The sequence below is a fragment of the Culex quinquefasciatus genome, chromosome 1, assembly GCF_015732765.1.
Source record: "Culex quinquefasciatus strain JHB chromosome 1, VPISU_Cqui_1.0_pri_paternal, whole genome shotgun sequence".
Classification (NCBI taxonomy): domain Eukaryota; kingdom Metazoa; phylum Arthropoda; class Insecta; order Diptera; family Culicidae; genus Culex; species Culex quinquefasciatus.
The window spans coordinates 102,960,897-103,032,985 of record NC_051861.1 but is presented as its reverse complement, the minus strand read 5'-3'; the positions used below and the strand labels follow the sequence as shown (position 1 = coordinate 103,032,985).

Below are 72,089 nucleotides of genomic sequence, written 5' to 3'. Positions count from 1 at the left end.
ACAAGAATTCTTCTTTTCGCCACCCTGTTGCGCTCTTTCCCTTCGCACACAGAAATCACTTACACACAAAACCCCCTCCCAAAAGCGCGTCAAGCGCGCGGTCCCACGACCGCGGTTCAATTCCCGTCGCAAACAGAGTTTTTTTTTCGCGCGCGCGAACTCTCGCAAAACGAACGAAGCTTAACGGAAAGCTCGCTTTTACTTTTTAATTCTTCGAAGAAAGCTCCAGCGAAAGCTTGAAAGCGGGCGCGCTGCGTCACGTCATACCAGTCCGGTGGTCTCCGCGAAACTAACTCCTGACGGCTGGTCCTTTGGAATCGAAGGATGCTGCATCCTGACGACGACGACGACGCCGGAAAGTGCACAGAGTACGAAAAGGTTGTTGATTGTTGATCGGGTTGCTGCTGGCCCTCCGAAAAAAGCAAAGCAAGCCGGCGAAAACGCGCTGTTGAACGTTGTTGTTGTGCGAAATGGTGAGAGAGTGCGAGAAGTTTTGCGTGCGCTTTCTCTCGTTTTGTGCGATTTGGGGTTGCTGAGAGAGAGCTTTGCTGTCGGAGTCGATGAAGAGAGGCGCTTCCATAGGAGAGGAGAGAAAATGTCGAGTAAAACGTCAGTTGGAGAAGGTGTTTTGCTTTGGGTGATGTGGGAACATAATTTGTTATTCGGAGGAGGTCGGTTAGTCAGTGCAATATCAATCAGAAATGAGATGAGAGCTTTGTTTCGAGTCGATTCTTGGGAGAGCTAACATTTCTAACAATTTGAATCGAGATGACAGAAAGGAATTTTGCAATCCCAGAGATAAGAAAATGATTATAGCAAAGTAAATTGTTTTACAAAAAAAATGGTTTCCAATTACTCCTGAGAGTTTCAGAAAGATATTTATTGATTAAGTGAATAACAAACGATTTTAGCTTGAATCTTTGTCAAATGTCAAACTTTCTGGTCGTTTTTTTTCTCAAAATAACGAGTTGATTTACGGGTGCCACGATATCTCGAGATCGGATGGATCAATGGATATTTGTGTTTTTATCTTTTTTTCAATTAAACTTTTTAAAATCGGCCTTCAAAACTCACACGGAATCTTCATCAAAATTTTGAGCCGTTTTGGTCAAAGCGGTGTTGAAATATCGTGGCACCCTTTTTTTTAACTGCTTACTTCAGATAGCTATGACTCGGTAAAAGTACAATCTAATGTCTTCTTATTTATGTTATTAATAGTTGAAAATATATATTTCAATGCCATTTTATATGCTATAAAACATGTGTTATTAAAGAAAATTAAATACTCTTTCAATAAAATAATGTTCATGAGATTTAGCATTTCGTTTTTCAAACAAGAATAATTCTTTGAAAATAAAAGAAGATGATGATTTGTTGTCCTGTGATTCTTTTTTTTGCATTCTAAATAATATGAGCAGTAATTTGCAAATAAATCCTTTTAACAAAAAATACTAATTTTTGCAATTTTCAACATTACCAATTTTTGAAAACAATTTGTTATGTGTTGACCAAGATGACCAAAACTAATTAAATTACCAAAATGACGAAAATTACCAATATGACCTAAATGACCAAAATTACCAAAATGATCAAAATGATCAAAATGATCAAAATGATCAAAATGATCAAAATGATCAAAATGATCAAAATGATCAAAATGATCAAAATGATCAAAATGATCAAAATGATCAAAATGATCTAAATGATCAAAATGATCAAAATGATCAAAATGATCAAAATGATCAAAATGATCAAAATGATCAAAATGATCAAAATGATCAAAATGATCAAAATGATCAAAATGATCAAAATGATCAAAATGATCAAAATGATCAAAATGATCAAAATGATCAAAATGATCAAAATGATCAAAATTATCAAAATTATCAAAACTATCAAAATGATCAAAATGATCAAAATGATCAAAATGATCAAAATGACAAAAATAACAAAAATTACAAAAATTACAAAAATTACAAAAATTACAAAAATTACAAAAAATACAAAAATTACAAAAATTACAAAAATTACAAAAATTACAAAAATTACAAAAATTACAAAAATTACAAAAATTACAAAAATTACAAAAATTACAAAAATTACAAAAATTACAAAAATTACAAAAATTACAAAAATTACAAAAATTACAAAAATTACAAAAATTACAAAAATTACAAAAATTACAAAAATTACAAAAATTACAAAAATTACAAAAATTACAAAAATTACAAAAATTACAAAAATTACAAAAATTACAAAAATTACAAAAATTACAAAAAATTACAAAAATTACAAAAATTACAAAAATTACAAAAATTACAAAAATTACAAAAATTACAAAAATTACAAAAATTACAAAAATTACAAAAATTACAAAAATTACAAAAATTACAAAAATTACAAAAATTACAAAAATTACAAAAATTACAAAAATTACAAAAATTACAAAAATTACAAAAATTACAAAAATTACAAAAATTACAAAAATTACAAAAATTACAAAAATTACAAAAATTACAAAAATTACGAAAATTACAAAAATTACAAAAATTACAAAAATTACAAAAATTACAAAAATTACAAAAATTACAAAAATTACAAAAATTACAAAAATTACAAAAATTACAAAAATTACAAAATTACAAAATTACAAAAATTACAAAAATTACAAAAATTACAAAATTACAAAAATTACAAAAATTACAAAAATTACAAAAATTACAAAAATTACAAAAATTACAAAATTACAAAATTACAAAAATTACAAAAATTACAAAAATTACAAAAATTACAAAAATTACAAAAATTACAAAAATTACAAAAATTACAAAAATTACAAAAATTACAAAAATTACAAAAATTACAAAAATTACAAAAATTACAAAAATTACAAAAATTACAAAAATTACAAAAATTACAAAAATTACAAAAATTACAAAAATTACAAAAATTACAAAAATTACAAAAATTACAAAAATTACAAAAATTACAAAAATTACAAAATTAACAAAAATTACAAAATTGACAAAAATGACAAAATTGACAAAAATTACAAAAATTACAAAAATTACAAAAATTACAAAAATTACAAAAATTACAAAAATTACAAAAATTACAAAAATTACAAAAATTACAAAAATTACAAAAATTACAAAAATTACAAAAATCACAAAAATTACAAAAATTACAAAAATTACAAAAATTACAAAAATTACAAAAATTACAAAAATTACAAAAATTACAAAAATTACAAAAATTACAAAAATTACAAAAATTACAAAAATTACAAAAATTACAAAAATTACAAAATTACAAAATAAAAATTACAAAAATTACAAAAATTACAAAAATTACAAAATTACAAAAATACAAAATTACAAAATTACAAAAATTACAAAAATTACAAAAATTACAAAAATTACGAAAATTACAAAAATTACAAAAATTACAAAAATTACAAAAATTACAAAAATTACAAAAAATACAAAAATTACAAAAATTACAAAAATTACAAAAATTACAAAAATTACAAAAATTACAAAAATTACAAAAATTTCAAAAATTTCAAAAATTACAAAAATTACAAAAAAAAATTAAAAAATACCGAAATGACCAAAATGATCGAAAAGACCAAAATTACCAAAAAGGACAAAATGAACAAAATGATAAAAAATGAACAAAATGAACAAAATGAACAAAATGAACAAAATGAACAAAATGAACAAAATGAACAAAATGAACAAAATGAACAAAATGAACAAAATGAACAAAATGAACAAAATGAACAAAATGAACAAAATGAACAAAATGAACAAAATGAACAAAATGAACAAAATGAACAAAAATTACAAAAATTACAAAAATTACAAAAATTTCAAAAATTACGAAAATTACAAAAATTACAAAAATTACAAAAATTACAAAAATTACAAAAATTACAAAAATTACAAAAATTACAAAAATTACAAAAATTACAAAAATTACAAAAATTACAAAAATTACAAAAATTACAAAAATTACAAAAATTACATAAATTACAAAAATTACAAAAATTACAAAAATTACAAAAATTACAAAAACTACAAAAATTACAAAAATTACAAAAATTACAAAAATTACAAAAATTACAAAAATTACAAAAATTTCAAAAATTTCAAAAATTACAAAAATTACAAAAATTACAAAAAAATTATTAAAAAATACCGAAATGACCAAAATGATCGAAAAGACCAAAATTACCAAAAAGGACAAAATGAACAAAATGAACAAAATGAACAAAATGAACAAAATGAACAAAATGAACAAAATGAACAAAATGAACAAAATGAACAAAATGAACAAAATGAACAAAATGAACAAAATGAACAAAATGAACAAAAATTACAAAAATTACAAAAATTACAAAAATTACAAAAATTACAAAAATTACAAAAATTACAAAAATTACAAAAATTTCAAAAATTTCAAAAATTACAAAAATTACAAAAAAAAATTAAAAAATACCGAAATGACCAAAATGATCGAAAAGACCAAAATTACCAAAAAGGACAAAATGAACAAAATGATAAAAATGAACAAAATGAACAAAATGAACAAAATGAACAAAATGAACAAAATGAACAAAATGAACAAAATGAACAAAATGAACAAAATGAACAAAATGAACAAAATGAACAAAATGAACAAAATGAACAAAATGAACAAAAATTACAAAAATTACAAAAATTACAAAAATTACAAAAATTACGAAAATTACAAAAATTACAAAAATTACAAAAATTACAAAAATTACAAAAATTACAAAAATACAAAAATTACAAAAATTACAAAAATTACAAAAATTACAAAAATTACAAAAATTACAAAAATTACAAAAATCACAAAAATTACAAAAATTACAAAAATTACAAAAATTACAAAAATTACAAAAATTACAAAAATTACAAAAATTACAAAAATTACAAAAATTACAAAAATTACAAAAATTACAAAAATTATAAAAATTACAAAAATTACAAAAATTACAAAAATTACAAAAATTACAAAAATTACAAAAATTACAAAAATTACAAAAATTACAAAAATTACAAAAATTACAAAAACTACAAAAATTACAAAAATTACAAAAATTACAAAAATTACAAAAATTACAAAAATTTCAAAAATTTCAAAAATTACAAAAATTACAAAAATTACAAAAAAATTATTAAAAAATACCGAAATGACCAAAATGATCGAAAAGACCAAAATTACCAAAAAGGACAAAATGAACAAAATGAACAAAATGAACAAAATGAACAAAATGAACAAAATGAACAAAATGAACAAAATGAACAAAATGAACAAAATGAACAAAATGAACAAAATGAACAAAATGAACAAAATGAACAAAATGAACAAAATGAACAAAATGAACAAAATGAACAAAATGAACAAAATGAACAAAAATTACAAAAATTACAAAAATTACAAAAATTACAAAAATTACGAAAATTACAAAAATTACAAAAATTACAAAAATTACAAAAATTACAAAAATTACAAAAATTACAAAAAATACAAAAATTACAAAAATTACAAAAATTACAAAAATTACAAAAATTACAAAAATTACAAAAATTACAAAAACAAAAAATCACAAAATTACAAAAATTACAAAATTACAAAATTACAAAAATTACAAAAATTACAAAAATTACAAAAATTACAAAAATTACAAAAATTACAAAAATTACAAAAATTACAAAAATTACAAAAATTACAAAAATTACAAAAATTACAAAAATTACAAAAATTACAAAAATTACAAAAATTACAAAAACTACAAAAATTACAAAAATTACAAAAATTACAAAAATTACAAAAATTACAAAAATTACAAAAATTACAAAAATTACAAAAATTACAAAAATTACAAAAATTATTAAAAATACCGAAATGACCAAAATGATCGAAAAGACCAAAATTACCAAAAGGACAAAATGAACAAAATGAACAAAATGAACAAAATGAACAAAATGAACAAAATGAACAAAATGAACAAAATGAACAAAATGAACAAAATGAACAAAATGAACAAAATGAACAAAATGAACAAAATGAACAAAATGAACAAAATGAACAAAATGAACAAAATGAACAAAATGAACAAAATGAACAAAATGAACAAAATGAACAAAATGAACAAAATGAACAAAATGAACAAAATGAACAAAATGAACAAAATGAACAAAATGAACAAAATGAACAAAATGAACAAAATGAACAAAATGAATAAAATGAAAAAAATGAACAAAATGAACAAAATGAACAAAATGAACAAAATGAACAAAATGAACAAAATGAACAAAATGAACAAAATGAACAAAATGAACAAAATGAACAAAATAAACAAAATGAACAAAATGAACAAAATGAACAAAATGAACAAAATGAACAAAATGAACAAAATGAACAAAATGAACAAAATGAACAAAATGAACAAAATGAACAAAATGAACAAAATGAACAAAATGAACAAAATGAACAAAATGAACAAAATGAACGAAATGAACAAAATGAACAAAATGAACAAAATGAACTGAATGAACTGAATGAACAAAATGAACAAAATTAACAAAATGAACAAAATGAACAAAATGAACAAAATGAACAAAATGAACAAAATGAACAAAATGAACAAAATGAACAAAATGAACAAAATGAACAAAATGAACAAAATGAACAAAATGAACAAAATGAACAAAATGAACAAAATGAACAAAGTGAACAAAATGAACAAAATGAACAAAATGAACAAAATGAACAAAATGAACAAAATGAACAAAATGAACAAAATGAACAAAATGAACAAAATGAACAAAATGAACAAAATGAACAAAATGAACAAAATGAACAAAATGAACGAAATGAACAAAATGAACAAAATGAACTTAATGAACAAAATGAAGAAAATTTTGAAAATTTAGACAATTTAGAAAATTTAGAAAATTTAGAAAGTTTAGAAAATTTAGAAAATTTAGAAAATTTAGAAAATTTAGAAAATTTAGAAAATTTAGAAAATTTAGAAAATTTAGAAAATTTAGAAAATTTAGAAAATTTAGAAAATTGAAAATTAGAGAAAATTTAGAAAATTGAAAATTTAGAAAATTTAGAAAATTTATTTAGAAAATTTAGAAAATTTAGAAAATTTAGAAAATGTAGAAAATTTAGAAAATTTAGAAAATTTAGAAAATTTAGAAAATTTAGAAAATTTAGAAAATTTAAAAAACTAAAAAACCTAAAATTAAGAAAATTAAGAAAATTAAGAAAATTAAGAAAATTAAGAAAATTAAGAAAATTAAGAAAACTAAGAAAATCAAGAAAATTAAGAAAATAAGAAAATTAAGAAAATTAAGAAAATTAAGAAAATTAAGAAAATTAAGAAAATGAACTAAATGATCAAAATGAACAAAATTATCAAAATCACTAAAATGACTTAAATGACATTACTTTTGAAAAGTGAATGCAACTTATTTCACATTTTTTCATGTAAAAAAACTGTGCAAATCTGGTGACGAATGACCAAATTTAGATTAAAACCACCCAAATAATACACAACAACAACTTTGAAAATCAAAATATTTTGGATATTTTGAATTTAATTGAAAACAAGCAAAAAAAATGCAATTTTTCAAATAATTCCATCTTTTACAAAACTCCACTCACGTTCCATTGCTAGCGGCAATCGAGACGATTAGCATAGTGTACCAGAACCTTAAAAGGCCAAACAGAGAGGGATAGAAAGATCAAACAAATTTCCCCGAGCAGATACAGCGCGCAGAAGGTATGCCCTGTCTGTAGTCTGGTTTGCTTGCTGCTTGTCGTTAGCATAGTGTTTAGCTCTCCGGTTGGTGGGAAAATTTTATCCTTCCAGCTCACGTGGCTGTGTGTGCACGTGCAAAGGAAAATGCTTCCAAATGGTCTATGATTTTCCGTGGCTTACTGATGGGACGGTATCGATATGCTTGTGGGAGGGGAAATCCTTTTCAGGGTTTCGGTGAATGTTTGGAAAATGTGGAATTTGTTTTCCTTTAAGCTGTGACTGGTTTCGTGCCGATTTGCGGCCGGAATATTTTAGAGGGAGGCACTTTTGGTTAAAAAGATTTTGATTTGCATATTTCGCAAATTCAAAATTGTACTGAAATTGCTGAAAGTTTTTTCAAAAAATATGTTGTTTATTGGTCTTGCAAATTTTGAACAACACTCCCCAACAATGACGAAAAAAGAAACATAATTTCCACCTCAAAAAATCGTTTGCCTCACATCAGTGAAGCCCCCCTCCGTCTGGGCTTTATTATTATTATCGTTATGAAACCGAAACCCGGCAATTGTGTGTGTGTTTGGCCACTCTCATTACCGTTGAAGCATTGCGCATTACGACCATTAAAAGGGGCCCCAAATCGGCCACTTCAGCCACCAAACATCGGTAAAGAGAACTCATCAGAGGCACACTATTCGCGTCATGTCATGGCTCACGAAAAAGAGGCTGGTTTCGATGGAAATTGTTTTTCCTCCCTGCTACCTCCTCAAAAAAAAAAAATGAAGAGGAGTTGGGGAAAAAAGCTTTGAAAGCACGCGAAGCTGACTGTGAAAAGTGCGAAAGTTAAGTTGTTAAGGGTTTTGTTCGGACAAATTGGCTGAAATGTTCAAGGAAATTTGAGCTTGCCCACCAGATTTTGGGGCTGAGATTGGTTCAACTGAATTGAAAGGAGAAAAATTATCGTGTCTTTTTACATGCTTAATAGTTTTCTTAGTTGAAGTATTGTTTGAAATACCAATTTTATTTTTTGGTGAAAGAAGATTTTTTTGTATCAGATTCTAAAGTAAAATTTGGCAAGAAGTTTAGAAACTTAAAAAAATTAAAGTTCCGAAAAATTAACTTTAAGACACGCAACCACACTTTTTTCTTCCCCTCTTGGATGGTGATGATAATGGCCATCTCACTTACCTTAACCTTTGTGTTAACGAGAAGGAAAGTCCACACAGCAGTAGAAGTAAAAAGTTAAGAACGGTTTCGCTCACCTACCTGAAACAAAATTAAAGAGAAATATAAACTCGATTAGTGGATGAAGTTAAGTTTGAGTATAGAGGAGTTGTGAAACGGATATGATTTTTGCCATGGATCTTTAAAAAATATAATGAAGAAATAATTCTTGAGTTGTACCATCCGAATTTCAATAAATGAATCAATTTTTATATTTTTCAAAAAAAGCTTACATAACAATAATTTTTACAATCCTTTTCTCCAAAAACCTCAATTTTTGACCATATGATTAGAAAGTTAAAAAAATTCATGCGTGAAATCGCAAAACTTTGTGATAATTTATATTTTTCTCGTTGGAAATCAAACGCATATTTGCTGAGTTATTGTTATTGGTTATTGGTTATTGGTAATTGGTAATTCTGGTCTCTGATCACGAATCCAAGGTCCATTTTTCGATATCTCGTGACAGTGGGGCGGTACGACCCCTTTCATTTTTCTGGTTTTGTACTAAGACACGTTTTTCAGTGATTTGTAGCTCGCAACCGTGAAAAGATAGAAATTTGGTGTCAAGGGGACTTTTGTGTAAAATCAGACGCCCAGTAAGCCATCAATAACTCAAAATTCCGAAAAAAACGTATTTTTTATCAAAAAAAAAAGTTTTAAAATCGCTGCCATTTCCCCTCACTCAACTGTCAAAAATCGTCAGACATGTAATTTTATGGGAAATTTAATGTACTTTTCGAATCTGAAATAACTCAGAAGGGTCATTTTTCATTAAGAACAAAATCTTTCATTTTAAAATTACGTGTTTTTTCTAACTTTGCAGGGTTACATTTTAGAGTGTAACAATATTCTACAAAGTTGTAGAGCAGACAAAAACAAAAAAATTGTTATGTAAACATAATGGGTTTGCATGTATTCTTCACGAGTTATCAGAATTTTAACACAACAATCGTCCAAGGGGTCATTCTAATGCAAAATTAGCTGAACTTTCCGAAAAAATACTTTCAAAAGCACACGATTGAGTTTTTGGGGTTAAAAATTCGGAAAACTGGTCAAAAATGGTCAAAATCATAACTTTTTAAAAAAAAAATTTTTCTAAAATTATGATAAGTCGTGAAGAATACATGCCAACCCCTAATGTCTACATATCAAAATGTTTGTTTTTATATGCTCTACAAGTTTGTAGAACATTAATACACTCTAAAATGTAACCCTGCAAAGTTAGAAAAAACACGTAATTTAAAAATGAAAAATTTTGTTCTAAATGAAAAAATGACCCTTCTGAGTTATTTCTAGGGCGTCTAATTTTCCCGGGTTTTGTATTTCCCGGGAAACGGGAAAAATATTTTTGGAATCCCGGGAATTCCCGGGATCCCGGGAAATTTTGGAAACAGTTATAAAATCTTTGTTTTCATCATATTTGTTATTTTTAAAAGCTTACACCAATAAAATTAGCTCAATAATATTATTTGGTTATAATTTACAGTTCAATCTAAACTATAACGACAGTTTTTAATAGCTTAAAATAAATTAAAAAATGATCTTTTTTGTTCTAAACTACAATTTTGTATCTAATGAGATTAAAATGAAAAAAAGTTTTTTATAAATATATTTTTTTTTATTTTTAAATGACAAGAAAGATTTTAAAAATTTCCTTAAAAATTACAAAAAACAAGAAGCAAAAAAACTAAAATGATATCAGTAAATTTGAAATTTTAAATAATTTTTAAATTTGATGAATTATATAAAACAGATTTTACAAATTATCTATAACATAATATTGTCAACTGGGAAGATCGGGACTACAGTCTGAAAGGGTACAGGAGATTTTAAAGCAATAAATTTGGAAATTTGTGTTCTAATTGTTTTGTTCAGTTCCTGTTTTAACCGAAGTCGTTCAAAACATTATGCAAAAAATAGCTTAAATCGCTGTCTTAATTCATTACATTTGTTTTGATTTGCCCAAGGTTCTGGTGTTTGATGAAAAATAATTTAATATGATATATTTTTTTTTATAAAAAAAAACAAAAAGCAAAAAAGGAAAATTTGGTTTATTGGACCTTTTCAAAAAAAACTCCAGATATGTTTTTTTTTTCAATTTCGGGAATTCCCGGGACAAATTATTAAAAATCTCGGAATTCGGGAATTCCCGGTTTTGGAAAAATCCCGGGAATTTTTTTCCGGGAATTCCCGGGATGGACGCACTAGTTATTTCAGATTCGAAAAGTACATTAAATTTCCCATAAAATGACATGTCTCACGATTTTTGACAGTTGAGTAATGGGAAATGGCAGCGCTTTCAAAACTATTTTTTAACTTTTTTTTGATGAAAAATAGGTTTTTTTCGGAATTTTGAGTAAAAGTACCTTTGACACCAAATTTCTATCTTTTCACGGTTGCGAGCTACACATCACTGAAAAACGTGTCTTAGTAAAAAACCAGAAAAATGAAAGGGTTCGTGCCGCCCCACCGTCACGAGATATCGAAAAATGGGCCTCGGATTCGTGATCAGGGGCCAAAATTTCCCCTTAGAGCAAAGTATCACGAAAATCGAAGAGGGATCGGGGCAACTTTTTCCGATTTCGTGTGAGTTAGTGGAGAATTACTCAACTTATATATCAATTTATTAAAAAATGTCAGACTTTTTCGAAAAAAAATCTTCTACAAATAAAATAAGTAACGATATCACCAGAAAATCAATGCCATAAAAATTTAGAAATCGTGCACATCGAAATATATGTAAAATACTGTTAGATTGCAATTTTTTTTTCATTGTAAAAATAAATTAAATAAACTATTTTTTTTTCAACATAATTTAAAAAAAAAACTGGCAATACTGCCACACAAGTTTTGATGTATCTGTGATTTTTCAAAACTGGTTATTTTGCACAATTCAATTTTCTATGTAAGTCAAGCAAAAAACATGGGTTATTTTTTAGAGTGAAACTTTTTTACCGAAAAGTTTTTAACAATCCTACAATTTTGCCGAAGACATCTTATCGATCAGCAAGTCTTTTTCTCAGGATACAGTTTTTTAACCCTTTACAACCCAAACCCGCCTGTAGGCGGGCTTCAATCTAAAAATTCACCAAAAATCAATTTTCGACCAATTTTTGACCCTGAAAATTATTGAAAAAGAACTCTTAAAATTTTAAGAACATTTTAGGGTTAGAAGTGTGACTTGTTTTATGTGACTTTGCCAATGTTTTAAAAATTTCCTTTTTTCCTGGGGCCAACTTTGGCTTTTTTTCTAACATTTCCTAAATTTTAAGTAAAAACAATTATACAGTAATTTTTGGAGTGTCCCAGGCGACGACTCTACACATTTTTTTTTACAATTTAAATAATAAAGATTAACTAAACAAGATAATTGCAAATCAAAATGCTTAAAAAACAAAAGAAATAAAGTTTTTCGTAGAACAAAAATTGCTCTAAATGACCTTCTGAACATAAAAAAATTAAAATTTGCGAAAAAAAATTGGGCTGTAGAGGGTTTAATTATATGAATAAATTAACATTTTAAATAATATTTATATTGAAAATATAAACGCATTGTTGCTAGGTAAACATTTTTACAAGCATGGAGAGATAAAAAAACTCAGATTTGTCATTTGAATAAAATGCAATTTTTGGGAAAAAATACTTTTGATCGTTGAAGTTGAAAATGTATGGGGAAAAGCAACAAATTGAAAACTCCAGCAAAAAGTGACGTTAAATATGTCGGAACATTGTCAAGTGTGAGATTCGTATGCAAAATTTTATGACAAGCAACTTTGTCGAAGATCGCAAAACGATCCGAGTTAGCCATGACGAGTTATTAGCGATTAAAAGAAGATCCCTTGTCAGCATAATTTTAAATATTTTTTTTTCTGTGCTCAAAACCCTTCCTTAAATAATATTTAATTAGTTTTGTATTGGAATCTATTGAACAAATAACGAATTTAATCAGATGTGTGACATACGAAGGAATTTGGTTCAACTAAAAAATGACAAAACATTCACGTGAGACAACTCAGAATAAGCCATTTTAAAATATAACCTTGCTTAGCAATGTACGGATCATTGTATCGACAACATTTTTGTTTTCATCTCTAAGCTGGTGTAATCCGACGCTGTTACACTATCACTAATGATGTAACATAAACAATGCCATAACAGTTCTTCCGATCATCGCCCAACCTCTTCAAACACCATGCCTGACCCGCCTTTAATCGAAACGGATTATCCTCCTCGGGGTCGATTCTTGTCTTTCATAGCTTCTAAAGCTGCTTTCCTTCAACGGAGGAAAATCCGCCTCTTGAAGATTCTGAACACCGGACCGGAAACGGCCAGTTGAATGAAAAGTGAGGGGGGAGGAGGAGCGGTCTAAGCTTCCGATTCTAAGAAGTAGTGTTTTCTTTAAACAAAATCCCCGACGGTAAAGTGTGGCCAGCGCAGCAGCTGGTTTGCCGGATTAGGAAGCTTTAAAGGGATGGCAACACTGCTGTTTACTTCACTCTTACGACAAGTTGAATGTTTTTAGCGGAATTTCCCAGCAAGGGCATGCATGTTCTGAACTCGTAAGCAAGTGAAGGGGGGGGGGGGGAAAGTACATTCAATCTTGGTCCAGAATGTGCCTGCACTGGCAGAGTGCATTCCATCTTCTGGGAACACACTAAAAAAATTATTTAATTTTTTTTGCCGAATAGATTTGTAGAAATGGAGATCAAAAAGCCTCCTTAAAGAACATTTTGCAGTTTTTTATTTATTTATGCAAGATTCTTTTTTTTTTAAGCGCAGAAAAATTGGGAGCACTGCCTTCTGAAAAGCAAATCTGGCAAGGCTGAGGATCCCGGAGTTTGTAACTAAGAAGCAGTCCCGTCATGCTGCAGTGAAAGAGTTATGCTAGATAGATAGCTGCTAGTGGAGTAACATATTTAAACTAGGCGAAACTCGAGATGGTTTGAAACATTGCTGGCTGAAAGAGGGGCGGTCGTAGTTCGAAATGGAACCTACAAATTCCATCATTTTCGTTTCCTACCCCCTTATGGGAGTTTGACTAGAAGCCTTGGAGCGAACAGTGTTGATCAGTTGATTTTAGTTCGAAAATTTAGAGTTTTTTTTCCGAAGATTAAAAAAAATTAAAAGTTGGCAACACTGCCCAAAGTTATAAGAGCAAAATTGATGGTTTGTTTGTAAAGCCTTATCGATGAATTAGAAATTCTGCTGATCTGGCAACTCTTCCATGACATATCACCACTTTAGTGAGATTCACGAAATTCATTGGGTCGAATGTTGATAATTTTGGATGTAAAATCTACTTTTTCACAGTTTAAAGTTTAAAAATCAACTAAAACATCTATAAATTTCGTCCCCTACTGCAAGCTCTTCCCTTACGGCTAAACTGGCTAACATACCCGTGTTCAAATCCATCTTCCCGCCAGCTAGCACCATCAGCCGGGTTCGTCGTTCCGATATTGCGAAAAAGGAAATCGATTTCCGGAATACGACGACGAACGGCATGTGTGTCATGTGATTATGGAAATTGAGAGTGTTTTCCCGTTGATTTTTTTTTACCTTGCCCAGCCAAGCATCCATCATAACTTTCAATCAAATGTTATTTTCCCATCACGAGTGCAAAAAAAGCCATCAAAAAATGGGTTTGAGCATCAAGTTACCTGTCGGATTTTGCGATAGCCAAGTCCTTGATGTGATTTTGTTTTTCTTCCTGAAAAGTTTCCAGGACACCCCATTAGCGAATGCTGGTGGCTTTGTTCAACATTGCGTTATAATTATCTTGATTTTAATGATACCAGAACGGTACGGGAGCTAGACAGTGAAAAAAGATTATTTTTGAAAGGTTAAAAGAATGAAAGTTGAATGTTACATATATTGCATGTAATTTTACTTGAATTTGTCAGCAATAAGTAGAGTTACACATTGATGCAAATTTGCTTTATTTTACAGTGCGCGAAAAGCAGAATTATCTTCCCTTTAAAATGTTGTTGTTATGATTAGAGAATAAGGGGAAGAGTACCTACACAGAAAAAATATATGAATTTATTCGACACGGAAAAAATGAATCACATGTAAACTCAGTTGATGTAAACTTAAGATTCGACGTAAACGGTTGAATCACACGTAAAATCGTGTTTTTACGTATAATTTGTTGCAAATTTACATCAAATTACATGTATATTTAAATTTTGAATGACGTGCAAATGTGTTACATCATAAATGATGTAACATTCGGAAATATTTTTTTGTGTGTAGTTTCATGTATTATTTTGCAGGGATCAATATCCTGAATACAAATATACACTTAATTGAGTTGTTTGAAATGAACAGAATATCAAATATATTGATTTTTCAATTGCAAAGTCATGGTAATGTTACATCGGGTTATGATTACAGATTTTTCGAGAGAAAAGAAATGATATTACCTCTAAAATTATGTAAATTTACATCCTTTCATATGAAAATCACTGATTCTACAAAAATAGTTAAAGAGGTTTTAAAATCATACTTTTTTCAGGATAAAAAAGTGTAAATTTAGAAAGTGTAAAATTTGATGATGTTATTTTAACTCGCTTTTTATGGAAAATGTAAAATTACATCGAAAAATTGTAGATTTTGTGTTTTGTACCAAAAATTGAAAACTTCTATTCAAAATTGGCACTCTTCCCGTAAATTGTAAACTTTGGTCGTGTCTGCTTACATCCCACAGCACCGGCACCGGCGAAGGTGTGTGTCTATTCAATTAGAGTTACTCATTTTCCGGGAAAATCAGTAAACATCACCTCTGCGTATAATGATCGGTATCGACGGGATACCATACCGACGGCCGACGGCGATGCAATGTTGTTTGTTCTTTGAATGGGTTGCCGCTTCAGCTCATTGTGAGGCACTAATTGGACGGCCTTGGAAGTTTTGTCTAATTAATTTGTCAGGCGTTGGAGGTAACATAATGATAAGAACTGTTTCAAAAGGATTTTTTTTAATGATAAATCGTTAGGAAGTTCTTTGGAAACTTTGTATTATTTATTGAAGATGCGACACATTTAAAAATATCTGGGAATGTAGATAGATTTTGCGTCACAAAAAATGTATATTGTTGCCTCTAAATATAGGTAAATTTATATACTTTTACATGAACTACCTCTTATTTAATAATAAATTTTATTATTATTACATCTCAGTTCAAAAGAAATGTGTCAAATTACACATAAAATGATGTAAATTTACATATTTCTAATGGAAAAGTTACATAAAAATTCTGACACAAAATCTGTTAAAACAGTTAAAACAGTCGAATGCACGATTATAAAAATGCTTTATTTGACATCAGGGACTGTGGATAAAAATTTCACTTTTAAAACATTTATTTAGGTATAATTACGTGAAAAAGAGGTCATAATCAACTATTAAATTTGAAATCTCAAAAAATTTAACATTATTCTACTGTGTGTACAAAAGGTCGAAAGCATTTTTTTTATTCTTTTGTATTTATTTTATTTGGCTCAAACATTGTAGAGGGCCAAAGAAGCCATTTTGTGTTACTGGTTCACCCATACAAGTCTTCATATGATTTTGGCAGCTGAAAAAAAAGCAAAAAAATAATAAAATAACAAGCAATAGTCTCATCATTTGAATGAAAAGGTGTTTTAAAATGCATTTTAAACCAGTTCAGTAATTTTGCAACCATTAGTTTCACTAAATGTAAGATTTGGCAAAAACCAAAAAAAAAAACAATTCCGATAATGTACATCGAAAATTTTCAAAAATTCAAGGATTTTTTTAATAAACAATATTTTGTTTTAAATGATTCTTCACGCAGTGGAATGCACTTTATTTAATTTCAGCTGATCGCATTTTTTTCCCACTGATTTTTCGGATCAATTCGAAAGAGGGATATAAAAAAATGAAAATATTTGTACCAGCCTAATGATTTATTTTTATTTTCTTGTTTGCATGAACTGGGGACAAAAAACCGCAACTTTATAGCCATAGAGAAGTAAAGACAAAAATGTTACCGCCAAATTAATTAGATTTTTTTGAAAAACAAAATATTTTGACTTCAATTTGAAATGTAAAATTAAATTTGCAATCCAAAAGTACTCCTAAATTTTTCATAAAATGCACCGTCTTTAAGAATTAATATAAAATCATTTTTTTCGATTTTTTCACATTCTTACATTTTTTTATTACAATACCTCAGCAAGTAATGAAGCGTTAAAAAATGAAACATGTGTGATTTTTTATAATTTTTTATTATCTTATCAAAATATTGTTTTCGAGAAGATCATAAAATTTCACAATTGTTTCATTATTCAACATTGAAGACTGCACGGAGAAAAAAGAGTTCCCAAAATCGTGAACAAGCGTTCATGAAAATAGGAACCGCGAACAAAGTGTTCAAATTTCATGGTACGTTTTTCAAAATCGTACCATGGAATTTGAACACTTTGTTCGAGGTTCCCATTTTCATGAACGCTTGTTCACGATTTTGGGAACTCTTTTTTCTCCGTGTGGACAAAAATTTAATATAGCTTTAAAAATACAAAAAAAAATTATGTTGGAAAAGCGGTTTTAGTGGCAGTTTCATTCTCAACTTAATGTTAACATGTTAGGGTTAATGTTAACATTCCATAGGTCGCTTTCCTAAGGTGTCGTGATAAGGTCCAGTTTGTGACGATACACTACCTTCCCTTCACTAAGCAATCGAATCCAGAAGAGAAACGATCACCAGTTGTGTTGGTCCGAGCCGGGATTTGAACCCCGATCTACCGCTTACTAGGCGGGAACTAGGAATCCAATTAAACATGGTTTGAAATTTTAACTTGCTAAATTTACTAAGGAAGTGTGGATAATGTTAATACCTATTTTTGGGCCTACACAAATAAAGACAGTTATAAAAAAATACTTCTTTTGAAGCATGCTGGACACGTTCAGTAGGGTAATTTAGCAACATTTCGAAGGATTTGTGAAATAATGGTTGAGTGAGAATATCATACGAATTTCAGGATTTTTGTAAGACCCAATGTCACCTCTGATGACGGCACCCTGAAAAAAAAACTTGCTTTCAGCATATCTAGAATCAACTTATGTAATTTAAGGATTAAAATATAATTTATAGAAAGATAGATAATAATTAAATACTGAAAAAATGGGTTAGAGATAAAAAGCAATATTTTTTGTTTGTTTACATAGATCTCCAAGAATAGTTATGAATAATTTGAAGTGAATTCAAGAAACAAATATAAACCAATTCATATTTTGGATCAATTCTTTAGGCCGGTGCAAATATTTTTTAAAGTTTATGTCGCCCCCCGCTTCAAAATTGGTCTGAAAAATCGGGGGGCAAAAATTATATTTTTCCAAAAATCTTCAAAATTTTAATGAAAATAAAAGTCAAATCAACTTAAAACAATCTTAAACGCATGTTTCTGCATTTGTAATCATATTTAGAATGTTTGGGCTGGATAAAAAGTATTTTGATTTTTTATGAAATTCCAATGTACAGCACCGCAAAAACTTTTTTTTTTGCAAAAAAAAACGTCAATACTTAGGTATTTTGTAAACTAATGATTGCAAATCAACTAGGCATGTGTAAAATGCATCACGACGTGTTTTCTAGAACAACATTATCAGGAAAAAATAGTCATTGCCACTTTCAAATGTGTCTTATAGGTAATTTTCTCAGTTTTCCAATGCTTCATCCGGAAATTTCTGAGATATCTCTATTTTAAGTTTTTTGGTTCTAAATTCCTTTATTATTTACTGGAAACTTTATACTAACAGTTCAGAAAACTTATCAAATGATGTGTTACATGAGTCATTTACTGAGCATGAGAGCATGAGAGACCACCCATGGTTGTCCTTCTCCGTTGCTGAACAGAACCGTAATATCCTTTCAGCACTACTGAAAATAGGCTTCGACTATCAAGTGGTATTTCCCTTATCAACAGCATGTATGAATGCGCTGAAAAGATAAAACACCATGATTTCCAGAACAAGATCAGTTGCGAATAGGTAACAGTCATTGGCCACCAACGGCGCCCGCCATGTCAGTTTGTAGATCTCGATTTTAAGGGACGGGAATGTTAGTTAGCGCAGGTTGCTACTAGGGCAGCTGATTTACTCTGTGCTTACACCCCACGAGCGCCAGGAACCTGAAAATTGTTTAGTAGGATAGGGTGTTTGGTCAGGATTCATCATAGAAGATGATGATGCGACCCAAAATCATAGTGTTTGTTGAAAGGTATTATATTTTATTCTCAAGGCAAACAATCGGTTGCTGCGGATGAGACATTTCCCGTTTAACTGTTGTTAAATTTTTAATGAAATGGTTTAATCTTAGACAGCCGGCTGTGGAAAGATAAAACCAAATAATATTTATTTATAAAATGAGGTGTTAAACGCAATGCTGCAATGATAGCGTAGTCTGATTTTTAATTATATAATCATTTAGTTCATGAATTTGTTACGGAATAGACGCGACGAACTCAACCATCAAGTGTCTTCCGATCTTCTTTCTGTTAGCTAGATAAGGTATTGATTTTCGTTGCCTCTCGAGCTACGATGCTATGGAGAGGGCTTAACACACAAAAAACCGACGTCGAGCCCTCCGAGCTACAGAGCTATGGGAAGGTCTTTTCAACACAAAAAAGACTCGCGCACCACACGACGTTCTTGATGAATCAAAATAATTTTGTTACGCGATAAACCTAACGAACTCGGATCGTTTTTATCGAAAACTATATCACAATTCACGATAAAAATGCAAAACAAAAGGCACACACAAAAAAATCACTTTTCACTCCGAATATTTTTTACGACCACGCGATCCCTTTGTCAATTATGCACTGATGACGCTGCATTTTCGGAGGGTAATCTTCTCCTCGAAGCACACACTTCACGACAAAAATGCGAAACAAAAGGCACGCACAAAAAAAATCACTTTTCACTCCGAATTTTTTTTTACGACCACGCGATCCCTTTGTCAATTATGCACTCGATGTGTTTCATGAGTCATTTACTCATCAAAATGTTTGCACATTCTGATGAGTGAGACAAGAAACAACTTTGTAGAAGGTTACAAACCACTAAACATTTTGAAAGTTATGTTTTGTCTAAGTTTTTGAATATGTGGGATTTATTCAGAAATTAAAATCATAAAACAGTGTAAAAATGTATTTTTTACAAAAATTATTTGATGATTACAATTTTTTGTGTACAAATATCACGTGTCTACTCTGATTTAGCTTGTTCAACCGAAACTTTGGCAGGTTTGTGATTGTTAATGGTATTATTGAATTTTAATGAATAAATTTGATATTTTCTTAAGCAAACATTAACCAGGAACATAAATACAAATATGATTTGAAAACGAAAATGTACTACATATTACTGTAGCAAGCTTCAAAAGTCATATTTTCATCAGAATAAAATAAAGATAAAATTTTATAAAATGTTTCTGTAGAAAATGCACTTAAAAGTAGCAATAAAACTCGAGACTTCCAATTTAGAATTTTGAAAACACCGTCACAAACATTTATTTTTGTTTGAACAAAAATTAAATAGCATTTTAGATTAGTGCGCTGACCACGGGGACGCGCTGTCTTGTTTTTGCATGCTCATTTTATTTCTATTGTTTCGCTGTTTGTGTGCTTGGGAGCGTGGTTATTATATATAGGTGAAGGGATTTTATTAAATGATCATTATATTGCATTATTATATTTATTTGATTATATAACCACACTATATTTTACACTTAACACATCATACAAAACACATATGAAACTGTAAACAGGAGCGTTTGGTACGGTATGTCCACGCATCCTTCCTCCCCTGTAGATTTTGTGAAATGTGATCCGTTCTCAGAATCCTCTCTGCGGTAAACACAACGTAGTAGGGCTGGCCGCTTTAATTATTGCAATACATTTTCGGGTGTTCTCGGATGTACTGCAATTATTAATAATGACAAGAAAAGTGCTTGGGGCGTAATCTAATCACAAGACTTTCCAGTATGCTTTCATCGGACTGGCTGCGTTTGTGTTAGATTAGATTAGATTAGATTAGATTAGATTATTTTTTTAAGATGATATTGAAAATGAGAGTCTTATAAACTTCTAAAATATTGCTAATTCCTTGATCATTTAATACAAAAAAAACTGAAACAATCATTTCATACTAATGAAAAGTATTTCTCCTAAACCTAGCAACAGTAATTTGCAGTATAATTTCGAGAATAAAACATGTTTTATGTCCATGCAACTATTAAGTGTTTGATTAAGGAAATATGATATTTCTTCATAAAAATCTTGTAATACCCTATCAATCTCAAACCTGTAGAAATTTCGGTTGTATCAGCTAATTCCAAGCTGAATTAGAGCAGACTGGTGTTATTTGTACACAACAATTATGTAATAATCTATTAATTTTGTTCTTGTAAAAATAATATTTCAATACGGTTTTATTATTTTATTTTTTGAATAAATCCCACATATTCAAAAATTCGGTTAAAACTTATATTTCAAAATGTTTAGCGGTTTGCAACCTTCTGCAAAGTTGTTTCTTGTCTTATTTTGTACAAAATACACATGAAACACATCATTTGATAAGTTTCCTGGACTGTTATTCAAAAGTTTCCAATAAATGATCAAGGATTTTAAAAGAAAAAACTTAAAATAGAGATATCTCAGAAATTTCCCGATGAAACATTTCGCTCTAAAAAGCATTGGAAAGCTGAGAAAATTTCCTGTAAGACACTTTTGAAAGTAGTGATGACTATTTTTTTCTCCTTAAGGTTGCCCAGAAAACACACCGTGGCATTTTTAAACACTTTGTTCATTCAAATGTTGAAACCATGGCTCGTAAATTCAAAGTTTATTTTTTGATACTTCAAAAAATATTTACAGCGGCCTTATTTAAAAAAAAAAACAAATTTTACTCTGAATCTGCCATATAAATTTATGTACCTTTTTAAAACTTCTTGTCATATAATATGAATTAATGTACAAGCTTTATTAAATAGAAGTTTGTAGAGTTTTGAATTTTATTTTTAGTAAAAGATAGAAACTAAGCACTAATCAAGTACTTTCGCAATTCAAGGACTTTAAAATCAATGTCCCTACTCCAAATCGATTAAAGCAAACGACGTGTGTCAACCACCTGACTCTAGGAAGCAGAAAACCTATTAACAGAGGTGAAACTAAACCCGACCCCTCCCCCAATCGCCTCCAAAAGCCAGACCAAATCAACATACGTTGTAAGGAGTGGTGGTGTGCTGCCACCGTAACTAGCCTCTGTGACTAACGTGCATGTAATCCCATTACGTAAGAGGATTAGAATCCCGACGTGCACACTGGGGGAGCGAGAAGGGAGGAAGAACACGAAAAGGTGACACTCCAAAATAGTACGAAAAAAAAACTGGAAAGAGAGAGGTAGGGAGGGGTTCAAGCCATCACGTGACCTGCTCCAGTTCAGTTTTCCAGTTAGCTGGTTGGAAATTGGAGGAAAATCTTTGTGAAATTAGATGGTTTTTGGTGTTGAATTTTGCAATTATTTCCATTAATTAAATTACCATTTTAATATTTCGTAAATCTGGCAACACTTTCAAGTAATTTAATCTGTAAATTATAAATTGAATTTATTGTTTTAAAAGTTTTACATTTAGATCAGATTAGTGCGCTGACCACGGGGATGCGCTGTCTTGTTTTTGCATGCTCATTTTCATTTCTTTTGTTTTGCTGTTTGTGTGCTTGGGTGCGTGGTTATTATAATTAAATAATGGCATCATTAGTGCGCTGACCACGGGGACGCGCTGTCTTGTTTTTGCATGCTCATTTTCATTTCTTTTGTGTCGCTGTTTGTGTGCTTGGGTGAGTGGTTATTATAATTAAATAATGGCATCATTAGTGCACTGACCACGGGGACGCGCTGTCTTGTTTATGCATGCTCATTTTCATTTCTTTTGTTTTGCTGTTTGTGTGCTTGGGTGCGTGGTTATTATAATTAAATAATGGCATCATTAGTGCGCTGACCACGGGGACGCGCTGTCTTGTTTTTGCATGCTCATTTTCATTTCTTTTGTGTCGCTGTTTGTGTGCTTGGGTGCGTGGTTATTATAATTAAATAATGGCATCATTAGTGCGCTGACCACGGGGACGCGCTGTCTTGTTTTTGCATGCTCATTTTCATTTCTTTTGTGTCGCTGTTTGTGTGCTTGGGTGAGTGGTTATTATAATTAAATAATGGCATCATTAGTGCACTGACCACGGGGACGCGCTGTCTTGTTTATGCATGCTCATTTTCATTTCTTTTGTTTTGCTGTTTGTGTGCTTGGGTGCGTGGTTATTATAATTAAATAATGGCATCATTAGTGCGCTGACCACGGGGACGCGCTGTCTTGTTTTTGCATGCTCATTTTCATTTCTTTTGTGTCGCTGTTTGTGTGCTTGGGTGCGTGGTTATTATAATTAAATAATGGCATCATTAGTGCGCTGACCACGGGGACGCGCTGTCTTGTTTATGCATGCTCATTTTCATTTCTTTTGTTTTGCTGTTTGTGTGCTTGGGTGCGTGGTTATTATAATTAAATAATGGCATCATTAGTGCGCTGACCACGGGGACGCGCTGTCTTGTTTATGCATGCTCATTTTCATTTCTTTTGTGTCGCTGTTTGTGTGCTTGGGTGAGTGGTTATTATAATTAAATAATGGCATCATTAGTGCACTGACCACGGGGACGCGCTGTCTTGTTTTTGCATGCTCATTTTCATTTCTTTTGTGTCGCTGTTTGTGTGCTTGGGTGAGTGGTTATTATAATTAAATAATGGCATCATTAGTGCACTGACCACGGGGACGCGCTGTCTTGTTTATGCATGCTCATTTTCATTTCTTTTGTTTTGCTGTTTGTGTGCTTGGGTGCGTGGTTATTATAATTAAATAATGGCATCATTAGTGCGCTGACCACGGGGACGCGCTGTCTTGTTTTTGCATGCTCATTTTCATTTCTTTTGTGTCGCTGTTTGTGTGCTTGGGTGAGTGGTTATTATAATTAAATAATGGCATCATTAGTGCACTGACCACGGGGACGCGCTGTCTTGTTTATGCATGCTCATTTTCATTTCTTTTGTTTTGCTGTTTGTGTGCTTGGGTGCGTGGTTATTATAATTAAATAATGGCATCATTAGTGCGCTGACCACGGGGACGCGCTGTCTTGTTTTTGCATGCTCATTTTCATTTCTTTTGTGTCGCTGTTTGTGTGCTTGGGTGAGTGGTTATTATAATTAAATAATGGCATCATTAGTGCACTGACCACGGGGACGCGCTGTCTTGTTTATGCATGCTCATTTTCATTTCTTTTGTTTTGCTGTTTGTGTGCTTGGGTGCGTGGTTATTATAATTAAATAATGGCATCATTAGTGCGCTGACCACGGGGATGCGCTGTCTTGTTTTTGCATGCTCATTTTCATTTCTTTTGTGTCGCTGTTTGTGTGCTTGGGTGAGTGGTTATTATAATTAAATAATGGCATCATTAGTGCACTGACCACGGGGACGCGCTGTCTTGTTTATGCATGCTCATTTTCATTTCTTTTGTTTTGCTGTTTGTGTGCTTGGGTGCGTGGTTATTATAATTAAATAATGGCATCATTAGTGCGCTGACCACGGGGACGCGCTGTCTTGTTTATGCATGCTCATTTTCATTTCTTTTGTTTTGCTGTTTGTGTGCTTGGGTGCGTGGTTATTATAATTAAATAATGGCATCATTAGTGCGCTGACCACGGGGACGCGCTGTCTTGTTTATGCATGCTCATTTTCATTTCTTTTGTGTCGCTGTTTGTGTGCTTGGGTGCGTGGTTATTATAATTAAATAATGGCATCATTAGTGCGCTGACCACGGGGACGCGCTGTCTTGTTTATGCATGCTCATTTTCATTTCTTTTGTTTTGCTGTTTGTGTGCTTGGGTGCGTGGTTATTATAATTAAATAATGGCATCATTAGTGCGCTGACCACGGGGACGCGCTGTCTTGTTTTTGCATGCTCATTTTCATTTCTTTTGTGTCGCTGTTTGTGTGTTTGGGTGCGTGGTTATTATAATTAAATAATGGCATCATTAGTGCGCTGACCACGAGGACGCGCTGTCTTGTTTTTGCATGCTCATTTTCATTTCTTTTGTGCCGCTGTTTGTGTGCTGGGGTGCTTGGTTATTATATATAGGTGAAGGGATTTTATTAAATGATCATTATATTGCATTATTATATTTATTTGATTATATAACCACACTATATTTTACACTTAACACATCATACAAAACACAAATGAAACTGTAAACAGGAGCGTTTGGTACGGTATGTCCACGCATCCTTCCTCCCCTGTAGATTCTGTGAAATGTGATCCGTTCTCAGAATCCTCTCTGCGGTAAACACAACGTAGTAGGGCTGGCCGCTTTAATTTTTGCAATACATTTTCGGGTGTTCTCGGATGTACTGCAATTATTAATAATGACAAGAAAAGTGCTTGGGGCGTAATCTAATCACAAGACTTTCCAGCATGCTTTCATCGGACTGGCTGCGTTTGTGTTAGATTAGATTAGATTAGATTAGATTAAAAGTTTTACATTTAGATCAAATCAAATAAAACGTTCTTCTGTGTGTAAATTCATTAAGATATTTAAATTAAAAAAAAAATAAAACAATTTCCTCAAAGAATTTTCTTGTCGTAGACACTTGAGTGGCTTCCCCCCTCCCCCACTTCTGTAACAATTCCGCTTTCCCACCCCCTCAACCAAAAGTGAGGGGAGGGTGATGCAATTGTAGAACTGAACTAAACCTCTCCCAGAGTACCTCAGTACCATTGGTGACCGTCGTGGTGGTGAAAAGTGTGTGTCCTGGGCTCGCCAGACAGTAGTGACAGAAAATTACTGCTTTTTTTTCGTTTGTCTCATCCTCTGAAGTCAGTTTTGCCAGTTTGGTTGAAGTGAATCAAGAGTGACATCGGTTCGGAGGAACTGTTGTAGCAGACGAGAAGAAGGAGGCTGCGCTCGGTTTGATGAAGTGAACCTGCTCAAAACTGGACAGATTGTCGTGTTGGTTGGTTCTTTTTTGTTTTTTTTTTTTGACTAGCTGGAGGGAATCAGACGAAAAAGATTGGTGAGTTTGGGGGTGGGGTTTGCATGTTGGTTAGTGCCAAAGGGAATTTTAAATGTTGTGATTTTGTAGGAAGTTCGGCTTTTGTTCAGTGATGAAAAAAATCAATATGAAAGTATTCATTGCTTAACTAGCTTTTTTTATAGGAAATTTTGTCTCAAATTCGCAAATAAGCAATTTTTCACTTAAACCGGAAATGGACTTTACTTTTTTTTTGGTTCAAAATTGATGGGGCTCTTCCTTATGATCAAAAAAGCAATTTTGTGTGATTAGTTCACCCATTCAAGGCTCCACAAAATTCTAACAGCTGTCCATACAAAAATGGTGCGTAAATATTCGAAAATCTGTAACCTTTGAAAGATTATTCTGATTGCTTTGGTGTCTTCGGCAAAGTTGTAAATATTGATGAGGACAATTCAGAACAAAATTGGCGCACGGACTTTTTTCTGTCGATTTTTAAATTAACTTTTACTTAAAAATAAAAACAATTTCCCGAAATTGTTATTTATTTTTGATTTATATATCAATAAAATTTCAATCAAAACAAAATTTTCTTCAGTTTTTCATGAAAAATCAAATTTGTAATCGAAAAATAATTTTCAGTTTTTTGATAATGTACACATTATCAAGATATAGCCACTTAAAGTTTAATTTTAACTGTAAAATTCTTTTTATCGATTTTTTAAAAATATTGACAATGATTGTTTTCGAAAAGTTCAAAAAATTTCAAAAAAAATCAAGGAATTTTTTTCCTACAACTTTGCCAAAGTTATCAAATCGATCACAAAATTCCTTCAAAATTACAAAATTTCGAACATTTACATACCATTTTTGTATGGAAAGCTGCTAAAATTGTTTGGAGCATTGTATGGTTCACACAAAATGGCTTTTTTGATCATAGAAAAGGCTCTCACAAATTTTGAGCAAAATAAATAAATAAAAATGGTCGAAATCGGCCGAAATAGTAGAGATTTGCTCAAATGCCATTAAAAAAAATTAGTCTCGAGTTTGAAATTATGCTTACATTTTTTATTATAAGACTCAGAAAATTCCCGAAATATGCTGAAAAATTGGCAATTAAGAATTGATTGCTGTTTGGGTGATTGCCACCATCATGGGCAAAATAGAAAAAATCAGAAAATTGCAAAAAAATCTAACGTAAACAATCCAATTTTAAGAATTTCTGTAGAATGTTTTTGAATTCAGAATCTGTCTTTACGTCTTATTATCATTATAAATATTTTGTTCCAAACATGTTTAAAATATTTTCATTAAATCGTGATTTAAAAAAATGGACAACTCTGCCCAAAAATTTATTCCGCTTTCGCTGGAAAATTCCCTGTTTTGTTCCCAAATAGCACCTTCACCAACAACTTTGCTGGAGACACCAAAATGATTCTGTTCTCAAGATATATATTTTTGAAAATTTAGATAGCATTTCAGTATGAGCAGGCCTCAAAAAAGTCTAAGACGAAAAAAATCATAACAAAATCGAGAGCTTACATTTTGAACAATGTATCCTTTTTTGAAAAGTGCATTTAAGCGTTAATCTAATTTCATAAATGGTATCGCAAAGTCCTCCATATATGATTATTTCTTCCAAAAATTTAAAAAATGTTCATAACTTTATGAAAAAACTAAAATATAAAGTTCAATTTCTCAGACAAAACCGTCATGTGACAAAATGAAAATTAACTACAAAATTTAAATAAAAAACAAAAACGACAAAAAATTATAAAAGTACATAAAACTTAATGACAATGAAAACTTATAAAATTACCCAAAATTTAAGTATTAAAAATTGTTGGGGAAAAACAATATTAAAAAAAAATGATTTTAACTTTTTTTTCCATGAAAATAATCTTAAGTTGTTGACAGTTTGAAATTTGAAGATATTATTTAAGGTTTTCAAAAAAGTTTCACATTATTTATTAAATCAAAAACGTGGAAAATGAAAAAAAGCAAATGTTTGTTAGTTGTTGCTTTTCCAACATTGAGTCATCCACAAATTACGTAGAATTTTAGGGAAAAGGAAAAAGAGAAAAGGGCGAGTGGCCTAAATTCCTCACAAAAATACGTCATTTGTGGATGGTGCTAATTTTTACAATTTTAAAGGATATCTTGAAAAATTAAGTTTGAATTATTTTCTAGATATTCGCATGTTTTTTGAAATTTTTGATATGAAAATGTATTTTTTCCTAATTTAATAAAACTTTTTAGATTTTGTTTTGAATTCAAACAATTTTGCAGGTCTGAAGTTTATAAAGAAGCGAAAAAAAACTGGAAAGTGTGTACTAAAACTGAAGTTCACAAAAATCGTATTTTTTCAAATAAAAAAAATCACACAGTAAAAAAATCTGTGTAAAATCGTATGCAAAAGCATGCACATTACCTTTGTGAGCAAAAGCATGTAATAAACGTGTACACAAAAAGCAGGTCTGTTCACCCCAAAAATAACATCAATCCGGCGTGAGTCATATTCAGATTACTAAGTCCGCAAACCAACCCGCTCGGAAAATACTAAAATGTTTTACAAAACTACGTATTTTCGAAAAAATACTCAAAATTTTGGTTTTACAAAATGGGTATCAAATGATCAGGATTTTTAATACATTTCGAAAATTTTAAAACATTTTTTTGAAAATACTAAAAATAATCACAAAAATACGTATTTTGGAAACAATACTTGAAATTTTAGTTTTTTACAATATGGTTAGCAAATGATCGGAATTTTTTTGTTTATTTCGAAAATGGTAAAATAAATTTATGAAATACTTTAAAAAAAATCACAAAACTACGTAAAAATTCTGAGTATTTTTTTCAAAAAATACGTAGTTTTGTGAAAAATTTAAGCATTTTCAAAAAAATTGTGTACTTTTCAAAAATTAAAAAATCCCGATCATTTGATACCCATAATATATTGTTAAATACTGAAATTTTGAGATTTTTTCGAAATTCGAGATTTTTCATGCATTTTGAAAATATTAAAACGTTTTTTTAAAAATACTTAAAAAATTCACAAAAATACGTATTTTCCAAACAATACATGAAATTTAAGTTTTTTTACAATATGGTCAGCAAATGATCGAGAGTTTTTCGTATGTTACGAAAATGGTAAAACAAATTTATGAAAATACTAAAACAAAAATCACAAACCAAAATCACACCAAAAAATTTGGTAAACTACGAAAAAGTTCTTAGTATTTTATTTTCAAAAATACAAAGTTTTGTGAAAAATTTAAGTATTTTCAAAAAAAATGTGTACATTCAAAAAATTCAGAAATCCCGATCATTTGATACCCATATTGTTGAAAACCAAAATTTTGAGTGTTTCTTACGAAATTCGGGATTTTTCATACATTTTGAAAATATTTAAACAATTTTTTGAAAATACTAAAAAAACACACACAAATACATATTTTCGAAACATTATTTGAAATTTTAGTTTTTTACAATCGGGATTTTTTCGCATGTTTCGAAAATAGTTTAACAAATTTATTAAATTACTTTAAAAAATTCATAAAACTTCGTAAAAGTTCTTAGTATTTTTATTCAAAAATACGTTGTTTTGTGAAAAATTTAAAATTTATAAAAATACAAAAAAAAATCACAAAACTACGTATAAATTTTGAGTATTTTTGTCAAAATACGTAGTTTTGTGAAAAATTTAAGTATTTTCAAAACGATTCTGTTCTTTCAAAAAATGAAAAAAATCTCGATGATTTGATACCCATATTGTTAAATACTGAAATTTTGAGATTTTTTTCGAAATTCGGGATTTTTCATGCATTTCGAAAAAAACAGAAACATTTTTTGGAAAATACTACAAAAATACATATTTTCTAAACAATACTTTAAATTTTAGTTTTTTTACAATATGGTCGGGATTTTTTCGTATATTTCGAATGTGATCGGGATTTTTTCGTATATTTCGAAAGTGGTAAAACAAATTTATGAAAATACTAAAAAATGTTGAGTGTTTTTTTTTCGAAAATGCTTAGTTTTGTGAAACATTTTAAGTGTTTCAAAAAAAATGTGTACTAACAAAAAATTATAAAAATCCCGACCATTTGATACCCATATACCCATTTAAATTTTGAGATTTTTTTCTAAAATACGTAGTTTCATGAAAATTGTGAGTATTTCCAAACATTTGTGTAATTTTCGTCAAAATGTATGAAAAAATCCCGTTCAGTTGCGACCTATATTGTAAAAACTAACTTAATCCACCTATGTGGTTGGTGCCTTCCTCACTTTTTTCCAAAAATGGGTTTGGACACAAATTTCGTCTAATTTCGTTAAGTTTCGGAATACAAAAAACACACATATTACTCAAGGGCTCATAAGTGGCATCTTAGGTGATCATAGCTTGAGGCAGGGTTACCTGATCTTCAATATTTTAGACTCGTTGGTGAGGTCTTTCGATTACCTAACCAACGATGGGTCGGATGATGGATCCGGACATTGTTTACATACATTTAAGTGAGATCCGGCTACAAAAAAGTACATAAATATCACTTAAGTGGTCAGAACTCGAGACAGGGTTGCCAGATCTTCAATGTTTTAGACTCGTTGGAAAGGTCTTTTGATTACCTAACCAACGATGGGTTGGATGATGGATCCGGACATTGTTTACATACATTTAAGTGAGATCCGGCTACAAAAAAGTACATAAATATTACTAAAGTGGTCAGAACTCGAGACAGGGTTGCCAGATCTTCAATGTTTTGGACTCGTTGGAAAGGTCTTTCGATTACCTAACCAACGATGGGTTGGATGATGGATCTGGACATTGTTTACATACATTTAAGTGAGATCCGGCTACAAAAAAGTACATAAATATCACTAAAGTGGTCAGAACTCGAGACAGGGTTGCCAGATCTTCAATGTTTTAGACTCGTTGGAAAGGTCTTTCGATTACCTAACCAACGATGGGTTGGATTATGGATCCGGACATTGTTTACATACATTTAAGTGAGATCCGGCTACAAAAAAGTACATAAATATCACTAAAGTGGTCAGAACTCGAGACAGGGTTGCCAGATCTTCAATGTTTTAGACTCGTTGGAAAGGTCTTTCGATTACCTAACCAACGATGGGTTGGATTATGGATCCGGACATTGTTTACATACATTTAAGTGAGATCCGGCTACAAAAAAGTACATAAATATCACTAATGTGGTCAGAACTCGAGACAGGGTTGCCAGATCTTCAATGTTTTAGACTCGTTGGAAAGGTCTTTCGATTACCTAACCAACGCTGGGTAGGATGATGGATCCGGACATTGTTTACATACATTTAAGTGAGATCCGGCTACAAAAAAGTACATAAATTTCACTAAAGTGGTCAGAACTCGAGACAGGGTTGCCAGATCTTCAATGTTTTGGACTCGTTGGAAAGGTCTTTCGATTACCTAACCAACGATGGGTTGGATTATGGATCCGGACATTGTTTACATACATTTAAGTGAGATCCGGCTACAAAAAAGTACATAAATATCACTAAAGTGGTCAGAACTCGAGACAGGGTTGCCAGATCTTCAATGTTTTAGACTCGTTGGAAAGGTCTTTCGATTACCTAACCAACGATGGGTTGGATTATGGATCCGGACATTGTTTACATACATTTAAGTGAGATCCGGCTACAAAAAAGTACATAAATATCACTAAAGTGGTCAGAACTCGAGACAGGGTTGCCAGATCTTCAATGTTTTAGACTCGTTGGAAAGGTCTTTCGATTACCTAACCAACGATGGGTTGGATTATGGATCCGGACATTGTTTACATACATTTAAGTGAGATCCGGCTACAAAAAAGTACATAAATATCACTAATGTGGTCAGAACTCGAGACAGGGTTGCCAGATCTTCAATGTTTTAGACTCGTTGGAAAGGTCTTTCGATTACCTAACCAACGCTGGGTAGGATGATGGATCCGGACATTGTTTACATACATTTAAGTGAGATCCGGCTACAAAAAAGTACATAAATTTCACTAAAGTGGTCAGAACTCGAGACAGGGTTGCCAGATCTTCAATGTTTTGGACTCGTTGGAAAGGTCTTTCGATTACCTAACCAACGATGGGTCGGATGATGGATCCGGACATTGTTTACATACATTTAAGTGAGATCCGGCTACAAAAAAGTACATAAATATCACTAAAGTGGTCAGAACTCGAGACAGGGTTGCCAGATCTTCAATGTTGTGGACTCGTTGGAAAGGTCTCTCGATTACCTAACCAACGATGGGTCGGATGAAGGATCCGGACATTGTTTACATACATTTAAATGAGATCCGGCTACAAAAAAGTACATAAATATCACTTAAGTGGTTATAACTCGAGACAGGTTTGCCAGATCCTCAATGTTGTAGATTCGTTGGAATGTTCTTTTGATTACCTAACCAACGATGGGTCGGATGATGGATCCGGACATTGTTTACATACAATGAGATCCGGCTACAAAAAAGTACATAAATATCACTTAAGTGGTCATAACTCGAGACAGGGTTGCCAGATCTTCAATGTTGTGGACTCGTTGGAAAGGTCTTTCAATTACCTAACCAACGATGGGTCGGATGAAGGATCCGGGCATTGTTTATATACATTTAAATGAGATCCGGCTACAATAAAGTACATAAATATCACTTAAGTGGTTATAACTCGAGACAAAGTTGCCAGATCTTCAATGTTGTAGACTCGTTGGAAAGGTCTTTCAATTACCTAACTAACGATGGGTCGGATGATGGATCCGAACATTGTTTACATACATTTAAATGAGATCCGGCTACAAAAAAGTACATAAATATCACTTAAGTGGTAATAACTCGAGACAGGGTTGCCAGATCTTCAATGTTGTGGACTCGTTGGAAAGGTCTTTTAATTACCTAAATAACGATATATAACATGATGATGTTTGGTTCAGTTTACTGCCATTTATTCAACATCCAAAAAATGCTAAAACACATTTTTATACATAACTTTTGAACTACTTATCGAAACTTCAAACAATTCAATAGCACCGTATGGGACCCTAAACCAAGTCGAATGCGACTGGTTTGGTCAAAATCGGTTCAACCAGTGCTGAGAAAACTGAGTGACATTATTGGTCACATACACACACACATACACACACACATACACACACACATACACACACACATACACACAGACATTTGTTCAGTTTTCGATTCTGAGTCGAAATGTATACATGTAGGTGGGTTTTCGAGCTTTTAATAAAAAGTTCAATTTTAGAGCAGGATTATAGCCTTACCTCAGTGAGGAAGGCAAAAACATAAAATTTGATTTTTTTTTTGTGAAAAAAACCTGATCATTTAATACCCGTATTGCTAATACAATGATCTTGAGATTTTTTTTCGAGTAAAAATTGCATTTTAAAAATACAGGAAAAATACGTACTTTTTTGAAAATTTTCATGTTATTATATTTGCAATGGATAGCTGGCATCATCACGATTCTAAAACACTTTATTTTTTTTAAAGTTTGAATTATTTTTCATAGGATAATAGCCAATGCCTCCCATATAGCCAAAATCCCATAAGCTCTATGCTTCAGTTTATGCACGCCACGGTTTTGCATCCCTCATATGCGGTGCTAAACCGAGGCATGACTGTAGGTTGTAGAGTTGGTCGAAACCTGCTAGTAAAAGTACACAAACTTAATAATATAACAGTATTAAGAAGATTGAAGAAAAATATAAAATGGGTGAAGAAAAAGCTGAAACATTTTTTTTTATATAAAATAAATATAGTAACAAATAAAGCGTTCATTTAACTTAAAACATAGAGCAATTCCATCAACTCTCAAAGGACATTCACACCACCGTGGTTTGTTTTCCCTTGCCCGCAGGGCCAGCGGCCTCTCCCCTTCACTCCATCCTTACACCCCCCCTCAAGATGCACAAAACACCCCCCCCCATTACAACCAACTTGTGCAAAATTGTGATAAGAGAGCCATCTGGGAACCGGTCTGCGGCTGCAACCCCAAAAATGTGGTATTTGTGCGAAAATCGGTGCGAAAATGTGACAACTTGCCCAAGGGGGGGGGGTCCACAACTTGGCGCGATAAGCGAATGGCCAATGAAAACCCCCCCACCCCTTCCTGCTCACCCCCAGAGCGAGAGTTGAACAAAAGTTTTTAATAAGCTGGAACTGGAGTTTTCATCGTCATCTGGTCAAACACCAGCTCGATTTTCCTCTGGGGAGGGGGGGGGGGGGATGGGGGTAAAGCAATGGAAAACTATTCGGCCCGATTTTGGGGGGCCACTTTTAACAAAATGGTGAAAGTGCACGCGACACAGAACAAAGTGAAAATTAATTTGGCCCCAGGGCAGATAAAGTTTTTCGAACGCGGGTGGGACAGCTTTACAGGTCGAAATTTGTGGTGAAAAAGTTTGGGAAATGTGATTTTATTGCACTTTTGCGAGTTGGATGATTTTAAATAGAGTCAAAAAAATCGTAACTTATAAAAAACCCCTTTCAATCTGCTCCAATTATCCACCTTTTCCGAAGCCCACTCGAAGAGCCTTCTTAACTGATTTATTTCTGACATTCGTTCGTTTCCAAAAAAAGAATAAATTTGAGCAAAAAAAAATGCACCGTTTTGTTTGGTCCAGCAGGCTCCATAACCCATTTTCGTGCGTTATTGAATTTTAAAAGGCTCTCCTCGCCGTTCGACCCATCATTTTATTGCATTAACTGCTCGGCGGAACAACCGAAAAAAAAAACACGAAAAAACGAGTAAATAAAAGCTCAACTCAATTTTCATTGCCGAGAGGAAGCCGTTAATTAATACTTCACCGCAAATATATAATAAGAAGAGAGAAGAAAAAAAAGCCGACGCTTAAAAATCGCTCGAAAAGTGTTTAAAATAATATAACTCTCCCCCTCCACCCACACCTCACCACCACAGCTTCTGAACAGGGGAGCTTTAAAGCTCACCGATCCGTTTCATGGGGGAGTAAAGAGAGCGAAATCACTCCACAGAGCCTACCACACTCGAGAGAGAGAGAGCGAGCGAGGTAGAATGAGAGTGCAGAGGGAGAAGAGGAAACGATCATTATCATAATTATGTTTATTATGAATGAATCCCTCCCCTCAGAGTGGTCGTTCTGTGCGGGGGAGAGGGAGGAAAATGACGGGGGATGTTCTGGGCAGAATTCAAAACCATCCAAATTAAACGTTCTGCTTTTTGGTGTGGTTTTGGGATGTTTTTTTTATGGGGCACGTTTGTGGAAGCCACTTTAAACGTCAACATTTGTCTTGGGGAAACGTTATTTTTGGCACAAGGTGTTACTAGGAGTTCTCAAATTCATTGTACAAATCCGATATTTAAATAAAAGTAAACTTTTTTTTTAGGAAACGTTTATTTTAAAGTTTAATGAGAAACCCATTTCGGGATCAATCGAACATCATATTTAAATTTGCAGAAATTCTTACCCATTTCGGGATCAATCGAACATCATATTTAAATTTGCAGAAATTCTTAGAAAAATACGAATTTTTATCTTTGAAATTTTTAATTTGAATTCTTGGAATACTTTTTAAATAAATAAGGCATATGCAAAATATGATAGAGCAATTCCAACTCAAATCAGGATTTTTTCTGGTACTTTTGTACCAGATCCTCTCCGATTTCAATGAAACTTTGTAGACATGTTTTCCTAGGCCTATATAAGCCATTTTTGTGTATATGGAGCCAATAGTACTCGAAAATAACATTTGAGAAGGGCGTAATTTATTTAAATATTTTTGTATTTTGCAATTTAAAAATTACTGTATCTCGAAGCCGTTGCATCGTATCAAAAAGTGGTCAAAGACAAACTTGTAGGAAATTGGACGGGCTTACTGAAAAAAAATACACTGAAACAAAGATACACGCCACATCTATGAGATTTTTAGATTTTTAAGTCTAAAACTTAAGTTTAAAGGTGATGTCACGATTTTTTTTCGTTCAAAATTTTTGAGGAAATAGCCTAAAATGTTACCAAAAGACTGAAGAAAAATGCAGGATGGTATGTCTCTGCTAAAAAAATACAAAAATCATTAACTTAAACTGTTTTTTTTTAAAGTGGTCTAAACGTCAAAATTTTTAAAAACCAGTAGCGGGGATCGATTCTCCAGACAATTTTACATAAAAGTCTCGATATTGTCCATTGTCCTATGTCCAATTTTTGGGAAGATACAGCGGTTTAAAAAATAAAAATGTTGAAAAAACGTGTTTTTTGTGGTTTTCAGCAATTTCTATATGACAGACTTGGTTTTTCAGTCTCGTAAATATTTTTACCGGAAAGCTCGTCCAATTTTCCACAACTTTGCCTTTGACAGCTTTTTGATTTATATCGTTTTTATATTTACGTAAGCAAATTTACTGTCCTGGTTTCTACCACACTGAAAAAAATATTCTATTTTCAGTTATTAGTAATGCAATTAAGCTTATATCTGTAAGCCCTTACATCCAATTAAAATGCTGTCATAGGCAAACTTATGGGAAATTGGATGAGCTTTCGGGTAAAAATATTTAAAAGACTGGAAAACCAAGTCTGTCAAATAAAAATTGCTGAAAACCACAAAAAAACCCGTTTTTTCAACATTTTTATTTTAAAACGTTACTTAATCCACCCTTAGGTGGTTGGCGCCTTCCTCACATTTAAGGGTGCTATCCAAAATGCAAAAAGTGCGTAAATAACACATAAGTGCTTATAACTTTTGATAGGGTTGTCAGATCTTCAATGTTTTGGACGCGTTGGAAAGCTCTTTTAAATACCTATCCAACAAAAGGTCGCATGAGAGATCCGGACAACGTTTTCATCAACATATCTGAGATCCGGCCTCCAAAAAGCGTATAAATAACACTTAAGTGCTTATAACTTTTGATAGGGTTGTCAGATCTTCAATGTCTTGGACCCGTTAGAAAGGTCTTTTAAATACCTTTCTGAAAATGTATAGCATGACGGGTTTTCTTACAAAAACCACCCTTTTTACAATCTTCCGGACTTTTGTTAAAATCGTTTTATTAGCATAACTTTTGAAGTACTTAACTAAACTGCATTATTTTTAATAGCGACTTATGGGACCCCAAGACGGATCGAATGACGCCAAAACGGACAAAATCGGTTCAGCCAATGTCGAGATAATCGAGTGACAATTTTTTGATCAACATCCCACCACACACACAGACATTTGCTCAGAATTTGATTCTGAGTCGATAGGTATACATGAAGGTGGGTCTAGAAGGTCTAATTGAGAAGTTCGTTTTTCGAGTGATTTTATAGCCTTTCCTCAGTAACGTGAGGAAGGCAAAACCGATACAGCGGTTCCCAAGGATTAGACATAGGACAATGGTCAATATGGAAACTTTTATGTAAAATTGTCTGAAGAATCGATCCCCACTACTGGTTTTTAAAAATTTTGACGTTTAGACCACTTATCAAAAAAACAGTTTTAGTAAATAATTTTTGTATTTTTTTAGGAGAGACATACCATCCTGCATTTTTCTTCGGTCTTTTGGTAACATTTTAGGATATTTCCTCAAAAATTTTGAACGAAAAAAAATCGTGACATTACCTTTAAATTAAAGTTTTAGACTTAAAAATCAAAAAATCTCATAGATGTGGCGTGTATTTTTGTTTCAGTGTATTTTTTTCAGTAAGCTCGTCCAATTTCCTACAAGTTTGTCTTTGACCATTTTTTGATACGATGCAACGGCTTCGAGATACAGTAATTTTTAAATTGCAAAATACAAAAATATTTAAATAACTTACGCCCTTCTCAAATTTTATTTTCGAGTACTATTGGCTCCATATACACAAAAATGGCTTATATAGGCCCAGGATAACATGTCTATAAAGTTTCATTGAAATCGGAGAGGGTCGGGTACACAGAAAAAAAAATCATGGTAATATTACATAATGTCAGAAAAAATATGTAATTTTACCTCTGGAAATGTGTAACTTTACCACTTTTCTGGTGTAATGTCACTTTTTCAATCTAAATTGAGGTAAAATTACATCATAAAAGAGGTAATATTCAACCTTCCAAAATTACAGCTTCCAAATTTACATTTTTTTTTCTGTGTACAAAAGTACCAGAAAAAAATCCTGATTTGAGCTGGAATTGCATACCGGAGATATAAATTCTTGATAAAAGAGTGATTTTTGGGGAAAATTCAAATCACAATCCAGACTCGATTATCCGAAGGCCTTGATAAAATTTCACTTCAGATAATCAGATCACGAAAAAAAAAGCCTTTTCTTTGATTGTTGACCCTTTTTTTGACCTCTAAACTACTCTAAGGTAATTTATAATTTTTATATCCAAGATGGCGACCAAAATAGTGGTGATGGAAAATTAAAAAAAAAAACATTTTTCAATTTAATATGCAACCAACCATGGAAATATCAGAGTTCGCTTGAGGCAGTGCAAGACACCAGAGGAACAGATTGATGTGATCGCACACTTGCTGACACATGGCACGAGAAAATGAGCATCTAAGACGATTATTTTATTATTATTTTTTTGTACTTCTGATCCTCGGTCCTAACCTGGTCACAGCACCTAAAAGGACCTAATAAAAATAAGCTGTGAAAAAAAAACCATTGAAATATGACTAAAATTGGGTTGCAGGACTCGAACTTGATGTTAAAAGTAAGAAAATAAAAAATACGAAAACATTTTTTTTGTTCGTAATTCGTTCATCCAAATCCCATACAAACCATCGGATTATCGATTCTGGACTGTACTGTCAACCAACATTTCAAAAATCAATCATTGACGAGATAAAAAAAAAATCACATTTGCTTTCGAAAATGACTCAACCTTTGATAAAAAGCATCGTTTAAAAAGCTTAAACATTTTTCACAATGCAATTTTAGGTATTTTAATCGAAAAAATGTTATTTTTTTTTGTAGTTCAAAAAATAATTCAAGAAAGAAAAGAATACCCTAAAAAATTTGTTTAAAAGCTTAAAAATTCTCGAAAAAATGTTTTTTTTTTTAAACTTTTTATTTATTGGACTACCGGTTGCAGAGCCACTTGAAGTTTAAATTTTGTGAAAAATAAGTTTTTCTCAGTGTCAAATTTTCAAATCGGGATACCGTTTGCCGGTACAGGATTTCAATTTATTTTTGGATTATTTTCCAACTGGAATGGTTTGTCTCAATATTGTTTGTTTTTAACATGCAGATGGTTCGATTATCATTGTTGAAATATTAAACTTTTTTGAAATTTTGTGCTCTTCGAAATAAAAATTAAAAAAAAAAATAAAATCAAGAGCAGCGATGGATGGAAAATCTTTTGACGCACGAAAGATCGGTAAAAATAATCATCTTGATTATTCGGCGGAACACCGATTTCACCACCTGCGCTTGCAGGTGTAACGTCACACGTCGAAAAATGACCTGTCACTTTTCGTTGATGGGCAATGTGTGTAGTCAAATAAAAAAAAATGTTTAAGTGGAGCTAACAAGGGGATTCACAAAAAATCTTCCACTGATTGATTGTAAAAAAAAATTTGCGATTAGTCCGAGTAACTTTCTGAAATGGACCAAAAAGTTTAGTTTGGATTTTTTATAGAAGTTGGACATGATTTTAACTGTAAGGATTTGTTAAATGAGCAAAAACTTTCATAAAGCTTTAATTTTTTAACATTGAGAATCGTTTTCGATAAATCGCAAGTTGAAAATGAAATCTAATCAAACATGACAACTAAGGGTCGTATCAACAATGTTCAAAAAAGCAAAATATAGAGAATTTTCTCAACTCTTCAAAATTATTTTTTTCAAAGGTGGGCAAACATGTGCACTAATTTCAAAAAATGGATAACTGCAACTATTTTCAAAAAGTCGTCTAAAAATGGATTGAACTTAAAAACGGTGCACTTTATCAAAATTTCACTTAAGTACTTTTTGATTACAAATTTGATCTCTACACCGAAAAATGAAGTTGAAAAATTTTTGCGACCAATATTTCGATTTTTTGAAATAATCAGTATTGATTAAAAAATTCATAACTCGGTCAAAGATTTTTTGCACAACCTGGAAATTTCTGAAAAGTTGGCATTTGATGTCCTCTAAAACATATCAAAAAATTAAAATTAACAAAATATCACCAAATATTTTTTTACCGTGTATCATTTTTTTCCAGTGTAGTATCCATACCTACAATTTTGCCGAAGACACCAAAACGATCAAAAAAATCCTCCAAAAGTACAGATTTTTGAATCTTCATACATCATTTTTGTACGGAGCTGCCAAATTTGTATGGAAAATTATATGAACAAACTAATAATACAAAATGGCTTCTTTGGGCATACCGAAGGCACCAAAAAAGTTTCAGTCGGATTAAAAAATACAAAAAAATTAAGAAAAAAGAAGTAGAAGCGATCTGGTCAACTCCGTGATAGTGATGTCAGATCTTTGAACCGAAAAACGGGACCCTTGCCTTGAAATTATGGGGGATTTTAATTAACTTCTGGAAGTGTTCCGAATTTAAGGAAAATTTGAGTTTTTTGTTCAGCTTTGTCCAAATTACCTGAAATGATATCCATTAGCAATAAAAAATACGGCATTGTAAAAAAAATGCCAGCCCACATTTCTCAGACAAACTTAAAACAATTCTCTGAAAAAATATATATGCTCTTTTAAAACTAAAAATTACCTCTGGAAAACCAGATTTCCCTAACCGCTGGCAGGCAGCGAAATTATGGGAAAGTAAAGCAGGCATCAGAATTGAATTATCAAAGTCTAATGGATTTGCAATCTTCCACAAAATTATCCTTCAAAGCTTCAAGAATGACAACCACCTGATCCAAAAAACTCACCAACCACCTGATGGTCAAATCAAGGTTTGTAGAGCGCATTCAACGCCACTTTGATTCCGAAGGAACTCGAGCGTGAAAGCACACAACACCACAAACAAAAAAAAAAGCTGGTAAAAGTGAAGAAGAATTGACCACCACCAGTCATGATTTATTGCTTCATGGTTCTGTTTTTGCAATTTGAAAGGTTTCTCGGCGGCGGCGAGCGACTTTGCGAAATGTTCGAGTACACTTGGCAATGAGGAGACCGGAGTCCGCGCCCCAAATTTGAACCCTAATTAAATTTGCGTTTACTTGGAGGGGGAGCTTCGGATTGACGCAATTGGCGCGGAAAATTTGCCAAGGAGGACACCTGCGCTCGAACTGGTTGAAAAGAGTGGGAGCTGAAAAGTAGAAGTCAGGTCCCGGAAGGTCAAGTCATGTCGGGGGTGACGGGAGGGGGGCGTCGTAGCCCCTCGTCAATGTCAGGCTGAAGGCTGACTTGTTGCAGGCGCGTCTCCTCAAGATGAAGGTTTTATTGGATGCAACAGGTCACGGGTGAAATAGATTGATGGAGGGGAAGGTAGAGAGATTAAGAAAGATTTATTTGGTTGAGAGACTAAATGGACTGAGTCTTAAACGAAACAAAATAAAAGAATAAAGAAAAGAAGACAAGAATACAAAGATAGAATAACAGAAGAACAGAATAACAGAAGAACAGAAGAACAGAAGAACAGAAAAACAGAAGAACAGAAGAGCAGAAGAACAGAAGAGCAGAAAAACAAAAGAACAAAAGTACAGTGAAGTAGAAAATCTTAAGAAAAAAAAGCATCAAATCTACCTCGATTCATAATATTCTTCACCTTACCTGTAAATAAAAAGAAAAAAATCAAATTAGTGCCAAAATCACAACAAAAATAGGTCCGAAAAATCTCATCACAAATACAAATCCCCGAAAAATATTTGTCCCGATTTACGCACGTAATGACTGGCTTTCTCCGCCCAACACAACTCTAATAAAACCACAGCAGCTGCTGCAGTCGTAATCCTCGGAAGTCCCAGAAATAGCCCTGCCAACACACCTACGGGTTGGTCATGTTCCATTTCCGGAGGATGTGCTGATTGATTAGATTTTGCACACTGTGGGTGGTAGGGTGAATTTACGGTACCTATTTTCGGACATGTCACGTGTGTGCAGTTTTGGTTTGTAACGTCTAGTAGTGAGCTAGCAAGGACGAGGACGGAAATGAGGGACAAACTAACCAAAACAACACGTACGCATCTCCCTAGGCTGAAATGAATCATTTCTCCGGATTCTGGGAAAAGAAATTGGGACGAGGAAAGTAGAAAAGAACAAAAAAAATGAAAATATGAAAAAAAAACATTTTTTTCAGGTTTCGCCTTGAAAAAATAAAATTGAAAAAAACAAATTGAAGCAATTTTCAAAATTTCACCAAAATGTGGTGGTAAATGTGTTGGATCATAGCCAAGTGTGAGATTCTAATGTAAAATTTTATGACAAACAACATTGTCGAAGACTGCAAAACGATCCGAATTTACCCTTAAGAGTTATTTGTTACTACCTAAAACATCAAGCCAGAAGGAATTCCTAATGAAGATTTTCTTTATTGTCACCATACCAAAATGGAACGTAAATATTCGAAAATTTGTACCTTTTGAAAAAAAAAATATTGATTTGGTGCCTTCGGCAAAGTTGTAGGTATTGATGAGGACTATTCAGAAAAAAATGTTGCACGGAAAAAATGGGTGATTTTTTAATTAACTTTTTTTAATAAAAATTCAATTTTGCAACATCCGTATTTTTTAATTTATGAAATTTTTCATATGTTTTAAGGGACAAAACCCTGCATCTTTTAAGCAATTCTGAAGAATGGACCAAAATTTGGGTGACGAGTTAATTAAGAGTTTAATTAAGTGCTCCGTTTTCAAAATATAGCCATTCAAAGTAAAATTTTGTCCGATAAATTCTGATTTCCGTGTAAATTATTTTAATCAAGACTAACATTTTAAAAGGCCCAATATTGAATATATGGCCCTTTTGAAGTTTCGGTCTAGATTCAACAACATTCAAAATATTGTTTTCGAAAATACCGGAAATTTTCACGAATGTTGCTGCGATATCGACATTCGAAAATGGAGGCTTGTTTTGGTGAGACTTCAAAAACATCAATTTTCCTTTTTTTGTACCCGTTGTATCTCAGCAACCAGTGCACAGTGGGAAAAAACGAGGCAAAAAACGGACTTAATTGATGGTGGTCATTTAGAACATTCAACAAAGATTTTTTCTCGTGAAAAATTCCGAGGGATCAATTGGTGATGGTGAGAATCCACCGAAATTTGCGTGAACCCCGTTTAAGGCTGGTTTACCCTGTTTTTTTTTTTATTAGTTTTAAATGTGTAACCGAATTTTTTTAAGATAAGCAAATATTTAAAAAAATAAACAAAAAAAATAAGACTAACATTTTCTGAAGTCAAAAATTCCTAGGAATCAATTTGTGATAGTGAGAACCCTTGGAATAGCCCGATTAACCCTATTTTTTACTGTTTTTATCGGTTTTAAATATGTTTCTGAAATGTCCAATACATTGACATAACTCCTTCTTACGTAAAAAAATGATCATCAACGGGGTTTACTCAAATTTCCGCGGGTTCTCACCATCACCAATCGATTCCTCGAAATTTTTCACGTAAGAAAAGTCTTGGTTGAAATTTCTAAATGACGGCCATCAATTAAGTCCGTTTTTTGACTCGGTTTTTTCCCACTGTGCAGTAGACCAAAATTTTATGTTTCTTAGACGAAATTTTCTGAACTTTTTGAAAGAAATTTTTTTTAAGCATGAACAATCATGAACACTATTTTAAAAAGTCAAACGACCGGAATTTTTCGGACAAAATTTAATTTTGGATAGCTATAATTTGAAAGACTTAACAAAAAAATGTAATGTTCTTTTCGATTACAAATTCGTTTTTACATAAAAATTTGATCAACATTTAGGTAAAAGATTCCAATTTTACATTTTACAAAAATCACTATTTAAACAAATCATAACTCGTCGGAAAAATGTTGGTTCATATTTCTGAATGGCTTAAAAGATGCGGGGTTTTGTCCTCTAAAACATATTGAAAAAAGAAAAAACAAAAAAAAAAGATTTTGGGAAATTGTAGTTTTTTGGAAAAAAGTTAATTAAACAATCACCAATTTGTTTTACGTCTACCTATTTGTTTCTGAAAAGTCCTCAACAATCGAATATTAACGTACCATTTTTGTATGAACAGCTGTGAGCCAAATAAAAAATACAAAAAATAAAAATGGTCGAAATGGGCCGATTTCGTATGTTCGACAAAATTAAGCTTAAATTTCAAATCAAACTTATGCACAAATATTAAAATGAACAAACAAATCATTGAAACAACCCGAGCAGACGGAAATAACTTGGGAATAACATTTTTTGATATTTAAAAATACTTGACCAATATATTATTAATAACAAGATTTGTAACAAGATTTGTTATTCGTCGTTATGATTTTTTGTTATTGGATTGTTATTGTAATAACAGACGAATAACATTTTAAGTTATTTTTGGAACAAATCTTTGTTATTATTTTTTGTTATTTTAACAACTAATCCGATCATCCCAATAACAGTTGGCGATATTCTTCCATAACAAAAAATGTTATTCCAAAGTTGTTTTGGCTTTCAATCAATATTAGACCAATAACAAATATTGTTATGATAGCATAAACTGTTATTTAACCCTTATGCAAAAATGGATTTTTCAAGAAGATTTCATAACAATTTCTGTTATTTTAACAGTATTTGTTATTGAAATGGCAAGAATTTTGTTATTACCGTTTGCCCGGGTAGCAAGTTTAAAAGTAAAACCATTCAAAAAAATTGAAAAAATACCGTATTTTTCGAAAATACTCAAACTCCAAACTTAATCTCCCAATTTTCACCCTTTCCGTCGCGAAATTCTCAGCAACAAAAATGTCGGCCTTTATCTCGTGATAACACAATCCCGTGTGACATTCTCTTTTTCTCTCTCTCTCATTTCTGCATTCACAAACATCTCCCGTCGACAAAGCGTAGTCACAAAAGCCGCTACAAAATTAAATTTTCCAACGCAGTTGAACGGAACATAGTCAGTGATCCATTCACAATCCCCTTCTCACGTTATATCATTGTGTGTTTTTTTTTCTGAGAAAACAAAAGAATCTTCGGCGAGTGTTAGTGAACGAGAAAGAGAGTGCTCATGATGGCAATCACGAGATTAAAGAAGATAACTCACAAGCTATAGTAATGGTCGCTAAACCATGTGATATTTTGATGCAGAAATCATCAAATAATTTATTCTATCACCCATTTACAATACTGCAAATGACGCCAAATTTTGTGTAAACCTTCACTACATTAAAACTTTTTCTGTTGAGTATTCTAATGTTCAAAAAATGATTTATTTTAAAAAAAATACTGAAATTTCAATAAGGCAGATGCAAATATTTTTCAAAGTTTTTCTCTGTGGCATTTTACATCGAAAATTCACAAAAATTCACAAGATTTTTGAATTAACTCAAACATGCTAAAACTGCTACGCAACGCAGAGATGCATTTAAAATTTGTTTCAGTTGTATGCACTTAAATTACCGTTGAAAATTTAAACTTTTTTGACCCTTGACTTTTCAGGACGATTTTGAACGTGGTGACAACAACTTTAAATTAAATTTGTACCACCCTTATTTGCAATATGTGTAGTAAACGGCGTGAGATTTTGTTTAGACTTTCACTACGTTAGAGTTTGAAGTGTAAAATACTCACAATTCATTAAAAATAATGGAACACAAATTTCCATAATTTCTGCAATATAGGCTAAAATGCCGCAAATTTTTTGAGTCATGACTACAAAATTGTTGTAAAAAATATGTATTTTGAACTTATGCTTCAAATGTAGTAAAAAATGCATGCTAATTATTGTGTCCTTTGAAACCAATGTTGCAAAATATTAAAATTTTATCATTTTTTTTTCTTTACGATAGGTTGATTCAAATAAATAATCGTCGTTTATCGCTGATAAATTTTATCGTATTACGATATCTTCGAATGTTAAAAAAGGTGATAATCTTTAAAAAAAAAACTTTGAAAGCATTAGAAAAATACCATTTTGATCAAACATCGTAGAAAAAATTACTTCACAATTCTAAACTTCTGAATTTCAGATCGAAACATAAGCAAGAGAAATGAATTTTGTAAATCAATTATTTTGTTTTATTTTATTTATTTCTAATTATTTCTTACCTAAATATTTTTAAGGTTCACTGAATCAAATTAAAAAAAATCAATAAAAACCAAATTTATTTGTTTTTGTATTTTAACAAACAATTTCATTTTTATTGACTATATTTTTCTCTCCCATCTTTCTTCCAGTGCCCAAGATTGCTTTTTCCACCTACAACCGCCAATCGGATGTCCCACCATGCCTTCCGGTGGCAATAAAAAATCGCCCGCTGCCGGCGGCTCCCGGGGCAAATCCTCTAAGAAAGCCCCTGCCGGTAATGAGGCAGCCGCTGCCGTCAACACTTCCGCTCAAACCAACGCCACCGGCGACGAGGACCAGAACTCGGGCTTTGCCGAATATTTGCGCTCCTCGCAAGGTAACGCGAAACCGAACAGGGTTTGTTGTTTTGGGTGCGGGGATTTTAACATGTTTTTTTTTTGTTTTTTGCTTTCAGGTTCTGAAATGCTGAAGCTGTTTGTGGTGGCCAACTCGATCGTGATGTTCCTGACGGTGGCCTGGCCACAGATGAAGAAGTCGTACGAGATGCTGATGTCGTACTTTGGGGAGGATGGGGAGGATGAGTTTTAAAGAACACAGTTTGTTAAGTGAATAAAGTGCAAAAACATGTTGTTGATAGCGTTGCGAAGTTTCTTTTTCGTGGGCATTGTGATCGGGTACAGTGCCGGCGTGTGGCGACTCATAAACGATTACTTTCGACACGAAGTGAAGACATTTATCGAGGAGGAAGCCAAAAAGAACAAGTACTTGTTGGAGGATCCCGTCAGGGGGGATGTTCCGCCGGAGGTGGTTGGCGAACACAATCCGGACCAACCGCCCAAGCCAGTGACTTCGAATCAAATGCTGGACGAACTAATCCTCAGCTTTGGACGACTGTTCACCACCAGAAACGAGCAAGAACTTTCCTCCAAGAAAGCGGGCAAGTTTCGTTAACGGCTAACAAATTGTGTTCTTATAAACCGATTTTCTTCCCCACAGAAACTCATCAAACTTTACCACCGACGATTCCGGGCCAATTTCCTCACAAAGTTGGACTTTCCAGCGACCCCCGGGGGGAATCGATGCCACAAGGTCAACAAATCGAATTCACACCCCCTCCGGAACCACCGCCACCACCAACCAAGAGGGATGCTAAAACAATAATCGAAAGTGATGAGTTTCCGAGAAGTTCGTCGACGATGATTACCACCGAGGAGGAGGAGGAGCAAGAGTGGGTTCGGTACTGGCAAAATCGGCACCAAGGAGGAGGAGAGGAGCAAGAGCAGTGTCGTCAGGGGTCAGTGATTGACAGTTGTGAACTTAATCGAGAGCCGGGCAGCTGAGCTGGGAACAGTAGGAGGGAGTATTCCGTATGCAAAAAAGGGGGGGGGGGTGCGTTGTTTGTGTTTGAGCAAAGTTAGAAGGACTTTTATGGGGAAAGTGTGGCGCAGAAGAGGGGAAGAACTGGTTGCAAATATGATAAATGGCTTGCTTTTTAGACGATGAAGAGAGCGTTATTTTCTGCGTTGAACAGAAGGCAAAGTTTGTGGCGAGTTGCTTCAAAGTTTGATGGATTATCCGGTCATTGTGTTACTTAGTTAAGCATTTATATAAATTGTTTGTAAAAGATGGTTAAAAGTGCAAATAAATAGTTTTTAAACAATATCTACACAGTAAATGAGTTTTATTTTAAGTTAATGATTGGTAAACAATTGGTATAAGTCAGCAGTCAAAATGATTCTATGGCAATTCAAGTAAACTGAGGAAAAATCCTAACAAAGACAAAATTTTCTGAATATTATCTAATTCGTGTTAGGGGAACAGCATCTAATTCCAGCGTGCCTCTAATGTTGGCAGGTCAGAACTTTGACTTGCAACTAAAGCTAAATAAAAGCGTTTTCAACTGAAATCGAGTGGTAAATAGCTCAATAAGAAGTGAGCAAGCAAGTTTCTACCAAAAGTTTTGCAAAATTAGTTGTTTAAATAGTGAAAATCAGCAAATTGGATGGAGTTAGGAGCGAGAGCTTAACCTGCCAAAGATACGAGAATTTCCCTATAATTTTGATTTTGCAATTCTGTCGTGAAACTACTTACTTTTCCTGTCATTCTTGAACGACGAAAAGCCTACTTTTCTGTACCAAAAATAACAGAATCGAATAGCAACACTTTTCACAATAAATGCTGAAAAGTTCTACTTTTCAGCACTGAAATGGGTGCTGAAAAGCTGAACTTTTCAGCACTTGTTTCGAAAAGCAACACTTTCCAACATTTTTTAGATTTAAACGGTTTATTGACAAAATACACGAAAATTTTACTTAAAATTTCACTCAATGGGTGTTTTTCGGAATTGCAAAAAATGTGGTATGGAACTCGTTGCAAAACTTGATTTTTTCAGCACTCTTCATATTTATTCAACTCGGTGAACCTCGTTGGATAAATGTACGACTCGTGCTGAAAAAATCCTCTTTTTGCAACTTGTTGCATAAACTACTATTATTTTACATATTTTCATTCAACAAATAAAATTTCTTGATCCACCTTCACCTGATTGGTGCCTTCCTCGTAGTGTAGTAGTGTTGAATCTAGAGCAAAATTGTAGCATGAGCAAGTTCTATGAAAAATATGAAAGGTAGACTGTAGTTTTCAATAATTATCTGTTAAAACTAGTTTTTCAATTGTAACCTTTGAATTGCTTAACAAAACTTTATAATTTTCAAGAGGAAAAACTGATCAACTGGATCGAACAATCAAGTTAACCACATAGAATTGAGAGTATATTGAATATTGTTTCACTACTTAAAAATATCCATGCAAAGTTACAAAAAACACGTGACATTAATGCAAAACACACATGTTAAGTAATTGCAAGTTGGAAAAGAAAATTTAATTTCCAATAAAATTACACGTTTTTGGTATTCTTACAGGTCTGTTGGGGAAGTGGTAGCGGTATCAATATATTTTTTATCTATTTTTTATGAAAATGACGTTTATTTGAAATTTTCAGTACACCATTCAATCGGATGTAGGTAGATCGAGAATCTCGACTCGAGATCCAAAAGGTTGAATTTGAAGATATTGAAAAAAACTAAATTTTGCTGAATTTAAATCTTTTTTCAAAATGTTTTATATGTTTATTTTAAACAATTTCATAGTCATTATATAAACAGTCACTTATAAAATTTGCGAAGATAATGGTCATTCAAGCATATTTTATCTATTTTTTTTTTTGTAAAATTTGTCCATACAGGTCTGAAAAGTTTTTCAAATAAATCTTTTAATGGTTTTAGAGAATGTTTTCGAATTGAAACAAGTTTTTTTAGATAATTTCAAAATAATTTCTTCATACTTCAGATTTAATGGTAGAACTGTTTGCAATAATAAGAAAGTAAAAAATATAAACATAGAAATAACAAGCCATTGTTTAAACATTTGCATGGAAAAAAGGTGTTTTAAAATGCATTTTACACTCGTTCAATTATTTTGAAATTATTAATTTTCAAAAAGTAAAAGATTTGACGATAACAATTTTTTTTGTAAAAAAAAACCTAAATATCGAAATTTTTCGAGAAATACAAAAGTCTTTTAAATCAACTCAAACATGCTGAATGTGATGCTGAACACCATGAAACGCATTTTAAATTAATTTCATCTCATTGTATTCAGATTGCTGCTCACATTTTTAAATTTTTAGAAAAAAAAAAGATTTTTCGAGCAAAAACTTTAAATAAAATTTGTACCAGCCAAACGAAATAGCCAAACATAAACAAGCAGATTTGGAAAATATTAAGGAAGTTGAATCAGATACTCTTCAAATATTGAAAAATAGAAATGATCTTATTTCCTCTACAAAAACATTTGAAAGATTAAAAAAAAGATTACGTCTCAAAGCGCAGGTCTTGCTCAGATTACAACCGAAGCAGAAAGCGCCCCCCTCCGTCGTAACAGAGAGCGGGAAATATGACACTTTGCTCACCTGTGCACAAACGAAGTGGCGTGGCTTGGCGAGAAATTGGTGGAAAACAAATGAATTAATTGTGAACCTCACATGTCTGCCAGTGTGTGTGTGTCAGTTGCTCATTTGTGTTTTCACTTTCGATCGCATATGGTTTTAAATTTTTAATTACTTTGTTTTCTTCACGTTTTTTTTCCTCCTTTCGAACTTTTGCTTTTGTTTTGCCCGTTTGATTGTGATTACCTACCTCGCTCTCTATGGAGGGGAAGAGTCAAACGATGACGGGGTTTGACGAAGACACACTCAGATATGTGGAAGTGAAATTGGAGAAATGGGCGGAATTGTATCACTTTCAGACGAAGAGCAGACAGACAAACTGAAGCTGTGCTGTGGCGTGGAGAAATGATGAAAGTCATCTCTCATGCACTCAGTGATAAAAATAGTGAAACAAAGTCATTATGTAAATGAAAAGCGAAGTGGGGAATAAGTTATAACATAGAGAAGAAACCGATGAAAAAGGGGGGAAAACAACAGATAATAAAAAAAAAACAGAAAAATAAATAAATGAAGAACAAAAGAACAGAAAAAATAGAAGAGAACAATAAAACCAATCTATACAAGCCTTGTTCAGACATGTTAAAACCTTTATCTACCTTCAATCCCAGTCAGCCTCCTCCATTCTTCAACAATCAAACCGTAATACGTGGACACCTCTTGCATTTCCCACACTTTCACGCAGACATTCTTCGCAAAACACATGTTCCGAGCGAATCCTGGCGAAGGCATGCAGAAGGATTGTTGAACATCAACCGTTTCTCCCCAGTACCTGCTGCAGCACTTAACAGAGGTCCACGTGTCCCCACGGGGTGCACACGTGAAGTTTTGCTACCCTTCTTCTCGTTTCCGACTTCTAACCAACCATCCGAACAAGAACACCGGGGGGAAATCTGTAAATCGCAAATACAAGATACAACCACCCGGCAAGCAAAAACACGTGTCCGGAATCACTTAATGCGATTCTCCAGTCCCGGGTCCTTGGCTTCCCGGGCAGACAATAGTAACAAAATTCATACCATTTCAATAACAAATACTGTTAAAATAACAGAAAGTGTTATGGAATCTTCTTGAAAAATCCATTTTTTGCATAAGAGTGGAATAACAGTTTATGTTATCATAATGAAATTTGTTATTGGACAGATATTAGTTGAAAGCCACAACAACTTTGGAATAACTTTTTTTGTTATGAAAGATTATCTCCAACTGTTATTAGGATGATCGGATTAGATGTTAAAATAAAAAAAAATAATAACAAAGATTTGTTCGAAGAATGACTTAAAAATTTAATTAGTCTGTTATTACAATAACCATCCAATAACAAAAAATGCATAACGACGAATAACAAATCTTGTTATAAACAACATAAAATGTTATTTGTCTAGTATTTTCAAATTTCTAAAAATGTTATTCTCAAGTTATTACCGTCTGCTCGGGAAGCTGTTTTGGGTTTCAACTAATATCAGACCAATAACAAATTTTGTTATGATAACATAAACTGCTATTAAAATCTTATGCAAAAATTGATTTTTCAAGAAGATTTCATAACACTGTCTGTTATTTTCACAATATTTGTCATTGCAAAGAAAGTGTTACAAGTATTTTATTACAATAACAATCCAACAACAACAAAAAATATAACGACGAATAATAAATCTTGTTATAAATAACACACATTGTTATTGGCCTAATATGTTCAAATATCAAAAAATGTCATTCCCATGTTATTTCCGTCTGTTCGGGTTGGAATGCGAGGATTGGGAAGTTGTCAGCTCGTTTACTGCTGCTGCAACTTCTTCGTCTCCCTTTCTCTCTATATCTAGATGATGCCGATGTTGGACAGATTGGTGTGTGGTTTATGGAGTGGAAACTTCATGTGGACGTGAAGTGCTTTTTGCAAGAAATTCTTTTAAAATTGCTGTACTTTAAATATTTTACATGACAATCACACAAAAAATAAAACAAAGAAGCTTCTAGCAAACGAGGTCCAGGCCAAATTGCAAAAGCTCCAAAAGCTTCAAAACAAGGCAATGAAAAGCATTTCGTAAACGTCGTCACGCCATTTTACGCTTGCTTTCTTTTTATCGTGAGATGGCATCAGCATCTTTTACGCGTTAGGCACTCGGATGATGATCGCCTCAATTAAATTAGCTGCAGATTAGCATCTTACACTGTGAAAAAAAACTAGCAGACTTTTCAAACCTTTGATGGTGAGAATCTTTTTAATTTTTTTTTTAATTTTTCGCAGTGCCATTTCTCAAACATCCAGTCACGTGGTAGGTCTCCAGCTTGATCTCTCACGTATCTCTGCCCATTGTTGTGGGGCCTCGAGGCGTTTCAGGGGCCTCGCTGCTGTGGCCATCGAAACAGGTGCTAATTTGTAGCCGTTACAGTTTGGCGTTTTGAGGGATTTGGTTTTTTGGCGCGGTACGTGACCAAACCACCATTATAGGCTGGCCAACGGCCTCAACGAAGAAGGTGATGGCGTTGTAATTATCAGAGCAGATCGATTCCCGCTGGAAGTTGAGGCATAAATTGAACCAGCTAATAAATATGGATATATAATATGGATTCGAGGTAGTTTTAAATTTGCGGAAAGTTTTCACTTCACTCCGGTAAGCCGACTCTGGGATATGTTTTCATTAACCTTTTTAATCTGCATGGTAAAGCAACATTTCTCCAGTCGTCAGCTGAACTGAGTGTGTGACGGTGAAAACTGGGCTTGAAACACTGAAGTTTGAATCCAGCGTCGTCATTTTTGGCAACTCACACACATCCGGAACGACGTTAAAGTTGATAGAGGTGATGCTCGGCAGCAAAACTTTGTGTCGGGGAAAATGTGGCAAATTATTAATTTCCAGGTAGACGAAGTTTTGACGTTGGTTAACTTAATGACAGCGTGTGAATACTGGACAAATTTTAACTTCTTTTCATATCCAATCTTTTCACTATTAAAAAAGAGAGCTGTTAACTGTATGGCGGTGACAACAGCTACGATGCCTTACCTGATAATTTTTTATGATGGCAGATTTTTATTTCAATCGATCCATTTTATTGCACATTTTCATGATGTTATCTGAAATGGGAAAAACCATAAAAATTACGTTATAACTAAATGACGATTTTGGATATTAAAAAAAAGTTTAATCTTTCCATCCTGATTTTAAATTAAAACCCCGACATTTTAAAGATAATTTGAAAACCATTTTTTTGAATCGGGTTAAATGATTTTTTTAACATAAATTTTCAACAACTTTAAAAAACTTTTTTTTCACTCGGATTAGACCGAATGAAACAAATCCGGGAAACAATTGTTCATCAACACGACGCTGTCGCGCTATCTTGTCGTACGTCGCTTTTTGACGTTCCGAGGGCACGCAATGTAAACAATAACAAACACGTTTCGTTCGGTTGTCCATTCTGTGCATTGTCCTGACGTTTGGTTTAATTTGGTTGCCGGAGTCCCGAGTTATGATTACAATTGTGTACGGCAGTCGAGCTTGTACCTGTGTCAAACACGTTTTGATCTGAAATTCCTTTGGCCAGTTGTCGCACTTACATCAATTTTCAGGCTTTTATTTTTATAACTCAGGATTGAAATAATTTAATATCTCATGATTGAAATCGAATTTTGGGGATTTTCAATGGCGTTCTCAGCTCAATTTGATCCATAATGCACGTATGAAACGATAACATTTGAAATTTGCTAAATTGACAAATGTATGGATTTAATTATTTTGTCACTTTGAGAACATCCATAAACCACGTGGACACTTTTTTTTCAAAATCTCAGACCCTCCCCCTCTTGTGGACAATTTTTAAACAAAACAAATACTATATGGGTATCAAACGATTTGAAATTTTGTATGTATTTTAACTGTTTAAGAGTTTTTTGTATGAAATACTTAAATTTTCACAAAATTCTCGAAAATACAATTTCCTATGATTCCCAATATGGTTCTCAAACGATGAAAAACGATAAATGAGCAGGTAAAATTTCACTTCGTTCGATAACCATAATGCGAATTATAAAAAAATTAGGATTTTCGAGAAAATACGGTATTTTGTGTAAATTAAAGTATTTCATTAAAAAAACTCTAACACAGTTAACATACGTGCAAAATTTCATATCGTTTGATACCCATATTACGAATTGTGAAAATTTGAGTATATAATTCAAAAAACAGTTAAAATACATGCTAAATTTCGAATCGTTTGATACCCATATTGCAAATTATAAAACAAATTTATTACTTTAAAAAAATACGGTATTTTGTGATTTTTTTAAGTATTTATACTTTGAAACTAACCATATTATCAAAACAATATCAAATAACAGGAAGCCTGAAAAATAAAGATAATTTGGTTGGTTTTAGTCAATTATAGAAATATATTACATATAAATTATCATCCATTATCGTCGATAAAATTATCACCGATAGAATTATCGGAATAAAAATAACGATAACGATAAATTATAGTTTTCGTCCCGACGATAAGAATAACCATTATCGTTATTTTTCGACGATAATTTTATTGACGATAATTCTATCGATTAATAACCTTGGAATAGACCATTGTCCACGCTCCATACAAAAAAGATTGCAAAAAAAGGATAAAAAAAAATTGGCATTGGACCCAAACTGTACTTTTTGTTACATATGACGATCCATTCTCTGACACTTCAGACAACGACTATTATCAGTAATTTTGTTGTTGTTTAAATCTCGTGAGAAGTCATTTTGCATCATTAGTTCAGTCCAAACAAGTCTCTATTAAAATTTAGCGGCTTTTAAGATATTAATAAATCTGCATCTTGTGAACAGAACGTCTGATCAATTTGGTGTCTCCGGCAATGTTGCAGATATTGCTTGGAACTTCTCAGAAAAAAATAGTTACAGACCTGAAAAAAACTCTATTCATAATTTAACTTTTCACAAAAATAAATGCGCAAAATAACATTTTTGCAATTCCGTCGTGAAACTACTTACTTTTCCTGTCATTCTTGAACGACGAAATAGCCTACTTTTCTGTACCAAAAATAACAGAATCGAATAACAACACTTTTCAAAATAAATGCTGAAAAGTTCTACTTTTCAGCACTGAAATGGGTGTTGAAAAGTTGAACTTTTCAGCACTTGTTTCAAAAAGTAACACTTTTCAACATTTTTTTGGATTCAAACAATTTATTGACAAAATACATGAAAATTCGACTTAAAATTTCACTCAATGGGTGTTTTTTGAAATTGCAAAAAATGTTGTATGGAACTCGTTGCAAAACTTGATTTTTTCAGCACTCGTCGTATTTATCCAACTCGGTGAACCTCGTTGGATAAATGTACGACTTGTGCTGAAAAAATCCTCTTTTTGCAACTTGTTGCATAAACTACTATTTTGCAATTCCACTGTGAAACTGTCAACTTTTCCTGTCCTTCTGGAAAACCGAAACGGCCTACTTTTCCCTACCAAAAATAACAGAATGGAAAATTAATACCTTTCAATAACAGTGCTGAAAAGTTCTACTTTTCAGCACTGAAATTGGTGCTGAAAAGTTGAACTTTTCAACGCTAGTATTGAAAAGTAACATTTTTCAATATTTTTTTGTTTTGAACGATGAATTTAATCAACACATGAATGTTTGACATATAATTCCGCGTTTTTCGAAATTGCAAAAAATATTGTAAGCAACTCGTTGCAAAACTTGATTTTTTCAGCACTCGTCGTATTTATCCAACTCGGTAAACCTCGTTGGATAAATGTACAACTCGTGCTGAAAAAATCTTCTTTTTGCAACTTGTTGCATAAACTACTATTTTTGACAAAATCTTTTGAGATATTGGACAAGTTGGTCAAAATTCGTTTGACAGAATTTACAAATTATAGCGAAAACAAAAAATAAATAAATGTTTAAAAAAAAAACGTAATAATACGTCAAAATTCATTCGACCTTTAGAAAAAAGTATTTTCAAATTTTGTAGGAAATTTTTTGACTATTCAAAAAAAAATATTTTCTGAAATGGTCAAGCCTTTGATTTTTGATGTCCTCTAAAACATTTTTTTTTCAGTGTAGTCCATATCCATACCTACAACTTTGACGAAGACACCAAATCAATCAAAAAATTCTTTCAAAAAATACAGATTTTTGAATTTTCATGCATCATTTTTGTATGGCCAGCTGCCAAATTTGTATGGAAAATTATTTGCACAAACTAATGGAGCAAAATGGGTTCTTTGGGAATACCGAAGGCACCAACAAAGTTTCAATCGGATTAAAAAATACAAAAAAAAATCGAATGACCGAAATCTGAGAGAAATGCTCCATTTTAATTTGTAAAATGTTATTTGCCAGATACGAACAAGCCTAATGAAAGGTTTTTTTTCAAAATTTTTTTTTTGTTAGGTCCTTTTCGGTACTGGGACCTGGTTAGGACCGAGTCGGCTTTTGTAATTACATTTGACTTAATAATTACAGAGGATCTAGTGTCTAAAGAAAGGTTTGGATAATTGACAGTAAAACAAACCAAGGGACTTTCGAGGAAGGCATTGGTCGAACTAGAGACAATCTCGAGGAAAGAAAAGCACCGAAGTACACTCGACTCTCTCTCTCTCTCTGTGTCAATGTCGAAGGGACCTCCGAGGAAAGGAGGCATCCGGTTATAGAACTTAGTAAAAGTTAATAATGGAAGTATGCTTCAAACAGCCAGGGATTGAAGAAACCATCGACAGATGGAGAATGATCGAGAAAGGGAAGATCAGCAACCATTGAGTCGACTGAAGGTTTTTGTTTCAGATTTAGACTTGAACGAAAACATTTCACCTCAATCAAAAGAGCACATTACTTTCCCATCTCATCGGCGGTCATTGACAGCTAACGCGAGTTTATCTATTTCAAATTCAGGTTAGAAGCATAAACACCCCTCTACAACAATGATGGTTGAGCAAAATTCCACTCACTTTTATTGCTACACGAACAAGTGCACTTGTTGCTCCTCGCCCAAGTACACAGATTTGCACTCGCACTCGTCAAGAGGGCTCATAAATCTCCGAAATTACGAACCGGAATCCGCTCGCCGCGCAAAGATGATACTAAAACAATTATTTTTTGACAGCTCGAGTACCCCTCGGTTTTCTCTTTTCTCCTCCACGATAGAGTGCAGCATGCTCGAAAAAGTAGGCGCTGGCCCACCCCGGATTTCCCCTGGTTGGCTCCATTTTGTGGAATGCCACTTGGGGACACCGTTTCTACGCCCAAAAAGGGGTTGAAAACTTTACGAGGGACCAACCGCTCCATCGTCGCCGTTACCAGAAGGATCGTAATAGCATGTAAACAATAATCTCGCTATTTGGATAGCGTTGTAGCTCCCCAAAGGGGGAGGTTGAGACCTTACCGAACAAAGTTATTGCCGGGGGAAAAGTCCGTTCTGAGACCCGGGGTCGCCCATAAACTTGTGGGGCCAACCGGGTCGTCCTTGTGCAATATTGTGCGGCGTCCTTACCCGGCTTGTGACTCCTCCATGAAGACAGGGAATTTAATTTAATCATGAATTTGTGTGGCGTTGTGCTCTTTTGTCACATTTATGGCATTGAGTCGGCAAGTTTTCAACAGATTTGGGAATTGTAATTAGAGAAGGAGCCGGCGATGGTTGAGCTGGTCAACAGAGTATGACAGTGACAATGTGGTGCACATATGTAATGTACTTGTGTGTATCTTTATTTGTGAATCCTTTTGGGCAAACACACTTACACATCGTAGCAAACCGGTAGACGAACCCATCTGGCAAGGCCTGCTCATCTCCGCCCCGAAGGGGCTCTGTCAGGACCTACTTTGCTTGCGGGTCCCGGCGGTGGGTCGTCGCCGGCTTGGATGATGTGTTGATACACACGAGTCCCTGTTTTGCGAGAGCGCACGTTTCACGTGGGAAAAGTGGGTCTACAACTCGGGCACTGGGACCGCCCCTTCGATTGACACAAAGGGAATGAATTTAATTAGAACACAAATTGCTGCCGGGACCGGAAGTTGGTTGTAACTGCAGACAGAAGGTCGGTCTGCCGAACAGACAAGCGCCGATAGAGAGAAGACAATTGTCAACAACCGGAATTTCGAATTATGCATCGTGTAATGTCTGGGGAGGTTGAGTCCCATGGACTGGTGTCAGCAGCTATTGTACCATTCAACCCCGGTACTGTCGAGTTCCGAAGCGGCAATCAACCATCATTCTAGTCCATCTCGTCGTAACTTAATCCCAAGATGATCCACCCAATCTCCAAAATTGCACCTTCTCACTGTGACTACCGAATTGATTGACGAGCATCAATCAGGGGGTTCGACTAACCTAAACAAACCGTCCATGATCCGGACGGTAGCAAAAAATGAACCTACCACCATCCAATTGGCCATCGCTCTCGAGTCGCTAAAAAGGCACAGCTCATCGTCGTCACTTCTCTCTTGGGGCAAACAGTAATTGAAGGCAATCTTGGACGCCAACCCCAACGATCAATGCATAGTGCGGAGGCTCAGCTGATTTAAGAGCTGACTTCCACTAGAGAGTGGAAAGCCGAATGAAGAAGCCACCCCGGGTAGCTGCGTTCTCCTCCGCGAAGCGATACAGTTTGTCTTGGATTGGGTGGGGTGGTTCTTCAAGACTTTTTTTAATGGCTTCGTAATATTAAAACCTGCATGAACATGCTACTGGAGAAATTATTACATTGTTATTATGTTTGCTTTATTCCAGAAAGACTTCGAAAGTCAATATGTTTTCTGCATTTATTTCATTTAAACCGACATTGAAACAAGGCAAAAAAATCCCCAGATCTATCAGATTTTGCTGGATTTTAAGCCATTCCTTTCGTTTTCTATCCGAATTTTTTGATTTTTTAACAAAAAAAAATCATCTTGTCTAGCAAAACAAACCATGTCTTCAACAAATTTGAAAAATATTGAATAAAATTGTCAGTCAAATGTAAATGTATCTAATGCAAAGCAATGTTGAAAAGTGTTACTTTTCAAAACAAGTGCTGAAAAAACTTTTATGCATCCATTTGTTTCGACAAGTGTTTCTGTTCGACTCTGTTATTTTTGGTAGAGAAAAGTAGGCTGTTTTGTCGTTTGAGAATGGCAGAAAAGGTAATTGGTTACAAGATGGTATTGCAAAATAGTAGTTTATGCAACAAGTTGCAAAAAGAGGATTTTTTCAGCACGAGTCGTACATTTATCCAACGAGGTTCACCGAGTTGGATAAATACGAAGAGTGCTGAAAAAATCAAGTTTTGCAACGAGTTCCATACAACATTTTTTGCAAATTCCAAAAAACACACACTGAGTGAAATTTTAAGTCAAATTTTCATGTATTTTGTCAATAAATCGTTTAAATCAAAAAAATGTTGAAAGGTTTACTTTTCGAGACAAGTGCTGAAAAGTTCAACTTTTCAGCACCCATTTGATTGCGGAAAAGTAGAACTTATCAGCACTCAAATTTTCAAGAATGACAGGAAAAGTAAGTAGTTTCACGACGGAATTGCAAAAAGTACTTTTCAGCATCCATCTGAGCGCTGTAAAGTACAGATGAAATGTTTTGAAACATCTTGTTTTTTTTTTAATATTAAATTTGTACACAGTAAAAACGTTTAAAAAGCCTGTGAGTAAAATATTTTCTTACATTATTTTATGAAACTCTTTGTAATTTTACATACCGAAATATGTAGCAGGTACGGCTCATATAGACGTTTATCCTTTAACTCCTCATTGGCTCTGCTAGCCGTGGGGGCTAAGGCGCTAGTCCTCTCGTGTATGCTGGGTTTTAATCCCATTAATCATTTTTGTTGTGTGACAGAAAAACTACACAAGCGGTGAGTAATATTAGGTGACTTTTCTCACAATGGTGATTTGCATGCTTTTTCATGTAATTTTACAATCTATTTTTTGCTGCTTTTTTCGAAATTATTAACACTTTTTTCGATAAAATGCATTGTTTTGAACAGTTTCCAAAATGTTTTTTTTTTCGCAAAAATTTCATTAAAATAGCTGAAAACATTTTTCTTCAGCTAATTCCTATTATTTTTATTTTCGGGCATGAAAATTGGACGATTAGTTTCATTGTAATCAATTGGAATAAATATAAATTACTGGGCAACTGCTGGTCCGATTTTCAGTGTTTTAAAATGAAAACTTTGCGTAATTTTCCGATTTTCCAGTCAGAGTTTCAACACAAACCCTTATTTTTATATCTGAGCAGTTCTCTAGGATTTCGGTCATTCGATTTTTTTTTGTATTTTTTAATCCGACTGAAACTTTTTTGGAGCCTACGGTATGCCTAAAGAAGCCATTTTGCATCATTAGTTTGTCCATAAAATTTTCCATACAAATTTGGCAGCTGTCCATACAAAAATGATGTATGAAAATTCAAAAATCTGTATCTTTTGAAGGAATTTTTTGATCGATTTGGTGTCTTCGGCAAAGTTGTAGGTATGGATACAGACTACACTGAAAAAAATGATACACCGTAAAAAAAATTGATGATTTTTTATTTAACTTTTTATCACTAAAACTTGATTTGCAAAAAGCACTATTTTTAAAAAAAAATATTTTTTGATATGTTTTAGAGGACATAAAATGCTAACTTTTCAGAAATTTCCAGGTTGTGCAAAAAATCTTTGACCGAGTTATGAATTTTTTAATCAATACTGATTTTTTCAAAAATCGAAATATTGGTCGCAAAAAATTTCATCTTCATTTTTCGATGTAAAATCAAATTTGCAATCAAAGAGTACTTTAGTGAAATTTTGATAAAGTGCACCGTTTTCAAGTTACAGCCATTTTTAGGTAACTTTTTTGAAAATAGTCGCAGTTTTTCATTTTTTTTTAATAGTTGCATGTTTGCACACTTTTGGAAAAAATATTTTTGAAAAACTGAGAAAATTCTCTATATTTTGCTTTTTCGGACTTTGTTGATACGTTCTTAGCTTTAGTTGCTGAGATATTGCAATGCAAAGGTTTAAAAACAGGAAAATTGATGTTTTCTAAGTCTCACCCAAACAACCCATAATTTTTTTATGTCGATATCTCAGCAAGTAATGGTCCGATTTTCAATGTTAATATATGAAACATTTGTGAAATTTTCCGATCTATTCGAAAACATTTTTAAAAAAAATTTAAACCAAGACTAACATTTTAAAAGGGCGTAATATTGAATGTTTGGCCCTTTTGAAATGTTAGTCTTGATTTGAAAATTTTGAAAATATTGTTTTAAAAACTTAAGAATAAAAGAAAATAAACTTTGCCGAAGACACCAAAACGATCAAAAGATTTTTGAATTTTCATACATCATTTTTGTATGGACAGCTGCCAAATTTGTATGGAAAATTTTATGGACAAACTAATGATGCAAATTGGCTTCTTTAGGCATACCGAAGGCACCAAAAAAGTAGAGAACTGCTCATCTATGAGTGTATATTTTTTCAAAAATATTATGTACTCTTAAAAAAACATTTCAAGTTAAAAAAATCAAGTTTACATTGAAATTATTCATTTTTTAAATGCTCCGTCTCCGTGTTCAAATTTAAGCCATTTAATGGAAAATTTTAATTGAAAATATGCTTAGTTTTAAAATTTATTAATACAGTACAGACTCTATTATTCGAAAACCTTGGCAAAATTTCACTTCGGTTAATTTTATCACAAAAACTATGTTTTTTCGTTGTCTTATTTTTTACTGTCGAGAAAAAACCTTAAACAGATTTACAATTTTAAAACCCAAATGGCGGAGATGAAATATTGAAAAACGCATTTTTTATTTAATTGGCAAAGCTAAAGCCATTTGATGGAAAATTTAAATTGAAAATATGATTAGTTTTAAATTTTTTTAAAATACAGTCCGAAAACCTTGGCATAATTTCACTTCGGTTAGTTAAATCACAAAAAAATATGTTTTTTTTTTTTTGTTGTCTTTATTTTAATTGTCGAGAAAACCCTTAAACTGATTTACAATTTTAAAACCCCAAAATGGCGGCGATGAAATATTGAAAAACACATTTTTGATTTCATTGGCAAGCAATCATTCAAATGTGACTGAAATGGGTTACACAATTCAATTTTGATAAAAAAATAGAAAAAAAATATTTTTTTCATGATGCGATTGTTCGGAGTCACATATAAACCTTCGGATAATTTGGACTGCATTTGTATTCCAAAGATATCAAAATTTTACAAAAAATTTCATAATTTAGCATGTTTACCAAAAGTTTTAGATATATCGTCAATTGAATAATTTAGGCTTGTCTGAAAGCACTAAGAAAAAAAAACTCGATTTCTCACATTCTTGAAATGCCTTTTCTTAAACAAACATGAAAGTTATAGGTATTGATGAGGACTATCCAGAAAAATAGGTACTCGGAAAAAAATGTGATTTTTAATTTTCCTTTTATCATGAAAAATCAATGCCCACAATCCGTATTTTTTAATTTTCATAATTTTTTTTTAAATGCTTCAGGGACAAAATCTCGCTTCTTTTAAGGCATTCAGAAGTATGGACCAAAATTTTTCCGACATTTTTTGATTAAAAAAAAAAGTGATTTTTGTAAAAAATAATTAATCTCGTACTTAAAATTGTGTGACCTCATTTTTTTTATCAAAATAAAAAAAAACGAAAAGAACTTAAATTTTTTTTGATAAAGTGTACCATTTTCAAAATATAGCCATTCAAAGTAAAGTTTCATCATTATTTTTTTTTATTTTCCTGCATAGTGTCCATGATTGTTCCCGAAAATATTTTTTTCCAAGAATTCAGAAAATGTCCTGCAATTTCGTCTAAGAAATATTGAAGATTGGACCACCGATTGTTGAGATATAGCGGATAAATGAAAAAGCTTAGAAAGCTCCTAATGGAAACCAATGAACTCTGTTAAATAAACTTACGAAATCACGACAAAATGAAGCCTACTTAAAGGCGATTTTAGGAGCACACGGGAAACAAATTGTTTGTAGCCGGATGAATGTCCTATGTCAAAAAGTTTCCGCATAAACATTGGACAGTTATGCAAAAACGGACAGGGCGAAAGAAACCGAAAAGCTACGATATCTTACATGTTGTAGGAAACATCGGTAGACAAGCTACTACAAACGAATGTATCTCAAGCCACAAAATATATGCGCCAGCATTCTCGCGCCAGTATTCGAAGCTCAACTTGACAACTTGGTGACTTGGCGACGAAGCGTCGAAAATCGATGCAAAGTGATTTTTTTTGCGATTTTTCCGATTAAAATTCATGCTGAATCGTCATATTTACGAACATGAAAATGACGTCCAGCCATAAAGTAAAACCTATACTTTTCTTTAGTAAGAAAGGCAACAAGCATAAATACTTTAATTTTCTGGTGTAATTTTTTAACTTCAAATTAAAATCCAAGATTTTTAGGGCAGTTTTTCGTCGATGGCTTCGAATGGTACAGTTTTTTTTTAGTTTTTCTATGCAAATTCAAAAAATCTTTCAATTACAAAAAATCTATCAATAAATCGACCTGTTAAAAAACCAAACCAACCAACTTTCATCCCCGCACAACCACCCCACGTGCACAACAATGCATATTAACTCATCAAATACCTCACCGGCGATGGACCCCTCGACCAACCATTGTGCAGGCCATTGACGCCGCAGAAGAAGAAGAAGAAGAAGCCGATGATTTTATTCATAGTGGTCGATGGTGGGTGGGTGGCTGAGTCTAAGAGAAGAGAAACTGTGCTTTGTTTCAATCGATAGGGGAGTGAACCGTTGAAATTGTGGCTTCTGTTATCTCTGCGCGCACTTCTGGCGAGGGAAAATCGTTTCTGAATGGAGTTTTTTCTCCAGCCCCGAATGTGGGTCAGCAGTGCCGTCGCGGTGGCCGCCACTCAGAATGAAGAAAAGAAGCGGGGGCAGTTGTTGGGGTGGATGGGTAATTAATGGATCTCTTCACTTCATACCCACAAGCCGGTGTTGGCGTGTTGGAGTGGAGTCAGCTGGCCGAAACGGGGGTCATTCTTTCGAGGCCGTACGGTAATGTTTGGATTTGAGGTTAGGTTTATTGATTAATTTGGGGGCGATTTGCGTTTTTTTACGGAGCCATTGCATTGTTTAGCGGGCAATTGTTGCGGTTACAGCATGCAAAATTGGATAATTTACGTAAAAGTCATGTGATTGCAGCATTTAAACCTGGATATTTCATATTATTTATCCTTTTCAAACTTAATGGAGTTACAGTTGGAAAGAAAAGCCTTATCGTAGCAAAGCAGACCCTTAACTAAATTGGCGCAAAATTTTCCCCAAGCAGGCTAACCAACCTAGACTCTTCACCAATTCGACGTCGTCGTGCTATCTTGTCGCACCCGCCATTTTGACGTTCCGAGAAAAACGCGTTTTAATGTTTGACCTTGAATATTCAAAAACGAGAGCACGCAATGTAAACAATAACAAACACGTTTTGTTTGGCTCACCATTCTGTGCATTGTCTCAAAGTTTGGTTGAAGTTGGTTGCTGGAGTCCCGAGTTATAATTACAAATGTTTACGGTAGTCTAGCTTGTACGTGCGACAAACGCATCCTGACTTTCCTGGCCTGAAATCCCTTTGGCCTTTTGTCGCACTTACATCAATTTTCTTGGATTGACAAGATAGCACTACAAGATTGAAACTACTTTCATATGTAAAGTGACAAAAATGCACGGAGTTTTTTCGGTTTTTGTTGAATATCTCAGGATTGAAATCGAATTTTGGGGATCTGTAAAGGTCAAAAGGTGAGGCATTGTGAGCTGCACAAAATGGCGTTCTTAACTCAATTTGGCCCAAAATGCACGTACGACAAGTAAGCACGATGGCGACGAATTGAAAGTGTTGTTGTTACCGAAACAAAAACCGGTAGCGCGGTCTTGTTTTACAACACAACTACTTTAACTAAAACCTAGCGGAGCGTGTCCCTTTCGAGCGTGCAACCACCTTGAGCTACCCCTTAAGGCGATCAACCGTCATTATTGTGGGCACCTTCTTGAAATAATGGGTGTGCAAAATTCGCTTTTGAATTCTTTTAAATTAATGTTGGTGAATTACTCGAACAAAACATTGAATTGTATGCCACTTAAGTTTGGATTGCTTCAACTAGGTCCACTTTTAACCAACTTTTAACAAAGAACATTGCCTAAATTTCAATAAATTTATAAATAAATAATATATAATAAATAAATAATAAATAACAAATAATAAAAATAATAAAAATAATAAAAATAATCATAATAATAATAATAATAATAATAATAATAATAATAATAATAAATAAATAAATAAATAAATGGGCGTAATATTCAATGTTTGGCCCTTTTAAAATGATAGTCTTGATTTAAAAAAATTCAAAATATTTTTTTCGGTAATATCGAAAATTGAAAATTGGACCATTAATAGCTGAGATATGGTCATAAGAAAATGGTGGGTTGTTTTGGTGAGATTAAGAAAACTTCAATTTTCGTTTTTCTTTTTCTTTAAGCCGCTGTATCTCAGCAACCCGAGGTCCAGGTCCAGGTTATAGCAAATTTTCTGAACTTTCAAAAAAAAATTAGAAACGGTGACTAATGGTCAGTATTTTTAAAAATTGAAAAACTACAAATATTTCACTAAAATCAAACTTTCGGTGGTTATATCTTGAAAACGGAGCCCTTTATCAAAAAATCTGTAATGTACTTTTCGATTGCAAATTTAATTTTGCATTCAAAAATAATGTCTAACTTGTTTTTGCATGAAACTTCGATTTTTTCCAAAAATCACTGTTTTTTTTTCAAAAATTCATAACTCGGCGGCAGATTTTTTGACCTTGTTTCTCTATGGCTCAAAAGTTGCGGATTTTTGTCCCCTAATACATATCAAAAAATTTCGAAAATAAAAAAATACGTATTTTGGGGAATTGAGTTTTAGTGAAAAAAAAGTTGATAAAAAAATCTGCAAATTTTTCTTCCGTGTACCTATATTTTTCTCAATAGTCCTCAACAATACCTACAACTTTGCCGAAGACACCAAATTGATCAGAAAATTCACTCAAAAGTTACAGCTGTTTGAATATTTACATACCATTTTTGTATGGACAGCAGCCAAAATTGTATGGAGACTTGTATGGGTGAACCAATGACGCAAAATAGCTTATTTGGTCATAGGGAAGGCCCCCACAAAGTTTAAGTCAAATAAAAAAATACAAAAAAATAAAAATGGTCGAAATCGGCCGATTTCGTAGAGAGTTGCTTATTTGAAAAAAAAATCTTAAGCGTTGACAACACACAATTTAAGGAGATGAAATAGCTCGAAAAAGTGATGCACTGTTTGTACATTTTACGATTTTTTAAATTTGTATACAGTCCAGACTCAGCTCTGGCATACAGCGCTATTATTTTTTTGAAGATTCAGTAAGTAGTTCAAAAGGTATGTATTAAATGTGTTTTAGCAAATACTCGAATAATAGAAAACTGGTCAAAATACTACTCAATTCCCAGCATGTTATATATCATTAGCTAAGTAATCGAAAGACCTTTTTAAAAAGTCCTAAAAATTGAAGATGTGGCAACCCTGTCACAAATTATGACCACTTAAGTGATATTTATGCACTTTTTTGAAACCGAATCTTACTTAAATGTATGTAAACTATGTCTGAAATCCATCATCGTAGATTAGGCAATCGAAAGACCTTTCCAACGAGTCCAAAACATTGAAGATCTGGCAACTCTGTTTTATGTTATGACCACTTAAGTGTTATTTGTGTACTTGCTCATTCATGATCCATGATAAGTTTTTATCTAACTTTTCATCACGAAATGTTGAATTCCCAAAATGATGATGGGAAAATGATTCTTACGACTATAAGAAAATTATAGGCTAGTTTTGGAAATTTTCATTTTTGGGTAATATATGACCCATCAGGCTTGAAATTAACCCCATGATATTTGAAAAATAATGAAAACGTTTTCGAAAAAAAAATTATCAAAAATATTTTCAGAAGCTGAAGCAAATTGAATCGAAAAATACATTACCGCGCCATTTTTGAATTATAGTAAATTTTTACATTTTCCATACTTGTATAATTTGCTTCATGATAGCAAGCCACCCCTGCAAAACATATTTTTGAGGAGCTGAGAAAACTTACTACAGTTTAATTAAAATAATTTAAAAATTTGGTCCGAAATATGAGATGAAGGAAATTATTATTTGATGTTCTTTAAAAAAATGCTAAGTTAAGTTTTTCAATCCGAAAATTTTATTTGTTTCACATTTTTTAACATTGCAAGTCAAACTAATAGTTTCCAATACCGAAAAATGTTAAAATTTCTGAAAATTGTAACCCAAAATGGACTGTAACTCCAAACGTGCACATTATCAAAAATTTAGTAAATTTGGTAATTCGATTGCAAATTTGATTTAGATTTTGAATATAATTTATTGACCATTATTGACCGCATTCTAAATATTGAAAAAATACAGAGTTTTCAAAAATGCATACCGCTAAAACCAGATTTTGCATCATCATGAACAATGGCTTAATAGTAGTTTATGCAACAAGTTGCAAAAAGAGGATTTTTTCAGCACGAGCCGTACATTTATCCAACGAGGTTCACCGAGTTGGATAAATACGAAGAGTGCTGAAAAAATCAAGTTTTGCAACTAGTTCCATACAACATTTTTTTGCAATTCCAAAAAACACACACTGAGTGAAATTTTATGTCAAATTTTCATGTATTTTGTCAATAAATCGTTTAAATCAAAAAAAATTTGAAAAGTGTTACTTTTTGCAACAAGTGCTGAAAAGTTGCTGAAAAGCAGAACTTTTCAGCTTTTATTTTGAAAAGTGTTGCTATTCGGTTCTGTTATTTTTGGTACAGAAAAGTAGGCTATTTCGTCGTTCAAGAATGACAGGAAAAGTAAGTAGTTTCACGACGGAATTGCAAAAAAGATTTTTTGGATCCCATAAAACATATCAAAAAATCTCTGAAATTATAAAAAAAAACACGAATTTAACTTTTAGTGATACAAATTTAAAATAAATAACTATATGAATAATTTTTAATGCAGTATTTTTGATTCTTGAGTAATCCTATTTTTGCATATATTTGCGTAACACTTTTCTATGGACAGCTCCCAAATTTGCATGAAGAATTCAATGATGCAAAATGGTTTATATGGACCTTGAGAAAAAATTCTAATTTCAATCCCGATTTTCTAAATCTCGAAAATAAAGTAGTACAATATGCTTGAAGCATCGTTACTGTTTTGTTGATATCAAAAATTTGCATAATATTAATGAATATACAAAAGAATATTTTTTCCTAACTACAATTTAATGACCACGTGGTTAATGGACGATCTCGTATGCCGGCATGAACTCCAGTTATCTAGATAGCATTCCCAAACACATGATTTGTTTCCAAGTACCAGAAGACAGTCTAGTGATTAATAAGTAGAGTCACACCCAGACATGCATCGGCACTATGAGCTCTTTTTAACGGCACTCAGCTTGTTATAGATGGCATTTTCGTTTAAAGCAATGTTATGCTTGTTGCTGGGTAAAAATCTCTTGATTTTGGCTTGAATAATGTGTAGAAATCATTGGTTCATTGGAAAACCCGAATTTAGCTATATGTTCATGTAAATGTTCTCTTAAGCTCTCAAGAAGAACTTCTTAAAAGCTCTTTGAGTGCAATTAAGAGTTCTTAACCTATATCTCGGTTGGATTTCAAAATAATCTCTCAGCGTCTTCGGGAGCCTAAAAGACAAGCGTAATTAGCGTATTCTAATCACTGGCACAACATGCTGGGTATCTTCTACGTGAAATGCCAAACAAGTTCTTCTAAAAGAGGAGTTAGAGCGGATGCATGTCTGGTCACACCATCTAGTTTTATTGAGGTTTTATGATAGCATCTTGATTGCTTGTGAGTTTGATGTGGGCTTTCACAGCAACCAATAAGCATGAGCTGATTTAAAGGTTCTAAGAAGGTTTTTTGCCTCGGACATTGTATTTATTACCCAAATTTTGCTTTTTATTTAAGGATACCTCAAAAGAGGAGTACACATTTCGAAGGGGTTTGCCACCTCGCAACGCGTTGACCTTCGCGTGAGTTGCGGGTTGTGCTGCTGGGGCAAACCAGCCAACCGTGTCCCAGCACCATCATTTGGAACCAATTTATTCCGGCAGGCGGCATAGCGCACGCGGATTGGATTCGGCCACAAAAACCGGAAGACATTGTTCTCCTAGGAGGTGTCACACAGACTTGCTGCGTTGCTGTTGTTGTGACCTTCAACGATGGATGAGTTCGGCTTGCGGCCAAGGCTAGTTGAGTTGGATAATCGGAGGGGACGTTGCGAAAAGGTTGACATTTTTTTGAGGAGCTATTTATTGTAAATTTGCTTGGTTTGAAAAAATGGTAAGTTTCGTGAACTCTGCTGAAGACTTACACGTTGGAGCGAAACGTTTCTGAGACTAGTTCAAATGATCAATTTTAACAAACTTCAAATCCTGACATAAAACGCACGTGAAAGCTCGCAACAAACTCGCCGCCACTCTGGTCGCACTTTCCAGGCGCACGTGTAACCGATGCGCAAACATCACCAACAACATCGGTGCAGAAGAGAGCCCAACGCAACGTTTACTTCCGCACTAAACATCATCATCAACATCGTGGCGATCCTCGTCGTCAGCTGGAGCCCCAGCCCAGACACGGACGAACGGACTTCTCGAGTGCGGTGTTAACACAACGGCCGACAAGTACCATCTGGGAGATTCTCTGGGAAATTATGAAGTTCAAAATTTAACAGTTATTTGTAAAATGATTAAACCCTTAAAATAAATTTCATTTTCCAGAGAACTGCGAAAACTTCAAACAAAAAAGGGCCCAGTCCTGAGCGCGTGAGGGTTGCAAAAAGCGCCGCCATGTCCTGTTCGGCGGACAAGAGCGTGTGTTGTGTTGTGTTGTTTTGCGTAGTTAAGAGGATAGGATGGTATCATCATCAGCAGCAGACAGCTGGACGCGAGTCGGCGAAAACGGCTGCGTGTTGTGCATATACGATTAGATAGTCCGGCGATGACGACGATGCACAACGTCCTCGAAACTTTCGCGATATGTTTGAGCAGACCAAGGGTAGTGAAGATACGGGGAAAGTGGTCAGCGGTGAAGTTTGTTGAAATTTAGCATAGAAAAATTCAGGTATAAATTACAGCATTTTAGATAAATTCTCAGGAATTTACAAAAAAAAAAGTATGTGTGCTTAAAAGTCAATACCTGCAAGCTGGCAGCGAAATTATCGGAAAAATTTGTATTTATGAGGCTTAGAATAAACCGATACAGCTTATTTCAGTCTCGTTCACCACTACCGATCAATGTGCACTTTGCGTGAAAATTTTCAGGTGGTCGACAATTAAGCGGTCCAGACTACAAATGTAAAGGTTCGAATTGTAATCCCAACAGATTTAAGGTAGTTTATGTTCATATTCTATGTTCAATTCCAGAGTCCAAATTTTAAAGTGACTGATCAGGTTATAATCCCTTTAATTTTTGCTTTTGAGACAGGCTAGGTAAAATCCTGTTGATCCTAATCCTCTTGAAAATTTAATTTTTTACGTTTTTTCGATTTGAACTCATTTTCATTGAGAAAAACATGACACTTCAAAAATATTTGGAGGATCCTGTTAATGAACGTTTTCATAATTATAGATCTTTTCAAAACGTGTTAAAAATTATTCCTTGAGGAGTAGGGTTACCAAATTTCCTGGTTTTAATTTTTTTAAGGTACCGGAAATTGCCAAGAATCCAAGATATTTTTGAAATAGTCATAAAAACTATGTTTAACTACAATTGTAAAGTTTTTAAAGCTTTAAATCATATAATTAATTGATAACCATTATAAGGCGATTATCCAGACCCCAATTTGAACAGGGAAAGCAGTTTTTACAATTCATAGAATTTTTAGAGAGCATTTATAATTTGATTTTAATGTCATTTGTTGTGCTTTTTATTTTAAATCAATCAAATATTATTATACATTGTGATTCACATTTAAGAATTGTGTAAATTTAGAAGGTGTTAAATAGCATGATTTATTCTAGTCTCTTTTACGATGTAATATTACCTCAATTTAGACTGAAAAAGTGGCATTACAACGAAACAACACTTTACAAATTTTTAGAGGTAAAATGACTGAATTTGCTGTCATAATAGATGTACTCAATCTCAATTGTAATATTACCATGATTTTTTAACTGTAAAATTAATTTCTTTTATTGATTTATTCTTAACATGTCTATAAATGCTGTATATATTTTTGATATTGCCTAAAAAGGATCGGAATAAATGATAATTTTTTAAAAAGTTAGAATTTGTTGTTTTACAAAACACATATTTTTCAAATTATCTTTCATCTGTCAGGTACCGGCAGGAAAACATAATAAAATTAAATTAATATCAAAAAATCGCTTACATACGTAAATAAAATACGCAAAATAAAATATTTGAAGAGATAGAAATTTTTCGGATCTGAAACACAAAAATTAAAAAAATATATTAACACCTAATAGATAATGTAATGCTTGGAAACCCTGATCCACTACATTCACAACCAAATCTTTATTTACATATCAAAAAATGGAGGAGCGATTCCCTCAGACTTCGGAATTTTTTTTTTTTTGCTTTTTTTCAATGTGGATGTGCTTTATCTATGACCAAAGAAGTTATTGTGCATCACTAGTTCGTTCATACAATGTTGGAAGCTGTCTATACAATAGGCTATATCTTGAGAACGGAATTTCTTATCGATTTGATGTCTTCGGCAAAG

The 72,089-nt window shown here is 32.8% G+C and overlaps 2 protein-coding genes across 2 annotated transcripts; both read left to right on the top strand.

The window, feature by feature from the left end:
• Positions 1 to 25,874: 25,874 nt before the first annotated feature.
• Positions 25,875 to 46,881, top strand: LOC6050704. The gene is made up of 3 exons (XM_038249458.1): positions 25,875 to 26,163; positions 46,416 to 46,642; positions 46,721 to 46,881. The coding sequence occupies exons 2-3, from the start codon at positions 46,465 to 46,467 to the stop codon at positions 46,852 to 46,854; spliced, it is 312 nt and encodes a 103-aa protein (XP_038105386.1). The 5' UTR covers positions 25,875 to 26,163; positions 46,416 to 46,464; the 3' UTR covers positions 46,855 to 46,881.
• On the top strand, positions 46,866 to 47,936 carry LOC6050703. The gene is made up of 2 exons (XM_038249456.1): positions 46,866 to 47,203; positions 47,263 to 47,936. Exons 1-2 carry the CDS (start codon positions 46,891 to 46,893, stop codon positions 47,604 to 47,606), a joined length of 657 nt encoding a protein of 218 aa, XP_038105384.1. The 5' UTR covers positions 46,866 to 46,890; the 3' UTR covers positions 47,607 to 47,936.
• Positions 47,937 to 72,089: the final 24,153 nt, after the last annotated feature.

What these genes read in the sequence shown, in the direction of transcription:
- LOC6050704 (XM_038249458.1), top strand. Translation starts at nt 46,465, where the DNA reads ATGCCTTCCGGTGGCAATAAAAAATCGCCCGCTGCCGGCGGCTCCCGG. An exon ending in ATATTTGCGCTCCTCGCAAG is followed by an intron (nt 46,643 to 46,720) that starts GTAACGCGAAAC and finishes TTTTGCTTTCAG; the next exon opens with GTTCTGAAATGCTGAAGCTG.
- LOC6050703 (XM_038249456.1), top strand. Translation starts at nt 46,891, where the DNA reads ATGTTGTTGATAGCGTTGCGAAGTTTCTTTTTCGTGGGCATTGTGATC. An exon ending in ACTTTCCTCCAAGAAAGCGG is followed by an intron (nt 47,204 to 47,262) that starts GCAAGTTTCGTT and finishes TCTTCCCCACAG; the next exon opens with AAACTCATCAAACTTTACCA.